Source organism: Dama dama, chromosome 26, assembly GCF_033118175.1.
Source record: "Dama dama isolate Ldn47 chromosome 26, ASM3311817v1, whole genome shotgun sequence".
Taxonomy (NCBI): domain Eukaryota; kingdom Metazoa; phylum Chordata; class Mammalia; order Artiodactyla; family Cervidae; genus Dama; species Dama dama.
The window spans coordinates 20,661,524-20,733,612 of NC_083706.1; the positions used below are offsets into that span (position 1 = coordinate 20,661,524).

The window sequence follows — 72,089 nt, forward strand, 5'->3', positions numbered from 1 at the left end:
TACCACTGAGCCACTCGGGAAGCCCAAGTTGTTGAAAAAGCTGCCTCTTCATTGAAAGGGAGACTCAATGAACTCTACATGCAGACACAGGGAAAAGATGGAGCAACTGGTGCTGCTAAGGTCTCCAGGAAAAAAAATCAAAGTCTCCCATAAAAACCTAAACTCCAAGCCCATGCTTCATGTGGATGTGGAATCCAAATGGATATACTCTCTTTATGATTCAGGAATTCTCAAGCAAAAACTTAACAATTCCAGATTGATCAAATCACTTGGGGCCTCAGGATAAGCAATACAAATTGTTCTCTAGGGGAACTTTTATAAACTAGAATGTGTGAGATAACCATAGGAAAAAAAAATACATGCTGAAGAGCTCACACTATGCTACACATGCATCCATGCATATGATACACAAGACAAAAAACAGAAGTAAATAATTGGCATGAGGAAGAAGTAGCTAATCCTCAAAGCCAGGATGATCACTATTCCAGAGCCTGAAATTATGAAACAATCTAAAAGAGAATATAAAATAAGTTTGACTGAATCATTAAACATAAATCATAGAAAACATAATAGAAATCAGGATATCAAGAAAAAAGATCAATTTTTTAAAGAACTAAACATAACATATAAATAAAATATATATAAGATCTTACATATAAAATTTAATGGTCATTACAGAATATCGCGTAAAGTTCCCTGTGCTACACAGTAGGTCCTTGTTGATTATCTGTTTTATATGCAGTAATGTGTATATGTTAATCCCAAACTCCTAATTCATCTCTCTCCCCATCTTTCCCATTTGGTAATCATAAGTTTGTTTCCTAAGTCTGTGAATATATTTCTGTTTTGAGATAAGTTCATTTGAATCATCTTTTAAGAATCAACATATAAGCAATGTCATATGATATCTGTCCTTTTCTGACTGACTTCACTCAGTATGACAATCTCCAGGTCCATCCATGTTGCTACAAATGGCATTACTTCATTATTTTTTATGGCTGTGTAATATTCCATTGTGTGCATGTGTGTGTGTGTGTGTGTGTGTGTGTGTGTGTGTGTGTGTGAGTATACCACATCTGCTTTATCCATTCCTCTGTTGATGGACATTTAGGCTGTCTTCATGTCTTGGGATCCTACTCAGGATCTCAGCCATACCTGATTTAGGTGAATAAGATGATGATATTTGGGACCCTTGAGCTGACACTATATCGACTAAATATTGGACTTTGATATGATGATATAATTATTGAGATTTTAGAGGATGTTGGGGGTGAGACAGATATATTTTGCATGAATCTTTGGGGTCACAGAGGAGAATGTAGTAGGATAATGCCCTCCCCCCGCCAAACATGTCCATTCATAATCCCTAGAACCTATGCATATGGTACCTTGCATGGTGAAAAGGACTTTGTGGATGTGATTAAGTTAAGAATCTTGAGATGAGAGACTACTGTGGGTAATCCAATGTTATTACAAAGGTCTTATAGGAGAGAGGCAGGATGGTCAGAGACAGAGAGGTGAAGTGGAAAGAGGTGACAGTGATACAGGCTATGAGCCAAAAAATGTGAACAGCCTCTGGAAGCTGAAAAAGACAAGAAATGGATCCTTCGCTAGAGCCTCCACATGGAACACAGCCCTGATGACAGCTTGATTCTAGCCCACTGTCACGGATCTCGCACTTCTGCACTTGAGAACGGTAAGACAATAACGGTGGGCTGCTTTAAGTCACGGAGTGAGTGGTCCTTTGTTACACAGCAACAGCAAATGGACTCGGGAACCAACCTGAGCATGAAGCACACGCTGGCTGCTATGCCATCATGAAGTTCTTTGTCTCTGACCCAGGAGTCTTGTGCCTCCTGCCAGCTTCCACAGAACTGTGTCATGATAACTTGTAAGCTTGAAAGAGGGGTCAGATCTTAGACCCTTCACAATTCTTGACATTTAGTCAATAAGAACAATGGTATACAGCCATGAATATTTTTCTATCTTTTAAATATCTTTCAGTCTTCTAATAAATCTACTTTTAACTAAAAAGCCACTTAAATAGTTTTGCATCCTAGTAATAGATAACTGTGGTTTATATTCAATTACTTAAATTATGAATAATAATATTCACATTCATAAAAGCCATTAAAATCAGCAGTCGTTAATGAAAACAGGAAGTTTCTTTTTACAAGAATGTATATTAACCATAAGAAGTGTCACATGCTTTGAGTCTTAATACTATTTTCCTCAAAAGACATTATGGGAAAGGGATTTCTTTTGGTGGAATAAATCCTAAAAGAAATTTGTTACATGACTCATACCACTAGGATCCTAGAGATGACAGAAATTAGGAGGCATTATAAACGTGGGACTGTTTTTAAATAAAATGAAAATATTTTTCTTTGTGTGAAAACAACCAGAGAAAATTATGGTGCAATAAATGTATTTATTTTTCAGTTTAAGCAAGACAGGTGGTAAATGAAAGTCCATATTGAAAATGCCACCCAGAGGTTAGTAGCTGGCCATGCATGCAATGTGACTGTGCACAACAAAGTCATTTCCAAAACAGTGCACAGATTTCATTCCTTCATGAAATTAACTCCAAAGTCATTTCCAAAACAGTGCGCAGATTTCATTCCTTCATGAAATTAACCCTTGTGTTGCCTGGAATGTCTGCTGATGGGGTGTTTATAACCCATTCACCATCCCACCTCCAAGGCTACACACCAGCCACACAGCCATCACCCACACATCTGCCTGGCAAAGAGCACTCTTGTTCACCGGCCAGTGACACAGCAGGGTGACCAATCACAGCTACACTGACACGGGGACACAGAACGCACTTCCTTTGACTCAGCTCACAGCCTGCCATACATCTGGGGGATGGGACTGTCATTTAAGGTGCTCATCTTGGGGCATGGGGTGTGGGGGCTGTCTCCAGGTTTGAGCTGTTTTAGCAAAGCGCTATAAATTTGGCCACAGTGATCGTGAGAGGCAAGGTCTCCTGACATCCTGGGAGATGCTCGAGCCCCTGACATAAGCTGGGTTCAATTAAGGGTTGAGAGAGAGGTACAGACCTGGGGGAATGTTATAACAAGAACCAGGGGGCAGCCTCTAGTTAATATAATTTTGGGTATTTCTAGCCTCATGTGAATACAAAGTCAAAAGTCCACAAATTATTGGATCATCTACTCCAGACTCCTCACCTTACAGATAAAAAGGTGGCATCCCAGAGAATCAAAGTAACTTGCTAAAGGGAGAGCATGGTAGAGGCTGGGCCAGACAGGAAATGCAGCACATCAAACCCCATTCATGAACGCTGATGCCGAATACGTGACCAAGTTCTCAACAAGGAAGATGAGATAGTGTAAATATTTGGTTCCCCCAAAAGTTCCAAATATGTTTAAAGGCATGAAAACTCAGCTCCACCATCTTTCTTCTCAGGGGGTTCTCTTCTCTGTCTTTCTGCCTCTCTCTCTCTGTCTGTCTGTTATACACAAACACACACACAATCTCAATGAACAGAGATTTCTGGCTATTCAACGACAAACCCAGCATTTTCAGGAAGACACCTGATAAAATGTGCTTCTCAGTCCAACTCTTTGTGTGAGGTCTGGACCACTGGCTTATTTTCTAGAACAATAGGTGTTTCAGAAATCAGGAGATCATCTTCCCCAAAGGAGTTCTGGTCGGTGTTGACGAAGTTGGGGATGTCGAATTTCATGAGCCTGTTCAGCTCCTCCTCTGGCCGCCCACTGCATCTGATGGCTTCCTGGAGATGAACTTCACTGTCGAGGGCCGTGGTCTGGAGACAAGCTTTGGCCTTCTCCAAGGGGTCCGCTTCACTGATGTAGCAGTGAAAGAAGGACCTGGATTCCTCATTGCCCTGTGGAGAGAACACCTTATCGGGCTCCAGGGGCTTTCCAAAGTCTGACACAAAGCTGTTCATCCTGAATCTCTTCTCCGAAGACTCTGCATTGCTGTGAAGAAAGGCAAAATAAAAGACTCCTTACCCTCCAGCTCAGTTACCCGCGGGACGATGGTTTCCAGCATCTATGAAGTACACGTCCCTGTACAGAAAATGCAGACAAACATCAAACTGAAAGACACTACTTCTGAAGATGTACAAATCAACGCAAGGCAAAAGCCTCAAGGTGTGGGCCCTCGGACCGTCCTGAAAAGATGCTTTTCGCTGAGGGATCTTCTATATTCTGCATCACACACCAGTATTTCTCAGGGGGGCCCTTGGTATTCTATCTGCAGCAGAATTATTTGTAGGGCTTCTCAAAATGCAGTATTCCTGCTTGCAGATCCTCAGGATCTCTGGCAGAAGGGACAGGTAATCTGTATTTTCTTAGAATCCCCAAGGATCACTACTCATGGTCCAGTTTAGAGCCGCTGACCGACATCAGACCAGCCTGAACAACAATTGGATCCCACAGGGGTGAGTTTCATGTTTGTCAAAGCACTGCCATATCCATTGATCTTTCCCAGTTCTCAAAACTGACCTGTGTAGTCACTTAGGCCAAAAGTTATACCTGTTTCACAGAGGCAGAAGCTAAGGTAAGGAGCAGTCAGACTACCTGCTTGACTGACACAGTCCGTGACAGGAGTGGGGAGAAAACTCAGCTTCTTAATTCCCTGTTTCATTTAGTGTGGAACAAATTAGCAATTTAATGGTAGAAATTGGTGAATGGATGAGCAAAATAACTCTCAATGAGCACCGTGAGTACATGACAGAAAGAGCAGATACAAATTGAATAACCTGATGGCCCACCCAAAATTCATCTGCACCAGGTCATAGCTGTGGTTTGTGGGTTCTTTAGTTGTGGCATGTGGGATCTGGTTCCCTAAACAAGGATTGAACCCAGGCTCCCTGCGTTGGGAGCAAGGAGTCTTAGCCACTACACCACCAGGGAAGTCCCTAGCCCACCTACTTTAATCACCATCCTTTCCAGATTGATATAAAAGTGACTCCCACACAGGTAGAGTGACTCCATAGGTCAAGAATCATGTCTGAACGTGCCTTCAAATCCAGGACAGAACTTGACGACAAGTAGGCTCTGGAGTCTGCATTTAAGGCATGTGTAATCTCAGTGACTTCAGTTTTTAAACCTCTTCCCTCCCCATCCCATTGATGACTCAGGATACAGCGTTTATGACCAAGCTGTCATGGGGTAGGCAATATGGGATCCATTTACAACTCTTAGAAACTCACCTCCAAATTATCAGGACTCACCTGGATTTCAGAGTTCAGTAATTCTAGAAGCTTTGCAACCCAGGCAGCGGAGACACTTTTATATCAGGTTTATCTCCCGCATGACAACCCAGCTGACATCAGATGAGGAATTCCTCTCAGAAATCTGAGTTCCTCCTTTTAGTGATAAGCCTGATTAACCGATCTCATTGCCCACTCAGCAAAGGTGATATAAAGATCAATGGTTGACACGAGAGTACAACATTAATAGGTTATGTATTCAGAATTCAGAGAAAAATCATTTGAGAGAGACCGACAGAATTGTGTTTTAATGCAAATGTAAGTAGTCTTATCTTTCAGTAAGTGATTTTCTTCCCCTGGTTGTCACTTCACCCAAGTTTAAAAGATGTTTGAGAACAGGGATGAAAGGCGCCGATAACCTGTGACCTGAGAAACTTAAAAAGTCATCGAGGAAAAAGAGGGGATTAACAAGTTAGAAAAAAGTACGGTTAGGATGGCTGGGATCACGCTGTCCCCCAGTTCCAGGCTGAGAAGCTCTGAGCACTCGCTTCCTGCCTATCTGGAGCATCAGCTGAGTGTGAAAGCCAGCCCCACTGCGCCCAGCAGCTCTTCCATTACCCAGGCTACACATTCTCAGGATTACGAGTTGGGGCCACTGAACACCTCCCTCCGCACCAGCCCTTGCTGTAAAAAAAAAAGGCACAAGAGCAGAGCATCTTGCCCCTTCCCCAGGGCAGAGCCCGGGCAGTGGACAATAAGATGCCTTCCCTGCCTAACCCCCACTCATCTTTCTCCCCATGATCTCTCCTTGTGATAAAAGTACAATCTGATTGTCCCTTCCTGAAAATAAGGGAAAAATCCATCTTTGTTCTCTTAGAGTCTGAAAAGTGAAAGTGTTAGTCACTCAGTCGTGTCTGACTCTTTGCAACCCCATAGACTGTAGCCCGCCAGGCTCCTCTGTCCATGGGATTCTCCAGGCAAGAATGCTGGAGTGGGTTGCCATTCCCTTCTCCAGAAGATCTTCCTGACCAAGGATTGAACCCAGGTCTCTTTATTGCTGGCAGATTCTTTACCGCCTGAGACACCTAAACAGACCATCCTTTTATTCCTCTTTCCTTCCTTGACTGATAAACTAAAAAACCTGTATGTGAAAAACTGTGGTCATGGACATGGCTTGTTTCAATTCAGTTTCTTTTTTTTTTTTCAATTCAGTTTCTATTCATCCCACCACTGAGTAAAATCTATGCACTGAGATCCATAGATCTTAAACATAAAATTCAATGTATTTTTATTGACACTATACACCCAAGTAACCCTCTAATCAAGATATAGACTATTTCCTTTGTTCTGGAAAGGCTCCTTCCATTCAATTTCCAGCCCCTTCAGGTAACACAGATCTGATTTCTATTTCCATTGATTAGCTTTGCCTGTTCTTAAACTTCCAGTCAATTTACACCTCCTGGAGGCAATACCTCCTAGAAGCAATCCGTTTTGGTTTTTGTTTTGGGTGAGGTTGTGGGGGAGGGGCACTGCAGGACATGCTGGAATCTTAGCTCCCCAACCAGGGACTGAACTCACGCCCCCTACATTGGGAGCACAGAGTCTTAACCACTGGACCGCCAGGGAAGTCTCGATCTGTTTTGATTTTTATCACTTCAGATTAGCCTGTTCTTGAAATTCATACAAATGGAGTCATGCAATAAATAGTGTTTGTGTCCGGATATGATACCATTTTCTCTTGATCTGTGATCTGCATTTTCATTTTCTTAGAGATGTCTTTTGATAAGCAGCTTTACATTTCAGTTAATTTCAAATTACTAACTTTTATCATTTATGTTAGAGCTTTTACATCTTAAGAACTAATTGCCAGCTCTAAAATCACAAAGATATTCTCCTAATTTTTCTTCTAGAACCATCCTGTCCAATACAGTAGACAACAGCCACAGGTGGCTCTTCAAATTTAAGCAAAATTTAAAATTCGATTTCTTAGTCATATTACTCACATTTTAAGTGCTCAACAGCCACATGAGGCCAGTGGCTACCTAATTAGGCAATGCAAAGAACATTCCTGTCATCACAGAAAGTTCTGTTGGATTGAACCATTCTAGGAGGTTTTACTTTGGGTTTATTGTATATGTTGAGACAGGGGTCAAGGTTCATTTTTTCTCATATGTTTATCCTCTTGTACCAACACCTTCTTTTCAAATGACCTTATACAAAAATCTCTGTATTTCTACACACTGGTAATAAACAATAAGACAATGAAAAAAATACATCACAACAGCATCAAGAAACAGGACACTTGGGAATAACTGTAACAGGGGCGTGTAGGACCTGTACACGGAGAACCTCAGTGTTGCAAAGGAAGCCAAGGAAGAGCTTACTATGCGAAGAGATAAACCAGGTCTGCAGACTGAGAGCCTTCCGGTGTGAAGCCACATTACCATAGACAAACTACTGAAGGGTCCTTCCTTCAAGGGCCAGAAACATTTCTCCCTTCTGGTTTAGTCTGCTAATATTTGTTCTCCAATGCCTTCCAACACTCACTCTTTATAATTTGTCCAGATTTTATCATTGTTATCTGCAAGGTTATTCTGAAACATACCACTCTGCCCATCCTGAAATGGGAACCCATGAACGGGCCGTTCATGAAACATTTCTGCTTCCACCTCCTTCCCTGACTCCTCCAATGAGCTGGGATCTCTCCCAGAGGACTGGGGGCCTCTCTGCACCTGCCTTCTCACTCTGCACTAAGCCCTTTTCTTTCCCTGCCTGGCACCCTCTTTAAGACGATGAGCTCTTGAGGGCAGGCAGTTTCTTGTGTGGGTCCTCAGTGCCTTGCAGAGTACTAGGCATAGAGTAGTTGCTTCTTACATTTTTGTTAAATGAATGAATACATCGTCAGGAAGAGATCTTGAAACCAAAGCCACTCTTGCCTTGGCAGGGGGCCTCCCCTACAGTGCCTACAGGGTTGGAAATCAATACAAGGGCACACCCAGGTAAGGCCTAAAAGCAAGGGCCGGTGAGCCTTAATAGAGAGATGGTCTAACATGTGGATTAAATAATATAAGTAAAATGTAGAGCATAATTTAAAAAAAATAGAGGGTCTATTAATAGAGATCTTGAATGTGGCTCCAGCATCAGGGGTATGAGAGATTTGGTAAACTAGCCCCATTGAGGTCTGCCTTGCACTGCTTTTGGCTGAGAGAGAGAGAGAGAGAGAGAGAGACCTCGTTCCTTCCCCCATATGAGGACACAGAAATCTAGCATCTATGAGCTAGGAAACAACTCCTCACCAGACACTGAATCTGCCAGCACGTTAACCTTGGACTTTTCAGCCTCCAAAACTGTGAGAAATAAACTTCTGTTACTTAACAAATCATCTAGTAAATATCCATGGTATTTATAGGAGCCCAAACAGACTCAGAAAATTAGAAAATTCAGAATCTCCAAGAATTTTAGTGCCTTTCATTATATTTGTCACCGTCCTACCTATTCTATACCTTATCATCATGAAATTGAGATCAAGCTCGTGTGTTTGCAAGAAATTCTCCTGTGTCATACTAACTTTAGAAAAATGACAACTGTTGATTGTGGTACAACCTAAAATTCATTTGTTTCACTTATTTAAGAATCTGTATTCCTCATTTTCAGCTTGTTATAAGAAATGCAATTTGGACCTATCAATTGCAATATTCCCGAACTCCACCAGTCAGATTAAAAAGACTGTTCAGATTGTTCCGATTCTTTTCTTCTTCTCACTCTGGCTCCGCATTACTCTGGGTCGTGTCATGTAGTCTGTGGACCAGATCAGAGATTCCCCCTCATGAGGACCCATCCAGTCCACCAGCACCTGCAGGGAACGCCATCTGCTTCCATGACACTCCCCCGCTCACAAACCCACTGATTCCCCAAATCCTTCTTCCTGATTTTTCAGAGTCCACTCCCACATCACGTGGCCTTTCCAGTGTCTGCTCCCGCCAGGCCCCCGGCTAACCTACAGTCCAGCCACATGGACCTGCCCGACCCCCGAAGCCCTCAGGGTGGTCCCCCTTTGTGCCTTTGTTTGTGCTGTTCCTTCCACTCCTCTCTGTCAAAATCAAATCTGTCCTTTGCTATCCAACTCCCACGTCCCTGCCTCCATGGACTTTTTCATCTCCCAACGGGAAGGAATCTTCCCCTTCTCTGGGCTCCTGTCCTATCTAATCAGCCTTCTCTCACACTGTTTACCAGGGGGCTCAGTGGTAAAGAATCCACCTGCAATGCAGAGACACAGATGTGGGTTTGATCCCTGCGTTGGGAAGATCCCCTGGAGGAGGAAACAGCAACCCACTCCAATATTCTGGCCTGGGAAATCCCATGGACAGGGAGCCTGGAGGGCTATAGTCCATGGGGTAGCAAAGAGTCAGACACGACTTAATGAATAGATCAATCACATACAGGGTGCGGCCCTTCCTGTCTCATGTCAGAGCTGCCTGGTGTGATCTTTTCTCTCCTATATACTGCTGTGCTGTATTCCACTCCTCTCTGCATCTCTCAAGGGGACTTGTCATTAGACCCTGGACAGTTGTATCTGCAGGTGGTCTGGAGCCCTGATTCCTGTGAAAGGCACAGCCATCTCCAGTATTTAGGGACGTGCTCCGTCCTCTGTGACCCTAAGACAAATCAAGTCAGGAGGTCAGACGACTCCCCCCTTCACCGGCAGAGGGAAAACACCCGTAAGGCTCTGCGTTACTCCCTTAGGAATTTTACAGATTTATGAGTTTTTACAAGTGGATTGCCTGCTTCTAAGAGTCTTAGCAAGCCTTCACTGCTGCAGCTTTGCTCCACCCATAAAAAAGTGGTGGGCAATCCAGTCTGTGGGCACCTACTACTTCCGGCAGTGACTTCCAGTGGACTTCAGAGATGCATAAGCCAAACAAAGACCTAGTAAGAGTGAAAACTCTTGTGATGACCCACCAGTGAGAAAATGATAATAACCATTTCTGGTTATTATAGCCTGTCCTGAGACCTTCATGCCCTAGCAGAGGCACCAACCAAACCCGTGTGTGTGTGTGTGTGTAAGTGCCTCTTGGTTGCCTTCACTGGTAGTTCTGACTTGCCAGGGAGATGTCAGTCTCTGAGGAAAGACTCTACTACCTTAGAATGACCCTCAGTACGTCCTGGGCAAGCCATAACTTTGCACTCAGGAAATACCTCTTGATTGATGGAGAATTAAAAGAAACTACTGAACAAAGGTGTATAACTTGAATCAGATATATAAAGCAGTTGGATTTTTTACCTGTTGATATATGGAGACCTCTCAGAATAACAGATCTTCCTTAGGAACAACCTGCTATGTCTGCATTCAGCTGGTTCCTATGACCTTGGTCATTATCGAAGACCTTGAGCACAGACAGTCTCCAGCTGTTAGCTTTTAGGTGCGCTGTACCCATGCTTGGGTGAGAATCATACTCAGGTAAATTGCAACTCCGGGTAAAATGCAATTTCCATTTTTGCAAGGTCATGAGCAATACCGTCCTCATCCCTAAAAAAAAAGACCATCCCCACCTAGACAAGTGCACTTAGCAAAGACTACTCAAAATGAGGATATCTGAGGTGTATGATGTCTGAGAGTTGATCTTTTTTTAAGAAGTCCAAAATATTCAACATAAAATGCAATCCAAGACTTTCCCTTACTCCTTCTCTCTGGCAGATTTATGACAATGAGGCGATTATGACGCTCTAACAAGACGGCAAAGAGAGTAAATGGCTCCTCAGTGGAGAAAGCACAGGAAAAATGGTTCTTTTATCCTGACTGTCTATAAAGGATTCAAGTGAGAGGGTCCCCCCACTCCATACAACAGCAGATATTCCATGGGAAAATAATCCCCATTAAAGCTACTTCTTGGAGCCAAAAGCTTTTAAAAAGGCATGATGGAGCTTTATCAGAGTCTTTCTCCCTCTGCTCTCTGCTTTACCAGCACTCACCATTATCTGAGTCTCCTCCTGGGCACAGAGATTACCCTCCCCAGCCTGGCAGTCAGATGAGTGTGGCTAGTCCTGGCCAATGAGCTGTGAGAGGAAGGGATGTGTGCCACTTCCTGGCTGAAGAACAGACCAGCAAGTGTGAGTTCTCCATGTGCCCCACTGCTCATCACAGCAATTCAGGAGGCTGAACCTTAGAAATACTGCAGCTACAATGAAGAAGCATTGGTCCACCCCTTGCCAACCCTCAGAAGACATGTAGCTTGAACAACGTAAACCTGTGCTGCATTACAGTGAGATTTAGAGAGCTGTTTACTCCTGTCTCATAATCTCATTATGACACATCCTCTCCTTAACAGAAGCCACTGAGTAGGCAATGACTCTGGAATTGAAGTTCTCATGCTAAAATGACCCCAAGTTGTAAACTTCAGGGAAGAAGCCTATTTGCCATCCTTATGTCTTACTCCTTCCAAGGGGATTCACACACTCTTTCCATAGATCAGCCGTTCAGTCTGCCCAGGATGTCTCCATGGAGAAAAAGATAGAACTAAGTGGCAGATTCAACACTAGTTAATTCTGAGTTGGGGCCTTAATCAGAAGTGATGCTCAAAATTCTCTAAGCCAGGCTTCAACAGTACATGAACCGTGAACTTCCAGATGTTCAAGCTGGATTTAGAAAAGTCAGAGGAACCAGAGATCAAATTGCCAATATCTGTTGGATCCTCAAAAAGCAAAAGAGTTCCAGAAAAATATCTACTTCTACTTTATTAAATACACCAAAGCCTTTGACTGTGTGGATCACAACAAACTGTGGGATAATCTTCAAGAGATGGGAATACCAGACCACCTGACCTGTCTCCTGAGAAATCTGTATGCAGGTCAAGAAGCAACAGTTAGAAATGGACATGGAACAACAAACTGGTTCCAAATTGGGAAAGGAATATGTCAAAGCTGTATATTGTGACCCTGCTTATTTAACTTATATGCAGTGTACATCATGAGAAATGCTGGGCTGGCTGAAGCACAAGCTGGGATCAAGATTGCCAGGAGAAATATCAATAACCTCAGATATGCAGATGACACCACCCTTATGCAGAAAGTGAAGAAGAACTAAAGAGCCTCTTGATGAAAGTGAAAGAGGAGAGTGAAAAAGCTGGTTTATAACTCAACATTCAGAAAATTATGATCATGGCATCTGGTTCCATCACTTTATGGCAAATAGATGGGGAAACAGTGGAAACAGTGCAGATGGTGACTGCAGCCATGAAATTGAAAGATGCTTGCTCCTTGGAAGAAAGGCTATAACCAACCTAGCATATTAAAAAGCGTAGACATTACTTTGCCAACAAATATCCATCTAGTCAAAGCTTTGGTTTTTCTAGTAGTCATGTATGGATGTGAGAGTTGGACTATAAAGAAAGCTGAGCACCAAAGAATTGATGCTTTTGAACTGTGGTGTTGGAGAAGACTCTTGAGAATCCCTTGGACAGCAGGGAAATCCAACCAGTCCATCCTAAAGGAAATCAGTCCTGAATATTCATTGGAAGGACTGATGCCAAAGCTGAAATTCCAATATTTTGACCACCTGATGGGAATAACTGGCTCATCTGAAAAGACCCTGATGCTGGGAAAGATTGAAGGCAGGAGAAGGGGACAACAGAGGATGAGATGTTCTTTGTGACCCACAATCCAGAGAGCTTGTTACATAAAGCTGTTAGAATTCAGACATTTGAGCCATGACTAAGACTCTCTACTTAGTCCCCTTTCTAAAATCATCTTACTCTTTCTTCACACAAAGACATCACTTTGCCAACAAAAGTCCATATAGTCAAAGCTATGGTTTTCCCAGTAGTCATGTATAGATATGAGAATTGGACCTTAAAGAAGACTGAGTACCAAAGAACTGATGCTTTCAAACTGTGGTGCTGGAAAAGACTCTTGAGAGTCCCTTGAACTGCAAGGAGATCAAACCAGTCCATCCTAAAGGAAATCAGTCCTGAACATTCATTGGAAGGACTGATGCTGAAGATGAAGCTCCAGTACTTTGGCCACCTGACGTGAAGGGCCAACTCATTGAAAAAGACCCTGATGTGGGGAAAGATTGAGGGCAGGAGGAGAAGGGGATGACAGAGGATGAGATGGTTGGATGGTATCACCGTCTCAATGGACATGAGTTTGAGGAAACTCTGGGAGATAGTGAAGGACAAGGAAGCCTGGCATGCTGCAGTCCATGGGGTTGCAAAGAGTTGTACATGATTGAGCAACTGAAAAAGAACTTTTTCTGAGAGACATACCCAAGGTGAGGTGAAGCCAGGGTAGAATGAGGTCACATTTGGCACATGTAGCTCCAACATGAAAGCTTAGGGCCTGGCTGTCCTGTGGGAGGATGAGAATCTTCTTTTCCTTCCTACTCTTTACCTGCACCCCTCTGCTCTCCCTAGGATGCCATGAGCCATGTAGGGGTGGACTGATCTTCACTGAGGGCTGCCTGCTGGGAGGCTAGTGCATGCCAGCAGTTCTGTAAGTGTCCATTCACTCAATCTTTATGGACCCCTAGGAGGCAGCGATGACTTTATTTTTACAAGTGAGGAATCATGAAGTACAGAGAGGTTAAGAATCCAGGAAATCTGGAAAAGCTTGACTCCAGAGCCCGTGCCTGATCCAGTATGTGATGAAAGAAAGCAAATCTGATAGCTTGCTAATTATCTTTTGCTGTAAGAGAGAAAGATTTAATATTACTGATATGAAGTCATTTAATGTAGGGTTGACAACAGGAGCTTCAGAGAGACTGTAGTTTGAGGCTTGGCTCCATTTGTTGCTGTTGTTCAGTCTCTCGGTCGTGTCCAACTCTTCGAGACTCCGTGGACTGCAGCACGCCAGGCTTCCCTGTCCTTCACTGTCTCCTGGAGCTTGCGCAAGCTCATGTCCATTGAGTCTGTGATGCCATCTAATCATCTTGTCCTCTGTTGTCCCCTTCTCCTCCTGCCTTCAATCCTTCCCAGCATCAGGGTCTTTTCTAATGAATTGGCTCTTTGCATCAAGTGGTCAAAGTATTGGAGCTTCAGTTTCAGCATCAGTCCTTCCAATGAATATTCAGGACTGATTTCCTTTAGGATTGACTGGTTTGATCTCCTTATAGTCAAAGGGACTCTCAAGAGTCTTCTCCAACACCACAGTTCAAAAGCATCAATTCTTTAGCACTCAGACTTCTTTATGGTCCAGCTCTCACATCCATGCATGACCACTGGGAAAACCATAGCTTTGAGTTTATGGACATTAGTTGACAAAGCAATGTCTCTGCTTTTTAATATGCATAGTTTTTTTTTAAACCTGTGAATCCTTATATGAGTGATTCAGTCTCCTTTTTCTCATCTGTAAAGTGAGATTTTATAGGATAAATCCTATGTGATATACTTCATCTTTCAGTGAGAACTTAGTGAGATTATACTATAAAGTGATTAACAGACCCTGGCAGATGGTAAATGTCAAAAAATGTTCTTAGTATTATTCTCAGTGATTTATCATTATGTCCTCCATGTCTAATTATCAGGGGCAAACTTAAAACTGATTGTTTTATATTAAAGTTGGCTTCTTGGATAATGTCTATTTTACAAAAAATATTTCCTGCCAAATAAATGTCAAGTTTACTAAGATATAAAACCATTCTTAACTGCTCCATTTAGGGATTTCTCCATATGTCTGTATCATTCAGTTTGATTTTCAAATACTACAGCCAAATGCACATCTTACTGCTTCAGAAAAACATTTAAAGTGTGGCCCTGAGGGCTGATCCATCTTTTCATTAAAAGTAAAAATGAAAAGGTCAAACTTTCTCCTTAGCCTCACCAAAAGCATGTAGGGTTACAATGACCCCTGTTCTTTGAGATGACTAAGAATAACCATCAAAAGAGAAATCATCTATTAGAAGGACAAACTGCCAACTGGAAAAGGGGAAAAACAAGCCTCAGCTACCCAGGGTCAATGTGAAATGCTGAGGCAATGTATTAGTCAGTGTTATCCAGAGAAATAGAACCAACAGGGGTGTTTGGGTGTGTGTGAATGTGTGTGTGTGCCTGTACACATTTATTTCTATATCTATCTATCCATTCAGGGTGAGGTGGGGACAGATTTAGTTTAAGAAAGTGGTTCATGTAATGGTGGAGACAGGCAAGTCCAAAATCTGTAGGGTTTGGACAGGCTGGAGACCCACGGAAGAGCTGCAGTCTGAGTCTGAAGGCAGTCCCCTGCCAGAATTCCTTTTTTGCTAGACAGAGGTCCATCTGTTTCTAGGAATGCCTTTTGCAGTTGGATAAGGCCCACCCTCATTATGGGGAATGATAAGTCTTCCTAAAAGACCGATCTTACCTAAAAAAAAAAAAAAAAAAAAAACCTTCACAGAAACATCTAGAATAATGTTTTACCAAATATCATGGCCTAGACAAACACAAAATTACACATTACGGGAAGTCATGCTCCCTTTTGAGCTAGGGTGTTCCCATCTATGAAATCATGTGCATCTTATGTCAAACAAGTACTTCTCAACAGCCATGAAAAGTCCATCCAGCTCTCTGAGGAGCAGGAAGAGATAAGGGCTTACTATTCCCCGGTCACTCTACTAGCTGAGCCCGAACCTGAGCTTGTCCTCGGCTTCTTTTACTACTGCTATAGTGAAGTCACTCAGTCGTGTCTGACTCTGTGACCCCGTGGACTGTAGCCCATCAGGCTCCTCCATCCATGGGATTCTCCAGGCAAGAATACAGGAGTGGGTTACCATTTCCTTCTCCAGGGGATCTTCCCAACCCAGGGATCGAACCCAGGTCTCCCGCATTGCAGGCGGACGCTTTAACCTCTGAGCCACCAGAGAAGCCCTTACTACTGCTATAATCCACACCAGATTTCTAAACTCCTTGGACCAATATACTGAAGCAAAGGCATGTGCAGATGTTTGCAAAAACAAGGAGACAGAAAAGGGAAAGTTCATATTTTTTTTAGTGGCTATTCCAGAGATTCTCAACCATCCATCTCCATAGCCTTCAATAAAATGGTCTTTTACTTTCATTTAACATGTGTTTGAATTTTTCTCCCAGACCTTAATGTCTGAAAACAGCTGTGTGATGCGCAGAACCATTCCCTTTATATGATTAGTTATTAGAGTTGAAGTACAGGCTGGAGACTGAACAGCAGACACTGCAGACTGTGTGATGAGTTACAACAAGAACGCCACGGCTAGGCGGTGAGGATGAAGGCAGACATGGAATGGAAATGTGAGGATTTGTGCTCACTTTCTTCCATTTACTCTCCCAGGCCGTTCCCTACCCTTCCCCACCCTGCTCTGTGCCCTGGGAAACTGACCTCTGATGTAGGCTCTGGCCACTGGTAGTGGTGCAGTGCTCAGCCAGTGGGGAGCAGTGGTGAGAAAGGGGAGAGACGGGGAAAGACAGGTCTGGGTATTTGTTGGAGGCTCCCTCCCTAAGAGGTCACACTGGGCTGTGTCCCTTGACCTGGGTCACTGCTCCTCTCAGCCAGTCTCTCTGCAGGGCTCCTGGGAGACAATCAGGGCCCTTCAGATTTAGGGCATCTACTCCTCAGTGTTCTGAGCCCTGGCATCCTGCGCCATCCAGGCCACAACCTGTGACGAGTCCCTTTGTCAAAAGCTCTGATCCAAAAAGATACACGCACCCCTGTGTTCACAGCAGCATTATTCACAACAGCCGAGATACAGAGACAACCTAAAAGTCCACCAATGGATGAATGGATAGAGAAGACGTGGTACATATATACAATGGAATATTACTCAGCCATGAAAAAGAATGCAATAATGCCATTTGCAGCAACATCGATGCAACCAGAGATTATCATACTAAGTAAGTCAGAAAGAAAAAGACAAATATCATATGATATCACTTATATGTGGAATCTAAAATATGGCACAAATGAACCTATCTATGAAATAGAAATAGACTCACAGATATTGCCTTGTGGTTGCCAAGGTAACAGAGGAATGGATTGCAAGTCTGGGACTAGTAAATGCAAACTAGTAGATATGGAATGGATAAAAAGAAAGAGCCCATTGTATAAAACACAGAACCACATTCAGTATCCTGGGATAAATCATTATGGAAAATAATACTAAAAAAGCAGAAATATGTGTATAACTGAGTCACTCTGCTGTAGAGCAGAAATTAACACAGCATTGTAAATCAGCTATATTTCAATAAGAAAATTAACTTCTTAAAAAGCTCTTCTAATTACCTAATTTGAATGTGCTATCTGTTGCCTTCTGGAACTGACTGACAAGGTATCAAACAAGTTGTTATTTTTTCCTTTTTTGGAAGAGTTGGGATTAAAAAAGTCTCTAAAACATTTCTGAGTTTTTGCAAACTATAACCACCCAATTATGTTTTGATGTTATTCAACACTCATTAAGCATCCATGCAATCATTTCCTCCATAAATCCAAAGCCCATCACAGATGTTCTTTACCACACCATGAAACTTTTATAATCCTTTATCTCATTTTGAGGAAATTTAGTGCTGAATTCAGTGAATAATTAAACAATTTAGTCGAGTATTCAGTAACGATTTCTCTGCTCCTTGAAATGTTTTTTAAGCTAGCTTTCATCCTATTTTTGTTATTGTCCTTTTTCATTGTTTCAGTCTGGTGAGTCACCTAAATTCTTTTGGGAATAAGGAGAAAATCCATCATAATTAATAACCTTTCAAAATAAACATTGAGCCAGGATCAGCATTAAGACTACAGGAAAGACCAAGAAACCCAGGTGCACGAGGGTTCACTTGAAAAGAAGCCTCAGAGGCAAGAGGCAAAGTTCGAGGAGGAAGACAGGTCCCACCCAACCAGCACCTGGGTCTGGACAGCAAATCCATCTCTCCACCCACTGGAAGCAACCCCACCCCCCAATATATTTCTGTTTCTTCAAGTCCCTGTGGGGTTTAACAGACATTTAGAAACAGCCCAAACTTACTCTTGGTGTGGGGCTCCTGTCTTGGTCAGCAGAGTCAGCACAAAAAACATAAAAATCACGAAGACTGCAAGACCAACCCAAAATCCAATCACAATGGAATCTGTAAGACAGGTAACACTGGGATTAGTATTTCATAGCAACATAGAATTTAAACATTCAAGGAATCTGTGCTTTTTGATACATGAAATGAGAGAGGATGGTCACAGTCTTCTGAGACAACCTTGAACTATCAGACAGCAGGGAACAGTTAAAATAAGGAATGAGGGAAGAGTCTATGTCTTCAGGTTCCTGACTCAGGTAACACTAGGAGATGTCAGCCTTTCTGACTCTTGGTTGCTACATCCCAATGGAAGAATTTAGGACAGAAATCAGGCTGTCCAGGTCCTCAAGATTCCACTGGGGTGTCTTGAGTTAGAAAACCCATTTTTTAGCAGAAACTACAGGATGAAGCTTAAAATGACATCTGATTCACATCAACCCAATTTTGTTTTTTCACTCACGTTCATGCTGGCATAACTCAGGTCTTCACTACATCCTGCAAAGAACATAACAAATGGCCTCCTGAGTGCTCTTCCTGCCTTTGGTCTTTGCCGGGGCCTCATCTCTAATGGAATCTGCTTTATCATAGCTCTGATAGTATTTCTCTTTCATGAAAAATACTTCAACAAAAATAGAATTGACCTTTTTCACATGAGAACAGATCCCATATACAAAGCACTTTTACCATATCTGGCATCTGAGAAGAAGGTGGCTCACGTTTGCAGTCTATTATTGTTTAAGTGGTTGTTTTCTCTCAGTTGATCCTTACTTTAAAACTGATGCTTCCCATCAGTCTGGGGGACACTGTATTCCTGTATTTGCCTGAACCCTTAGGCATAGTTCCTTAATACTCACACCTTTCCAGGGGCCCGTACCTTCACCTGGCCAGAACAACTTTCCCCAAACTGGAGATAATGAAAGTCTATCCCTCATTCAAAGTGCATTCCCTACATCAATTCCTTCAGGAAGCCTAATCTCCCCAACTGATGTGCCTGCTCCCTCCTGTGAACCCCATGACCTTTCTGTCTGTGCTTCTCTGCACAGGTCCCTCCTTGATCCTATCACAGGTAATAGTCACTAGTGTGTTTCTCTCGGATGCGGGTGAGGCCGAGCTGTCTACACAACCCGGCACATTCATCATAAGCTCTTAAGTTTGGGGGAAGCAACAGAGTTGAATTATTTTACATTTTCTGATTTATTCTAAGAAGTTTACCTACATGGCAATACAGTGAGGATGCCTAGCAATTTTTAAAGGTGAACAGAATGTATACACTAAATGTGTTTAAATACAAAGTATTATTCTAATTGAATTATGTGTATATAGCACTCTTTCTAATATGAAGAAATCAGATTAGCAACTTGCTTTGCATAATTCTTACTTTTATTCTAAATACACTATCACCTAGAGGGTAACAACCTTTATTTAACAATGTTTAAAAAAATTATTTATTTTTAATTGAAGGATAATTGCTTTATAATACTGTGTTAGTTTCTGCCATACATCAACATGAATCAGCCATATTTCCCCTCCCTCTCCATCCTCCCTCCCACCACCTACCCCTTCCCACCCCTCTAGGTTGTTTCAGAGCCCCAGTTTATTCAATGGCATTTATTCAGTACTCTGGATGCAAAACCAATTTATCTTTCCCAGGGTTAAGAGTGCCTGAGAAACAGGAATTGTAGACTTTGCCTGACAAACTAATGGAAATGAAGCCTAACAGGACATACGGACAAATACCAAAAAGCACATGTGTACAAATGCAATTAACATGTAACAATAGCGTCTCAGTTATGGGGGCACAGACTGCAAAGCATCATTTTTGCAGATAAATGCCAGCTCAGCCTCCTGTACTTCATCAACTGCCCGAATAGCAAAAGCCAATTCTAAAATGACCTGCCAGTGTTACGTAAGTCCTCAGTTGAGAATTTAGTCATGTTGATTCATTTTCAAATCTGTTTACTAGGGAGGGGTTCTTATGAGGACAGCTCTCACACAGCCGATGGTGGCTGGATCCCCATGTGTCCTCCAGCCCCCTAGCCCAGGGTGGGCACAGGGAGCCCACCCGGCCTTCTAGTGACCCAGGGAGCTGATCAAAAAGCAACAATAACGTGGGACCTGGGAGGGTCTCAGCCCTCAGCAAAGTCACAAGAGAGAAGAGAGTGGGAATGAGGAGAGTTTTGGTTAGAATCTTAGAATCCCCACGGTCCAATGGCATTTTCACGCATTCTCTTGATAACGTGGAATCCACGTTTCTCATGACAATATGCTTTAAGTAGCTTTGCTTACTCACATTCTCCTCCAGAGGAAATTCTGCATCCTCAGATTATCTCCATTAATTCTCCTCTACCTCATCCTCATCCTTTATCCAAACAATAAATAGATGAGGCCCAATAAATACATGAGATACCTTTCTCACTCTGAGCCCCTTTCAGAGAGCATCAGAGAGCTCCATCTCATTCCAGGAACAACCAAACTCTCTTGAAGTTTTATTTCTATGTCAAGTTTCATGGACACAAGCATTTCGGTGAAAAGAGGAATACAGAGCCTCTGGTCTTCCCCAAAGTACCCTTTCTCAGGAGGAAGTTAGAACAGAGGTTTACGTAGAGTGGGGACTCCAGGAAACCTGGTTGGTTAAGGAAAAGCCTTCCACGGGTGTTTCTAATACAGCCGAAGAGCTACTTCTGTCCTGTCTAGAGACTGAGCTACTTAGAGACCATTATAGTTTAAGAGAGTATAGGAGGAGAATTTGCCCAGGGGAATTCCAAATCGAATGCATCATAATAAAATAACCTCCCCTTTACCTGACGTCCAGCGAATGGAATGAAACAAGAGAGCTGACATGTGCACGGTTTTCACTGGTATGATCTGCTTTTCCATATATTATGTTTTCCATTTTAGGGGAGGATGAGAGTAACTATCCCATCCCATTTCCCCTCCCCCCCAACCAGTCAGAATGGCCATCATTAAAGGTTTCACAAACAATAAATACCGGAAACGGTGTGGAGAAAAGGGAACCTTCTTACACTGCTGGTAAGAATACACAGCCACTATGAAGAACAGTATGGAGGTTCCTTAAAAAACTAAAAATAGAGCTACCATAGGATCCAGCAATCCTACTCCTGGGCAAATATTCAGAGAAAACCACGGTTTGAAAGAATATGTGCACCCCAGTGTTCAACTGCAGCATTGCTTCCAACAGCCAAGACAAGGAAGAAACCTCAATGTCCATCAACAGATGAATAGATAAAGATGTGGTACATATACACAATGGAATATTACTCAGCCATTAAAAGGAATGCAATAATGTGACCTGTGGCAACATGAATGAACCTAGAGATGATCATACTAAGTGAAGTAAGTCAGAGAAAGACAAATATTATAATGGTGATATGTGAAATATAAAAAAATGATACAAAGGAATTTATTTACAAAACAGAAATAGACTTACAGACTTAGAAAACAAACTGAGGGTTACCAAAAGAGAAAGGTGGAGGGGAGGGATAAATTGGGAGTTTGGGATTAACATACACTCACTACTGTGTATAACATAGATAACCAACAAAGACTTACTGGATAGTACAGGGAACTCTGCTCAATATCTTGTAATAATGTAAATGGAAAAAGAATTTGAAAAGGAATAGGTATATGTGTAACTGAATCACTTTGATGGTCATCTGAAACTAACACAAAATTGTATTAGGTTGGCCAAGAAGTTTGTTTTTTGGCCAAACTCTTTGCGACCCCATGGACTGTAGCCTGCCAGGCTCCTCTGTCCACAGGGATTCTCCAGGCCAGAATACTAGGGTGGGTTGCCATGTCCCCCTCCAGGGGATCTTCCCAACCTAAACCCAGGTCTCCTGCATTGCAGGCGGATTATTTACCATCTGAGCCACCAGGGAAGCCCAAGAATACTGGAGTGGGTAGCCTATCCCGTCTCCAGGAGAACTTCCCGACCCAGGAATTGAACTGGGTCAATTTGGTACCAGCTGAGCTACCAGAGAAGCCCAAATCAACTATAGTCCAATATAAAAAATTTTTTAAAAAAGAATATATTGTGACCTTCCCATCTCATGGTTATATGAAAAGCAAGGGTTAATGCTTAATTTGAAAGACAGGGCTCAGGACACCAGCACAAGCACTGTCCTTATACCAATTCTGGTTCCTAAGGTGTTAGGATCAGTTCTGTGTTGTGGACTCCTGGGAAGGAGCCAACAGTGGGCTTCCGGCACTTGTGTCTACTGTGCTCCCGATCACAGGTCTTACTCCAAACCATGGAGCATTTTCTGTAATGTTCTTCCTCAGGTATCTTACAGCTCAACCTCTCGTTTCCTTCAGGCATTCGTTCATATTTCTCCTTCTCAGGAAGGCCTTCCATATCCATTCTATCTATACTTTGACCTCCACACTTCACACCTCCTTTCCCTATGTTATCTTCTATCACCATCTGGCATAGTTTGGCTATTTATTTATTATCTGTCTCTCGGGGTAGAATGCAAGATCTATAAGAGACGAGCTTTCTTCTTTTCTGTTCACTGCTGTATCTCCAGTGATTAAAACAGGGCTGCACACAAAGGAGACACAGATACAAAAAACAGACTCTTGGACCCAGTGGGAGAAGGTGAGGGTGGGATGATTTGAGAGAATAGCACTGAAACGTGTGCATTACCACATGTAAATAGATGACCAGTGCAAGTTTGATGCATAAAGAAGGGCACCCAATACTGGTGCTCTGGGACAACCCAGAGGGATAGTGTGGACAGGGACATGGAAGGGGGGTTCAGGATGGAGGGGACACATGTATACCTGTGGGTGATTCATGTTGATGTATGGCAAAAGCCATCACAATATTGGAAAGCAATTATCCTTCAATTAAATTTATTAAAAAAAATAGTGCTGCAAATAACAGGTGCTCAATAAATACATATAGAATGAATGGATGAATGAATGTCCATTTTTCTGGTATCAAATGTATGTCAGATACAGGTCCACTTCAGATAGTTATAGTTTATTATCAGATTCAAAACTGAAGGCAAAAGGAGAATTTACAATGATCATCAGAGGTTGTTTCTCAGATAAAAGACGCTATAGAGATAGGATCTTAATTTCAGCAGGCAGGAGAACTCAGTCTAACTAGAGATGTAACTATTGTTGCTAAGAACAACCCATCACATGTAAAGTAAAAAGATAACCGTTATGGTCACTCCTGTCTTCCTAAATGCTTCCCCTTGAAATGACAGATTTTCATTCCTTTCAACTTGCACCTGATTGGCTTTGAATTTTTCTCAGCAAAACAAGAAGATGCACTTGAAGCCCAGAATTACAGCTTTTTAAAATGGAAGACACTAATCCTAAAGTTATACAATACAATAATTGACTTATTTTCCTGTATGTCTTGGGGTTTGTTCTGGAAGCTAAGGGCCTCTAATCAGATCTCTTACAGTAAAGATTTACCTAGGAATTTCTGTTTTTTGCCTAAAATGAATGCTAACACTAACAAAAAGCACTCCTTCTCAATGGTATAGTAAATAAAATGTGTAAATAATGCCTACATTTCTGCTTACATTTTGCAGGAATTTTTTCCAGCTATAATCATCTCTAAATGTAATATGCCCCAAAGAGATTTTCAACTGTCTCTGGAAATGCCCCAACCAAAATTACAGCAGCATTGCCCTTTAAACTAAGAAAAAGAGGCAGGAGAAAAATGACACAGAAATAAAATCTGTGTCATGAAGTTATAAAAGCTTAAATTACAGGAAACCATATGATGATTTACCCAGTCATTTTGATTTTCATTAAAATCCTTAACAGCAAGTATCCTTACCCACAGACTATGCCAGAAAAATAACCGATTAAAGAATTAAAGCAAATTAAGGAGGGTGATTCACACCCTGACAGCAATAGCCCTCCATCAGATAATGGATGCCAGTACATCCTAATGGATTCCACATGCTTTTCTTTTACTTCCATACAGAACTACTGAGCAGACATCAACAAAGGAGTGTGTGAAAGCATTTGATTATTACTATTCACTTCAGAGGTAAAGGATATGTGATTTAGTTAATGCTTTTTAAGGGACAAAAATAGAAAGCTCCTGATATAGGAAATTACTAACTCCAAAGCCCTTTACAACCCCACTGATGGTGACCAGAAGGCAGGAACCAGCCAGCTATCACGGCCCCTGTCCCTCTAACAGTCCGGAGTCGCTCAACCACAGCCACCAGCAATTAGCAGCACCCGGCTCCTCCGGACCTACAGGCGAAGCCAGGCTCTTGTGGTCCTTCCTGCAATTGGGGTGGGGAAAAGGCTAAAACTTAATTAGCTGGAATTGGGGGTCAACCAAGATGGAGACTTGGGAGGCTCCTGAGGTCCCCTCGTCCCACAGACACGTTGACTATATGGCTACATCTGGAGCAGTTCCCTCTGAAAGAGTTCCAGAAGCTAGCTGAATGACTCCTACACATCTGAAAAATGAGACAGCACCCACCTTCATATCAGTAAGAAAGGCTGAGCCATCTCCTGCCATTAACCCCACCCCCAGCAGAGCAACGTGTGATCAGACGTAAGCCCCAGGGCTCACCCTCCCTGCCGAAGGGTCTGGACCACGCACTGGAGGCAGTTCAAGATGGCGGCGTGGGAAGGTCCCAAGTTCACCTTCTCCCACGGACATACAACTACCACTACACAGGGATGCTTTCCTCAGAAAAGGCCTGAAAACTGAGCAAGCAGAGCCTCTACAACAAAGGATAAGAAGACAGCACTGAGACAGTGAGCAGAGGCAGAAACACACACACAGACACACACAGACACACACAGACACACACACACACACACACACACACACACAGAATAAAACTCCGTCCTAGGTGCCGCGATCCACAGTTGGGAGAGATCTCAAAAATACAGAACTCTTCTCTAAGGTTAGAGGGGTCTGAGCTCCATCAAAGGCATCCCAAATCGTCAATCCTGACTAGGAAAGACAAGCCCCCAAAATGGCTGACTTTAAAAAACCAACGGGTATTACTTTCAGGAAAAACAGAGCTCCACAGGGAGTGGGGAATATGTTTAAAGGGCTCATGCACAGACCCCCTCACCCCAGGACCCGTTACACAACACCAGTTTGAAAATCACCTGGCCTATTCAGAAAGGAGACCCACTAACTAATCTTAAAGCTTCTGCTGGAGAGGCACAAATTTGCTGGGACTCTTTCCGGTGATGGACACATTGGCCATTTTTATGATTTCATTCTACCTTGCTAATTCCCGGGCTGGTGGGTGCCATCTTGGAACGCTCCCTCTAACCTGCTAGTGTCAGTGGGGGTGCCCCCCAGGGAGCCCCGCCCACCCCTGTGTCACAGCGGGGCTGGGCAAGCACTCTGCCCACCCCTGCACTGCAGCTGGCAGGCGCAGGCAGCCCATACAGGTGATGTCCCTTGAGTTCCTAGCTCTGCTGCCCAGGGCTTCTCACAGAACATTTCCTACATGCCACTCCTTTAAGCCTGCGAGAAGTGGCTCTTTTAGCTAATGCACAGAAGCCAACACAGAGAGTCAAGAAGAAGGAAGAAATGGAGGAATATGTTCCAAACAAAAGAACAAGATAAATCTCTAGAAATAGATCTTAGTGAGAGTTCAAAATAAGGGTCATAAATAGGGGAGTAAGCTCTTTGATATCACTCTTAGTAATGATTTTTTGGATTTAACACCCAAAGCAAAGGCAACAAAAGCAAAATAAACAAGTAGGACTACATTAAACTAACTAGATTCTGCATAGCAAAGTGAAAGTGAAAGTGAATTTGCTCAGTCCTGTCAGACTCTTGGCAACCCCATGGACTGTATCCTACCAGGCTCCTCCGTCCATGGGATTTTCCAGGCAAGAGTGCTGGAGTGGGTTGCCATTTCCTTCTCCAGGGGATCTTCCTAACCCAGGGATTGAACCCAGGTCTCCTGCATTGCAGGTAGATGCTTTACCATTGGAAACCATCAATAACGTGAAAAGGTCACCTATGGAATAGGAGAAGACATATGCAAACCACATATCTGGTAAGAATTTAATATCCAAAGTATACAAGGGACTCATATAACTCAATAGCAAAATAAACCCAATTGAAATATGGGCAAAGGGCCTGAACAGACATATTTCCACAGACAATATCCAAATGTTACAGGCACATGAAAATGTACTGAATATCACCAATCATTAGGGAAATGCAATTCAAAACCTCAAAGATATCATCTCACCCCTGTTAGAAAGTCCTTTATCAAAAAAAACAAGAGAGAACAAATGCTGGTGAGGATGTGGAGAAAAGATAACCCTTGTACATTGTTGGTAGGAATGTAACTGGTATGGCCACTATGTACGAAGTTCCTTAAGAAATTAAAACAGAACTACTGTAAGATCCAGCTTTTCCACTTTTGGAAAAATATCCAAAAGAAATGAAAGCATTATCTTGAAGAGGGTATATGTACTCCCCTGGTCATTGCAGCATTATTCACAATAGCCAAGGTATGGAAACAATCTCACTGTCCATTCACTGATGAATGGATTAAGAAAATGTGATAGATGATAGAAATTTGAATATTTTTCAGCCTTTAAGAAGAAGGAAATATAGTCACTTATTACAACAAGGGTGAAACTGGAAGGCATTATATGAAGTGAGATAAGCTAGTTAGAGAAAGACGATTAGGGCATGATATCACTTATATGTAGACTCTAAAAGAGAAGTCGAACTCAAAGAAACAGAGAGTAGAAAAGTGGCTGCCAGAGGCTGAAGGGTGGGGAAATCAGGAGAGGTTGGTAAAAAGAGTACAAACTTTCAACTATAAGATGAATAAGGTCTGGGGACCTGACATATAATATGGAAAGTATAGTTGATAATACTGTCTTTACAGTCGGCAAGCGAGTAGAACATAAATGTTCTACTTACCAATGAATAAACAATCAAACACATATACCTGAGGTGATAGAAATGTTAAGTTGATGGAGAGAATCCTTTCACAATATACACAATGTATCACCATTTTATTTATTGTATAAATATATGACAATTTTGTTTGTCAATTATATCTCAGTGAAGCTGGAAAAACTAGAAAGTCCACCTTGCAATGGAGCGGCAAGTAGGGGTCAGAGGTCATGATGCCAAGACAGCTCAGAGAGTCAGAGACCAGAAAATATGAAAGGAGGGTAAGCACTTCCTTGGCCACATTCGTCTTCAATTCTAACCACTCTTGTATTTCCTAAACATATCCCATTCATCTGAGTCAGTAAAGGACCTACCACTTTTATAACACTGTGGACGTTCATTCTGAAACAACCAAACCTCTCTAGGACATTCACAGGGTAACCACGACAGGACCAGGGAATGGGCAGCAGTTTCTGCTCATGACAACTCTGCTTAAGGAGACTGAGCTGCTTCATGCTTGCCAGTCAGCCGGCAGTTATGACTGGAGGTGAACAGTACCCTTTCATAGAATTATATTTCCTTGCTCTGTGCTAGATGATTAATTACTCCAATAACATGAAGCACAATTCATGCCTACAACAGAGTTGGGAATGATCATGAGTTATTCTGGTCCTTTATCATGAAAAAGCTCAGACAGACTGCTTTCCACAGTCCCAGAAACCCAGCAGGGCTGAAGGGATGCTGTGGACCAAGTGTTAAAAAAGGAAGCTTCTTCAAATTAGAGTCCTAGATTCTATTTGTGTATACATTTTTGATGGTCTAAATGTTCACAGTTTTGGAGAGCTGGAATCATTAATTTTTTTAAGTCTTAATTTGAAAGGGACATTGACTCAGCTTCCACTAAGGGAATCTTCCAAGTCCTTCATCAGTCATGTTATACATCCCAGATCAACAAGCCTATATGTGGAGGGGATTTACGGGGTTTAGAGGGTAGAGGATAAAGTTATGTATAAGCATGTCCATGGAAAGTAAACACTGGCGGCTTCACAGAATAAGGCAAACACACAACATGCTTACAGTGGGAAATTGCACAAGACTTACATTTGTGAGCCTTCAGTCCTTCAAAGGAAACTGGTCCAATCTCATAATACTCATATTCCCAGGTATAATCAGAATTAGATGCAGATTGCTGGGATGTCCTGTTAGAAATTAACCTCTGGGCAGACATTTCTACCTGCACAAATGAAGAAAGGCAAGCGCAGAGTTTGTTAACTTAGCCACACTGTCCTTGACCATCTTCAGGAGGTCAGCAGGCAAAAGGCTAAGGGAGGTCCTATCCATCAGGTCAGGGACATTTCTCCATGGCTGCCCATACTTCATCCCAAGTGGCCATTATTTCCTTTTCTCTCTCCAAGAGACTGGTATATATTTGTAACCAGACACCATGTCTTCTTTTGAGGTTGTTCCCCCAGAACTTAACCCAGTGCCTAGCACATAACCAAGTTCCAATAACTAATGAAAGAAAGAAGGAGGGAGAGAGTGCTCTGAGCTCACAACTTTAGCCTGACCATATATCACCACATATAAAGAGCCCACAGAGGATAAATAAAATCAGTAGCAGGAGAGAAGCAGCTCAACAGATTTCTATCAAGCACCTTCCATAGAAAAATAGACATGCCACCTACATCTAATGAAATGGAGTGGGGCAAAGAGAAGGGGACATCAAAAGTCACATCACTGGGGAAGATCCTCAATGGAAGCCCCAATCTTGGTCACCACTAACTCCTGATATTTGTCCTATTTTCTGGATGTGCCAATGCCTCATTTTTTAGAATTTTAGATTAAAAAATGCTGACTTCTTTGTGAAATGCGGTTGCACTGCACAGCATGGACACCTAAGATGTCAAGTCCACAGCGCCGGGATCCAGCACTGTGTACCTGTGATATGTGAGGCACGGTACGTTGTGGGCTAGGAGATGTCAGGCCAGGACCCCAGAGACCTCCCCTAATAACGGGGCAAGAATGTGTTTGCTTGCTCAGTCACTCAGTTTTGTCTGACTTTTTGTGACCCCATGGACTGTAGCCCACCAGGCTTCTCTGTCCATGGGATTTCCTAGGCAAGAATACTGGAGTGGGTGGCTATTCCCTTCTGCAGGGGATGACCCTGACCCAGGGATCAAACCCGTGTCTCCTGCATTGCAGGCAGATTCTTTACCATCTGGGAAGCCATAATGGGGGAAGAACACTAAGCAACAAATAACAGTAACATAAGGAAGAGTCTGAATGAAGTACCAGCCAAAACCAAGACTCACTGAACAGTATCACACTGAGGACCATCGCCCCACCCCAAGAGCTTTCTGAAGCTCCCCTTCTTCCACCCACCATAGGTCGGGATCATCCACTGCTGCCTCCAGAGCACAACCTCCAGAGAAGCTGAGGCAAAATCTCCACCACTCTTCTGCCCCAAAGCATGAGTCTCACCTTTCCTTCTTTCTTTTTTTAAAAAATTAACTTATTTATTTTAATTGAAGGCTAATTACTTTACAATATCGTGGTGGTTTTTGCCATACATTGACATGAATCAGCCATGGGTGTACATGTATCCCCCATCACAACCCCCACTCCCACCTCCCTCCCCATTCCATCCCTCTGGGTTGTCCCAGTGCACCGGCTTTGAGTGCCCTGTTTCATGCATCAAACTTGGACTGGTCATCTGTTTCACATATGGTAATATACATGTTTCAATGCTATTCTCTCAAATCATCCCACCCTTGCCTTTTCCCACCGTCTGTTCTTTATATCTGTGTCTCTTTTGCTGTCTCACATAAAGGGTCATCATTACCATCTTTCTAAATTTCATATATATGCATTAATATACTATATTGGTGTTTTTCTTTTTGACTTACTTTGCTCTGTAGAATAGGCTCCAGTTTCATCCTCCTCATTCAAACTGATTCAAATGTGTTCTTTTTAATAGCTGAGTAATATTCCATTGTGTATGTGTACCACAACTTTCTTTTTTTTTTCCATGTATTTTTATTAGTTGGAGGCTAATTACTTTACAATATTGTAGTGGTTTTTGCCATACATTGACATGAATCAGCCATGGAGTTACATGTATTCTCCAACCCGATCCTCCCTCCCACCTCCCTCTCCACCCGATCCCTCTGGGTCTTCCCAGTGCACCAGGCCTGAGCACTTGTCTCATGCATCCTACCTGGGCTGGTGATCTGTTTCACCCTAGATAACATACATGTTTCGATGCTGTTCTCTCGAAACATCCCACCCTCGCCTTCTCCCACAGAGTCCAAAAGTCTGTTCCGTACATCTGTGTCTCTTTTTCTGTTTTGCATATAGGGTTATCATTACCATCTTTCTAAATTCCATATATATGCCTTAGTATACTGTATTGGTCTTTATCTTTCTGGCTTACTTCACTCTGTATAATGGGCTCCAGTTTCATCCATCTCATTAGAACTAATTCAAATGAATTCTTTTTAATGGCTGAGTAATATTCCATGATGTATATGTACCACAGCTTCCTTATCCATTCATCTGCTGATGGGCATCTAGGTTGCTTCCATATCCTGGGTATTATAAAGAGTGCTGTGATGAACATTGGGGTGCACGTGTTTCTTTCAGATCTGGTTTCCTCAGTGTGTATGCCCAGGAGTGGGATTGCTGGGTCATATGGCAGTTCTATTTCCAGTTTTTTAAGGAATCTCCACACTGTTCTCCATAGCGGCTATACTAGTTTGCATTCCCACCAACAGTGTAAGAGGGTTCCCTTTTCTCCACACCCTCTCCAGCATTTATTGCTTGTAGACTTTTGGATAGCAGCCATCCTGACTGGCGTGTAATGATACCTCATTGTGGTTTTGATTTGCATTTCTCTGATAATGAGTGATGTTGAGCATCTTTTCATGTGTTTGTTAGCCATCTGTATGTCTTCTTTGGAGAAATGTCTGTTTAGTTCTTTGACCCATTTTTTGATTGGGTCATTTATTTTTCTGGAATTGAGCTGCAGGAGTTGCTTGAATATTTTTGAGAGGAATCCTTTGTCTGTTGCTTCATTTTGCTATGATTTTCTCCCATTCTGAAGGCTGTCTTTTCACCTTGCTTATAGTTTCCTTTGCTGTGCAAAAGCTTTTAAGTTTCATTAGGTCCCATTTGTTTATTTTTGCTTTTATTTCCAATATTCTGGGAGGTGGGTCATAGAGGATCCTGCTGTGATTTATGTTGGAGAGTGTTTTGCCTATGTTCTCCTCTAGGAGTTTTATAGTTTCTGGTCTTACATTTAGATCTTTAATCCATTTTGAGTTTATTTTTGTGTATGGTATTAGAAAGTGTTCTAGTTTCATTCTTTTACAGGTGGTTGACCAGTTTCCCCAGCACCATTTGTTAAAGAGATTGTCTTTTCTCCGTTGTACATTTTTGCCTCCTTTGTCAAAAATAAGGGGTCCATAGGTGTGTGGATTTATCTCTGGGCTTTCTATCTTGTTCCACTGATCTATATTTTTGTCTTTGTGCCAGTACCATAATGTCTTGATGACTGTAGCTTTGTAGTACAGTCTGAGGTCAGCTTTATAGTATAGTCTGAAGTCATCACCTTTCCCTCTTTCTTTCTTCCCCATTCCCAGTGCTGGATACCATAGAAACAGACTCCAAGCCCTCACATCCTGTTGTTCAAAAGAGGGTGCGCTCTGACCCAGAGATGTGTGACAGTATCAGAATTAGAGGGTGACTGTGAGTGCCCAGCCAGACAAATAACTACTCCAAAGGTAGGAGAGAAGGCACCAACTCTTCTTTGGGAAAGAAAGCTATACAAATTTTAAGAAAAGCTGACCTTTGAGTAAAGATTTGGTTACCTTTCTAATACTGGCACAGAAATAACCATTGGTAATGGTAATGAAACCATTATGAAGAGTAGTAACTCTTCAGTTGTGAGGTTCAGAGATAAATGGTAATTAGGATGAACATAATTCCCATTTGAGAATGTTAAGAATTTCACACCACACAGGAAAAGGCACTGCATTTGAAGTCAGAAGATGAGAGTCTCCATTGTTGTTTTCCCTCCATTTGCTATGTTGCCAAATAGGACACTTCAGCCAGCCACATCTTCCTCTTCTGCAAAACCAACCATCCCGACTTCCTGTTGTTGGCAGGAAGTGGTTCTGCCTACTGTCACTAATTGACACCATCATTATCCACCTGGCCTGCTTCTTGAGCCTCCTGTTTTTTCTGCTTCTACTATTACCAACCCACTGCAATCCATTCTCCACACATCAGCCAATGATTTTTTAAAAAGATTGATTGCCCTTGTTACTCCTTTGCTTAATACTTTTAAATGGCTTCCTATTGCTCTAAGGACAAAACCTAAAATCCTTAAGATATTCTACAGGGTCACGAGTTGAGCCCTGCCATCTCCCCTTCTCTTGCCTCCTACCATACATCAAGTTTCACTTGGATTTCTTGCAGTTCTTCAAATACTTCATGCTCCTTAAAACCTGCACACATACTGTTCCCTCTGATGAGAGTATTCCTCCTACCACGTCTCCTTTCCCGCATACTCTCATCATGTATACTGGAGAAAGCAAATCCATTTTACCACCTGTTTTTGTATAGTCTGCAAGTGAATATTGCTTTAATATTTTTGTTTTATTTTTATTTCTTTCTTCTCAGTTTTTCATTCATCTTATTTTTTAAAATTATTTTTTGGCCACATCATGTGGCATGTGGGACCTAAGCTTCCTGACCAGGGCTTGAACCCATACCCCATGCAGTGGAAGTGTGGAGTCTTAACCACTGGACGACCAGGGAATTTCCAAGAATGTTTTAATATTTTTAACCATTGGGAAGAAACAAAAGAATGGTATTATTCATGATCTGAGAGAATTTTAAGAAATTCAAGTATTAGAGCCCATAAATACAATTTTATTGAAACGTAGCTACCCTCGTTTTTGTTTTGTCTTCTCTAGCAGTATGACAGCTGAGTAGTTCTGAGGGAGACAGCAGAGTCCCCAAAGTCTAAAATATTTACTTTCTAATATCTTATAGAAAAAGTTTGCCAACTCCCTCCTCGAGAGTTGTGGCAAAAAAAATGATCTGAGCTTCAGTTTTTCCAACAGGAGAGTAAAAGTGATAACAGTACTAATGTTAGTACAATCATGAAGTTGTTCTAAAGATGAAATGTGATGTTGCATGAAATGTGCAGAGCCAGGATGCAGGGAAAAGCTAGTCTGAGAAAGAAATGCCTAGGTTTATTCTTTACACAACAACAACTTCTCTGTCAGCCAATTCCTATCAACTTCACTATATGGTTAGTTGATCTATGTACTTTAGACAAATAAAATTACTATAATAAAAAATAAATCAAAAGGCATTCATTTCGATGGTTTAAAATCACAATGAGAAATACAGGATTCATGATGTTTCATCCAATCAAACACATGGTAATAATCTCTCTCTTTTTGAGGCAAATAAGATGAAGTCGGTTTGATCATATCATTTTTATGGGAAATTAGCATTACAGTCAATGTAATAAGCAGAGGAAGGTAGCTGGCTTCAGCTGGTGTCAAAATAGAAAATAGAAAAACAGAAAAAAAGTATTAAAATGATGAAGAAAACAAATATGAGCAAGTGTTTTCCATGCTCTGAGCATCCCTGCCCATGATGTTCTTCTCCACATCTGTGCACAGTGGTCCCCCATCCGTGGTTGCCCAGGCCCACAGGTCCAGCGGCTCTTCCTGCTAGTCTATCAGCTCAGAAAGAAGCATTAGTACCACCTGCATAGGACCAGTGAGGAACCAGCAAGTAAAATATCTGTAAAAGAGTCGGATATCAAGATGTATCAACCACTTACCCATCACAGAGAGGTGTTTCTTAAACTTCTTTTTTTTCTCCCTTACATTATTCCTATTCATCTAAATGAACTAGTTAGAGATGGATGGAGACCAAAGGGTGATGAAAGTCATAGGTGACAAGGTCCTGAGAGTAGAAAGGTGGTCCTGTAAGACAGGATGCCTGACAGATGCCTGGAGACAGGAGGCTCTCTGGGGAAGCAGAATTCGATGCAGGCCACACCATCCCCATCCCAGGGCAGCCATCTTTGTGGAGTCCTTCCCATGAAAGGAGCATCCTGTGTTTTCACTGGCTATTTCCTCTCGGTGCTTGAATTGCCAAGACAGATCTGGAGGACAGAACCTCTGGCTTCTGCCTCTACCTCACATCCTTGAAAAAGTCCACGAGGCAGTGCTTTTCATGCAAGTGTCAAATTATCCAGCTTGGGCCATCACATGCCCAGGACAAACAACAAACAGAAGGCAGGGTGTTGCGTAATGTCCGTTGTTGAAGCCCAGGGGTGCCTTTCTGAGCTTTGCAGACACAGAAGCTGGAGCTGCTTCACCATCTGGAAGCTGCCAGCGAGTCTGGGTAGCAGTGCCCAGAGTATATTGTTGCCACAGTGAGGAGTGTCTGGGCTTTAACACACACTGGAGGAGCGATGGGGTGCTGAGGCTTGCTCACGGGGCTGCCGGGCTCAGACAGCTGCTCTCTTCAGAGCCCAGCAAACAGGAAGCACAGAGCGCGGTGTGCGGCCGCCTCCGGCCCCCGCTGCTCCTCACTCCCTCCTGAGAGTCTCTTCATGTCAGATTTCATCATAATATTAGAATCAGTAAAACAAACTTCTTCCAGAGGAAGCATATCCCAACAAGCCTATTGATGCTGTACAGAGAGACTAATTGCTCTTCTGAGTAGCTGAAGGCATCCTTGCCAACAACAATAATGAGAAATGATAACCTCACCTCAAAGCCCCACCTGAAAAATAAACTTACCTTCTCCAGGTGTGCACTGGGCACTTCAGGCCAGTTTACAGGAGTGGGAGAGGGCAATTAGCAGGCCCTAGGAACCTCTCAGAACTGTGTAAGCATTGTCCCTTCTCCCATCCACATGCCCAGCACTTTCATGTCTTCTTCCAATTATCCAATCTTTCTTTCTCCAACCCAGGTTCCCACACCACTCCTGGATATCCTCTTGCCTTCTTAAATCAGGTCAAATAATTCTCTCCACCTCCCCGAACTTGGGAAGATGTATATGAACATGGGGGTTTCCCTGGTGGCTTAGGCAATAAAAAATCTTCCTGCAATGCAGGAGACCCGGGTTCAACCCCTGGGTCAGGAAGGTCCCCTGGAGAAGGGAATGGCTACCCACTCCAGTGTTCTTGCCTGGAAAATCCTATGGAGAGAGAAGTCCAGTGGGCTCTAGTCCAAGGGGTTGCAAAGAGTCAGGCATGACTAAGAGACTAGCATTTTCACTTTCACACATGAACATGGATGCTCCCATGGAGTGAATTAAAAACTCTTCATCAATATCTGTGGTGGGTCACGATGGGTGCATGTGACGAGGGAGCTGTTTCCTTGGAACTGGACCTTTACTGCCATGTTAAGGGGTAGACATGAGCAGTTGAGTTTTCCCAGTGACCACCAACTCGGCACAGGACTAGCACATAAAGGAGAGATCCAAAAGATGCCTATAAACTCTAAAAAATGAGCATCCACAGGTGCGCGTGCACACACACACACACAGCCAGGAAGATACACCAAGCAGTTGCTGGCCAGTGCCACAGACCTAATGACTGTAGGTGTCAGCTTGCATGGAGGCAGACCTAATGACCCATTTAAATTTGAGATTAAAATTCCCAACTGTAGGCATTCTTTCCGCTCTTCAATTCCCAAATTCCAAAAGTTGGTGTGCCACCCAGGATGGCAACCTCCATTCCGACCTGGGCCATGACAATCTCATTAATCACTTATCCTTATCTCTTTCTTCCTTCTATTTATAGGAACAGTTATCCCTTCACAACAGAGAAGTCACCCTTTCTCTTTCCAGCTGAGACATCCAAACAATCAAAGTCTGGCCAGGCCCCATTTTGGTCACCGAGGAGCCCAAGGTCAGAACTTCAGAATCATAGCTTTAGAAGCTTCATTCCCTCACTGCACAGAGATACGACCAGGCACCCAAAGTAGAACTGATGATCCCCGGAGCTTATATGCAGCCACGTGTGATGGACCACACAGAAATCTAATAAAAGTCTTCAGAGTTATGAACTGGGCTCATGGTTAGGCCAGAACCAGCTGGATATTCCTAAAGCATTTCCAAAAGGCACTACATTCCAGCAAGGAATCACACTTGACTGTATAAAATCAGAACCACTGTGGTCCCTCCCAGAATACTGCTTAACAAATGCTGACATGGTCTTCTTACCCAGTGCCTTGCTCCTTTTTGTAGATTCCACGTGAATGCGAACCACCGTGTTCTATCTGCACGTCACTTTAATTCTCATGTTTGCAGATTCCTTTTCGGTGAATCCATTTTAAGTCAGCAACTTCTTACACAGAGTGTGGCTTTTTATTTCCTTCAATTAAGGAGGCCATGCTTCCTGGGCTTCAGTCCTCCTCCTAACTATTATCTTGACTTGAACACACATCTTATTTGTGAAGTCCAAGACTCTAGTTATTCAATTCAGACTATAAATATTATACACACACATGGTCCTTCCTCCCTTTTCAGACGGACACAATTCCAAAATTTCTCTACACGATCAAGGTTTATGCCTTGCTGGACATTTCCTAGAAAGTACTCAGTTACTCACAAAAATGTGGTGATAGGACTTCCCTGGTGGTACAGTGGATAAAAAATCTGCCTGCCAATGCAGGGGACATGGGTTTGATCCTTAGTCCAGGAAGATCCACATGCTGTAGACAACTAAGCCACAGCTACTGAGCCTAAAGCCACAAGTACTGAAGCTCAGGAGCCTATAGCCCGTGCTCCAAAACAAGAGAAGCCACTGCAATGAGAAGCCCAGGCCCCACAATGAAGATAGAGAGTATCTATCTTCACCACAAGTAGAGAAAGCCTGACAGCAACGAAGACCCAGCCCAGCCAATAAATAAATAAACAAAAACAGCGACTGACGGCTGACAGAAATTCTGGATGCATCCTCTTCCTGTCTCTTCCTTGTTCTCCACTGCACAACAGCAACTCATTTTGAGGAGCAAAACTTGGAACAGAAAGTGCTTGCAAGCCTGAAGATTTCCTGTTTGAAAATCAGAATCAATGCCAATAGAAGAACAATTTCCAAAACCAGAAAGGAAGCTTATATTTTGTGCAACTAGATTTTCAGCCAACACCTGAAATGCAGAGAGGCTGAATTACAAGTGGGTATCCTCCTCCACCAGCTGATCTCTCAAAGAGGATGAGGGGTGGGTCCTACACTCACCTTCTCCAGTTATTTTCTGGGCACTAGTTACGTTCTGGGTACATAGGCTGAGAAGTACTTTATAAAGTTCCTTGCTCTGTTTTACTCTCTGGGTCAATACAGCAAATGCTTATTGCATGAACTATGAGGTGGGGAACACAATGGCTGTCCTTGAGCCCCTTGAAGAGGTCTTTTGAGATGGGAACAGTCTCAGCAATGTGCCACAGGACAGGCCATGCTAGGACCACACGAACCACTGGGGGCCGTCTGGGGGCCATCTGGGGGCCATCTCCTCCCTTTGGTCTCTCTTCTATCAGGACGGGGACCTCTCCACTTGCTCACTGCTGTATTTCCAGAACCCACCCAAAACCTGGCTCATAGCAGACATGCAGTTAATACTCACCGAGTCAGTTTCTCATGATGTGGAAAAGCCATGAAATTATTTTTTTTTCATTCTCTTTCTCTACCCTGAACCCAAGAAGAGAGCTTTCCCATTTTAACAGAGACTTCAGCTGGACAGAGAGAAAACTGTCAGGCCTACACAAGGAATTACACTCCAGAGAGTAGCTGTAAAGCCTCCATCTGGGAAGAATTGCCTGAAAGTGACAACGCACGGCTCTGAGATATGTGAGGGGGTGGCAGGCACGCTGGCCTCAGCTCTGCAGATTTAGGGAGCTGGCTTTTCACAGTCCTCCAGGGTGAGGCGGGCACACTGACCAAGGAAAGGAGAATGATTTATAACCAGAACATCCATTTGTTGAATTACAATAAGGAACAAAATGGTCAAGAAGACCAGAGCAGAGGTTCTGCAGTCTGGGAAACAAAATTCAAGATGAGAAGATTAGCCGGTGAATGTAGAATTAGGGCAAAGGAGTCATGCAGTGTAATTTAGCCCACTACACACATGACAGGATGCTCTGCTGTTTGTCTTGTACCCCAACACGGATGTCCTGTTGCAGCCACAAAGTGAGGCCACTCTCAGCAGTGGAGGGGCTGGAGTCCTCACTGAAGAAATGCCATCCAGTTGATGAACCCCTGCCTCCTTCTGGACCCTGTTTTCCTCATTTCAAAAAGTTCTAGGCATGCTGTGCATGCTCAGTTGCTTCACTCGCTTCCAACTCTTGGCAACCGTATGGACTGTAGCCGGCCAGGCTCCTCTATCCATGGGAAATTCCTGGCAAGAATACTGGAGTGGGTTGCCATGCCCTCCTCCAGGGGATCTTCCTAGCCCAGGGATCAAACCCACATATCCTGCATTGCAGGCAGATTCTTTACCACTGAGCCACTGGGGAAGTCCCCTAGGCAGGTTGAAGACATATCCCAAGATGACCACTCTCTTATAATTAGTCTTTTGGGGTTCCCATTACTATTTACTTTTTGCTATATTCCTGAGCCTTCTGAAAAAGTACAGCAGAAGATGTAAATAGACACTTCTCCAAAGAAGACATACAATGGCCCAAAAGAACATAAAAAGATGCTCAAAAAAAAAAAAATTAAAAAAAATTTAAATTAAAATAAAAAAAAAAAGATGCTCAGTGTCACTAAATATCAGAGAAATGCAAATCAAAACTACATGTGGATCACCTCACACAAGGCAGAATGGCCAGCATCAAAAAGTCGATAAACAATAATGTTGGAGAGGATATAGAGAAAAGGAAACTCTTCTACTTTGTTGGTGGGAATGCAAATTGGTACAGCCACTATAGAGAATAGTATGAAGCTGCCTTAAGCAAACAAAACAGAACTTCCATATGATCCAGCAATCCATTCCTAGGCATACATCCACAGAAAACCTTAATTCAAAAAGGTACATGCACTCCAGTGTTCATAGCAGCACTATCTACAATAGCTAAGGCATGGGAGCAACCTAAATGTCCCGGGACAGAGGAATAGATAAAGAAGATATGGTACATATATACAGTGTAATATTACTCAGCCATAAAAAGAATGAAATAATACCATTTGCAGTAACATGGATGGACCTAGAGATAATCAGTTCAGTTCAGTCACTCAGTCGTGCCCAACTCTTTGCAACCCCATGAATTGCAGCACGCCAGGCATCCCTGTCCATCACCAACTCCCAGAGTTTACTCAAACTCATCTCCATTGAGTCGGTGATGCCATCCAGCCATCTCATCCTCTGTTGTCCCCTTCTCCTCCTGCCCCCAATCCCTCCCGGCATCAGGGTCTTTTCAAATGAGTCAACTCTTCACATGAGGTGGCCAAAGTATTGGAGTTTCAGCTTCAGCATCAGTCCTTCCAATGAACACCCAGGACTGATCTCCTTTTGGATGGACTGGTTGGATCTCCTTGCAGTCCAAGGGACTCTCGAGTCTTCTTCAACACCACAGTTCAAAAGCATCAATTTTTCGGTGCTCAGCTTTCTTCACAGTCCAACTCTCACATCCATACATGACTACTGGAAAAACCAAGCCTTGATCAGACGGACCTTTGTTGGCAAGGTAATGTCTCTGCTTTTTAATATGCTATCTAGGTTGGTCATAACTTTCCTTCCAAGGAGTAAGCGTCTTTTAATTTCACGGCTGCAATCACCATCTGCAGTGATTTTGGAGCCCAAAAAATAAAGTCTGACACTGTTTCCATTGTTTCCCCATCTATTTGCCATGAGGTGATGCAACCAGATGCCATGATCTTAGTTTTCTGAATGTTGAGCTTTAAGCCAACTTTTTCACTCTCCTCTTTCAACTTCATCAAGAGGCTTTTTAGTTCCTCTTCACTTTCTGCCATAAGGGTGGTGTCATCTGCATATCTGAGGTTATTGATATTTCTCCTGGCAATCTTGATTCCAGCTTGTGCTTCTTCCAGCCCAGAGTTTCTCATGATGTACTCTGCATATAAGTTAAATAGGCAGGGTGATGATATACAGCCTTGACATACTCCTTTTCCTATTTGGAACCAGTCTGTTGTTTCATGTCCAGTTCTAACTGTTGCTTCCTGACCTGCATATAGGTTTCTCAAGAGGCAGGTCAGGTGGGCTGGTATCCCCATCTCTTTCAGAATTTTCCACACTTTATTGCGATCCACACAGTTGAAGGCTTTGGCATAGTCAACAAAGCAGAAATAGATGTTTTTCTAGAACTCTCTTGCTTTTTTGATGATCCAGCGGATGTTGGCAATTTGATCTCTGGTTCCTCTGGCTTTTCTAAATCCAGCCTGAACATCTGGAAGTTAACGGTTCACGTACTGCTGAAGCCTGACTTGGAGAATTTTGAGCATTACTTTACTAGCGTGTGAGATGAGTGCAATTGTGCTGTAGTTTGAGCATTCTTTGGCATTGCCTTTCTTTGGGATTGGAATGAAAACTGACCTTTTCCAGTCCTGTGGTCACTGTTAAGTTTTCCAAATTTGCTGGAATACTGAGTGTGGCACTTTCACAGCATCATCTTTCAGGATTTGAAATAGCTCAACTGGAATTCCATCACCTCCACTAGCTTTGTTTGTAGTGATGCTTTCTAAGGCCCACTTGACTTCACATTCCAGAATGTCTGGCTCTAGGTTAGTGATCATACCATCGTGACTATCTGGGTCATGAAGATCTTTTTTGTACAGTTCTTCTGTGTATTCTTGCACCTCTTCTTAAATATCTTTCGCTTCTGTTAGGTTCATACCATTTCTGTCCTTTATCGAGCCCATCTTTGCATGAAATGTTCCCTTGGTATCTCTAACTTTCTTGAAGAGAAAATTAGTCTTCTTGTCTTTCTAGTCTTCTAGTCTTTCCCATTCTGTTGTTTTCCTCTATTTCTTTGCACTGGTTGCTGAGGAATCTCAGCGATCTCTTATCGCTTATCTCTCCTTGCTATTCTTTGGAACGCTGCATTCACATGGGAATATCTCCCCTTTTCTCCTTTGCTTTTCACTTCTCTTCTTTTCACAGCTATTTGTAAGGCCTCCTCAGACAACCATTTTGCCTTTTTGCATTTCTTTTCCATGGGGATGGCCTTGATCCCTGTCTCCTGTACAGTGTCACAAACCTCTGTCCATAGTTCATCAGGCTCTCTGTCTATCAGATCTAGTCCCTTAAATCTATTTCTCACTTCCACTGTATAGTCATAAGGTATTTGATTTAGGTCATACCTGAATGGTCTAGTGGTTTTCCCTACTTTCTTCAATTTAAGTCTGAATTTGGCAATAAGGAGTTCATGATCTGAGCCACAGTCAGCTCCTGGTCTTGTTTTTGCTGACTGTATAGAGCTTCTCCATCTTTGGCTGCAAAGAATATAATCAATCTGATTTCAGTGTTGACCATCTGGTGATGTCCATGTGTAGAGTCTTCTCTTGTGCTGTTGGAAGAGGGTGTTTGCTATGCCCAGTGTGTTCTCTTGGCAAAACTCTATTAGCCTTTGCCCTGCTTCATTCCATACTCTAAGGCCAAATTTGCCTGTTATTACAGGTGTTTCTTGACTTCCTACTTTTGCATTCCAGTCCCCTATAATGAAAAGGACATCTTTTTGGGGTGTTAGTTCTAAAAGGTCTTGTAGGTCTTCATAGAACTATTCAACTTCAGCTTCTTCAGTGTTACTGGTTGGGGCATAGGCTTGGATTACCGTAATACTGAACAGTTTGCCTTTTAAACGAACAGAGATCATTCTGTCATTTTTGAGATTGCATACAAGTACTGCATTTTGGACTTTTTTGTTGACCATGATGGCTATTCCATTTCTTCCAAGGGATTCCTGCCCACACTAAGTGAAATCAGACAAAGATAAATATATGATATCACTTATATGTGAAATCTAATTTTAAAAGAATATAAATGACATTTACAAAACAAACAAACTCACAGATACAGAAAACAAACATGATTGCCAAAGAAGAAAAGTGATCGGGAAGGGATAAAGTAGGAGTTTGGGACTAACATACATATGCTACTATATATAAAAAAGATAATCAACAAAGATCTACTGTATAGCACAGGGAACTCACGCAATATTCTATAATAACCTATATGAATACAGAATCTGAAAATGAATGAATATATGTATAACAGAATCACTTTGTTGTACACCTGAAACTAACACAACATTGTAAATCAACTATATTCCAATAAAACTAATTTTAAGTAAATAAAAATGTTTAAAAGCACTAGAATCATGCCAAAGAAGTGACATGAAGTGTTAGTCACTCAATCAAGTCCCTTTGCAACCCCATGGACTGTAACCCACCAGGCTCCCCTGTCCATGGGATTCTCCAAGAAGAGTACTGGAGTGGGATGTCATTCCCTTCTCCAGAATATCTTCCCAATCCAAGGATCGAATCCGGGTCTCCTGCATTGCAGACAGATTTTTTCCCTGAGTTGGGAAGATCCCCTGGAAAAGGGCATGGCAACCCACTCCAGTACTCTTGTCTGGAGAATCCCATGGACAGAGGAGCCCGGTGGGCTGCAGCCCATGGGGTTGCAAAGAGTCAGACACAACTGAGTGACTAACACACAAGCCAAAGAACCAGCTATCAAAAAGCAGTGCTTCATCACGAGATACTACTTCACACCCATTTGAATGGCTATTACCAAACAAAAAGACAAACAAAAGTCCCCAGATCAGAAAACACTAACTGTTAGCAAGGATGCAGAGAAATTGGAACCCTTGTGTGTTGCTGGCAGGAATACAAAACGGTGTAGCTTCTATGAAAGACAAGGTAATGGGTCCTCAAAAATGTAAATATGGAATAACTTATGACCCAGCATTTCCGCCTCAGAGTATATACCCCAAAGAAATGAAAGCAGAGGTTCCAAGAGATAGCTGTACATCACCACAGCAGCATTATTCACAACAGCCAGAAGAAAGAAGCAGTCCAAATGTACACTGATGGATAAATGAATAAACAAAATGTAGCATGTACATACAGTGGAATATTATTCAGCCTCAGAAAAGAAGGAAATTCTGCCATATGCAACTACATGGATGAACCTTCAAAACAGCATGCTAAGTGAAATAAACCAGACACATAAGAACAAATACTGCATGATTCCACTTACATGGTATATCCAAAGCACTCCAATTCATACAAAGAATGTTGGTTGCCAAATGCAAGGAGAATGGAGACCTACTGATTAATGCCGGGGTCCCCAACCTCCAGGATCTAATGCCTGATGGTCTGAGGTGAAGCCGATGCAATAACAATGGAAATAAAGTGCATAATAAATGTAAGGTACTCGAATCATCCTGAAACCATCCCTCTCCCACCCTGGTCGATGGACAAATTGTCTTCCACAAAACTGGTCCCTGGTGCCAAAAAGGTTGACAAACAGGTTGATTTAATGAATATGGAATTTCAGTTGGGAAGATGAAAAACTTCTAAAGATGGGTGGTGGTTGATGGGTTGCACAACACTGTAAATGTGCCTAATGCCATTGAGTTGTAATTTAAAAATGGTACATTTCATGTTATATATATTTCACCCCAAAATGTTCTAAAATGTTTTAAATAAGAAAAATATAACAAAAATCAACACTTTCTGACCAATGTCCTAAGATGGGGGATGGTAACTGAGAGGTTCCCCAGAATAAAAGACCATCCCAGGCGACAGAAGATGGTGCTGGGCATCCAGGCGCCCTCCCCATGTGGGTCCTTCCTCCACAGCCAACCTTCTAGGATCCAGCCTTGCTCAGTTCAAAAGCCTATGTGGCACTTCCTCACCACGTAAAAGGAATACTCGTTCTGTCCAGGCTGTGAGGAATCACACTTCCTTCTGCCAGGCAGAAGCTGGCAGTGTATTTATGCTGTGTGAGCTCTGGTCCTCACACTCTGACTAGTTCAGCAAACAGACTAGCTCCATTTTCCAAAATCTTTCTGCTAAGTTTCGCCTCCCATGGTCCCTGTCACACTAGCCTGCCATATTTCAGGATAAAGTCCACCATCAGTTATCCTTCCAAAGCTTCCAGGGCCTTCTCATGGATTACATGTAAAGCCAGTTGCTTCCCCAGGACCAAAAGGAAGTACCTCAATCTCATAAAATTGGCTCTAGTCTCTGGGAAATGTTTCCTGGAGACCAGCTGTATTTCATGGACCTGGAAAACAGGGATGCCAGTATATATATATATATATATATTTTTTTTTTTTTTTTGCCAGGTAAGGAAATTTGTAAAACAACAAAACAAAACAAAAACAAACAACTATCATTAACAAAGATCCTTTCATAGATAAAAGTTATGTTAAGCACCCTCCAAGGAGGAGAGAGATAATCTCACAATTAAAATAGTTCTCTGCAAGGAAAGAGAGCTGGCAGCCTGGCACCAGTATTTTTACAGCAAACAGACATTTCCTTTCAGGTCTTGCCTCTGTCCACTGCATATTCACTGTCTCTGAAAGCAAAGGAGAAGGACTAAAAGAGATGTAGTGAAATTCCTTTTCAGATCTATGCCTCTAGAACTTAATAGAATACCTAGTTGCTTTCTACTTGCATCACACACTCAATGATGTGTGTTGTGTGTGTGTAGTGCACCATGAATAAGATGCTATTAGAGTTGTGTCCCCCCAAATTCATATGTTGACATCCTAACTTCCAATACCTTTGTTTTTTTTTTCTAAAGATTTTTTTTAATGTAGACTATTTTAAAAGTCTTTATTGAATTTGTTACAATATTGCTCTTGTTTTAAGGTTTTGGCCCAGAGGCATGTGGGATCTTACCTCCCTGACCAGAAACCGAACTTGCACTCTTTGCATTGGAAGGCAAAGTCCTAACCACAGGACCACCAGCAAAGTCCCTCCCCTGTACCTTTGGAAGTGACTATATTTGGAAACAGTCTTTAAAGATGTACTTAAGTTTGACTGCTGTTAGGGTGGACCCTAATGCGATCTGACTGGTGTCCTTATAGGAAGCGGCGATCAGGACACAAGGAGAGACACCAGGGGCACTGGTGTATAGAGAGCCCACCACGTGGAGAGGAAGCAAAAGGGTGGTCATCTATAAGACAGAGAGGCCTGGGGCAGATCCTCCCCTTATGGGCCTCGGAGCAAACCAACTCCGCTGACACCTCATCTTGGACTTCCAGTCAGCAGAGTTGTGGGAAATTAATTTCTGTTGTTAGAGCCACTCAGGTTCAGGTATTTTGTTACAGCAGTCCTAGCATAAGGATACGGCTGCTGAAGTTCAATGCATGAAGCTGGTGCTCTGGGCCAACTCAGAGGGATGGGGCGGGGAGGGAGGTGGGAAAGGGATTCAGGATGGGGAGACACATGTGTACCCAAGGGTGACTCAAGTCAATGAATAGCAAAACCCACCACAATACTTTAAAGAAATTATCCTCCAATGAAAATAAATTAATCAAAAAAACAAGAATAAAGGTGCTGAAATTAATTTTTTAAAACTGATGTGTTATTTGATGAATTAGTTAGACAAACTATCCTAGAAAGGCCCTTAAAAATAACTTACTTTATACCAATCACTCTTACAGGCACTAAATAACCTACATTTTTGGAAAGAAAACCTATTCCAGTATATGACAATGTCAACCAATATATTGATCAACCAATACATTCTTATTAACATGCCCCTCAAGGAGAAAGAACATGAACATGTTAAAATTAGTATGAGTCAATTCAGCTCAATAAAGAAATTCTAAACACTGTGAGTTTGACGTTGAACGATAGAGCAGCGGTTGAAAAGTCAAGGCCTGTACCCACAAGGAATTCAGAGTACTGAGGCTTGAGTTCAGAACCATGCTCTCCTCTGTTGAATGTCACCCTCTCAAACACACACACACACACACACACACACACACACGCACGCTAAGAAACGTCACAGCAGCCTGATACAAGCAGATAACAGGTACAACTCAGACATTAAGAAAGGAAGGACCCGTCAGGGCTTCCCTGGGGGTCTGGTGACTGGGACTTGGCCTTCCATTGCAGGGGGTACAGGTTAGATCCCTGGTCAGGGAGGTGAGAAACCACATGCCTTCCAGCCAAAAAACCAAAACACAAAACAGAAGCTACATTGCAATAAATTCAACAAAGATTTTTAAAATGGTTCACATTAAAAACAACAACAACAACAAACTTTGAAGAACTAGAAGGACTCATTATGACAGAGGAGCCTGGGGTGAGGGGACCCTCAGAGATGGTCATCTGAGGTTTTGCCCACTCTGTCCCACCTGCCAGCCTGGACTGCCATCTCCTGCTCTCCAGCTTCCCACTTGCCTTCGAGGGTAGAAATCAGTCATCATTTCCTCCAGGGAATTCTGTCCAAGTCTCTCAGTCTTTGAGGACTCTCTCCCTTCTTTCAAATCCCATCACATGGGTCACTTGAAGCTCTCATTTTAATAACGAGAGTATAAATCAGATTCTGTTAGCGCCTCTCACAAAACCATCATACTGATTTATATAGATGCTATTAGAAAGCATCATGGCCAGCTGAATTACCATTTTAACGATGATAGAAAGACAACCACCCTTTCCATTTTAATTAATGGAATTTTTGAAACATTTGGCACAAGAAGACTAATGAGCGTGAGGTTGGCTGTGTCTTAAATCACTTGGAGGATGATCTGGCAAACAAAGCGACTTTGTATTTATTGCTGATGTAATCTGTCTCCAAGCAGTGCACACTGTTCCTTCCAGCCTGGAGCTGAATCAATCTTTTGATAAGCAAGAAAGGAGTGGGACCAGGTATTTACATCTCTGTTCCACAGAAAAGGAAATTTAAACTAAAGCAATGGGTTGAGAGCTGGAGACAGAGCAGCAACAAAGCTACACTTTCTAATGATCTACTCTCTCCTGGGACCAATGGTGCCAAAAAGGCCCAAAGTCTTGGGTCCCACCTGGTTCAACCTCCCGGAGCATCAAATTTAAGAGAAAATTTAGAGGACATTTTAATATTAAACATGTTATAAAATAACTACAAATAGCAAATGAAAGCTCAATATAAACATCTACTTGCTTCTGGCAACCTTGGGCTCCACTTCAGACTCCCAGAAAAATGAGTTAACTCTCTTTGCCTATGGTGGTAATTTAGCACAAATTTTAAAGAAGCATAGGTAGGAATGTATGTAGGTTTACAAGATATAGTTTCTAGTAGTTTCCAGATCTTCAGATCTGCATCTTAAATTTCTGTGGGTTTTTTGTTGTTGGTTTTTGCTTTGTTTTTCACAGAAGATAGAATTATATTTTCTGGGGAAATCTACACAGAGGTTGATAGAAAGACAGGTTATGTTCATAACTATTACCATCACTTATCTCCTACTTTTTTTCCTTGATCATCAACCAGGGGAATTCAGAACAAGTATTTAAGGAAGAAGCTCCCCTAGCTGCCCCGTCTTTGCCTTTAATGGTTGTTTTGGCCGAGGAAAGCAAATGCACCTTTAGGGGAAATAATCATTTGAAGCTTATAAATTATTTTAACTTGAAGGGTTATGAAATTTACCAATGCTCTCTAACAGGAGAAATTACATAGCTCTTGGTAACACGGGCATGAGAAACAATTAAACTGAGACAAAAACATCCACATTCAGCAGTTCAAAGATTCTCAACTTCCATTTTTCACTTCACATCTCAGCAACACCATGATGGATTGAAGACTCACCCTGGCAAAGAGAAGAAGCAAAAATGCATACCTGCCTTTCTTTCCAATGGGACCAACCACTTCATATACTCCAGTTTAAAAAAAAAATCACTTTGTACCCTGAAATAAGCCAAAAATAACATGACCATCCTGTCTGCAGGTTTGGTCTCCAAAATCATAAAACTTTGAAAATGTCCTATAAACCTGGACTCTCTAAACTTTTTTTTTTACCCTGATTGCTTACCATGGGAATGTCTGAAGATAAATCATGACTTTGGGGAATATGACCATCGTGTGAGAAAGCTGTTTTCAACCATGAACAACAGACTATGTGCATTTGAGAATCCTGGAAACTATCTGGGGGCATTTTCCTCGAAGTTTTTATTGTGTTTTTATTTGATGAACCAATCTTCTGAAGCCTGGCTCCCTTGAATTCTCTTGCAAGTAAACATTTCCTTTTCTTTTCTAAAGGCTCCTCTTGAAGTCTTCTTCTGAAGTACACATCAAGTATAGACTGCTACTCTTTACTATTTCCACTGAAGCATATGTAACACACACTCTGAGCTGGCACAATTTATGGGTCCTGATGAAATGTTAATTTCATTTTTCTCTTCCGCTGCTCCTTAAAATGCATTCAGTGGATTCATCCTCCCCACTCTCAGACTAACATTTGAGCAGAATCCTAGGGACTTTTCTACTGAAGCAACTATTTCAAAGTCTCCCAAGAATTAAACTGTGCTGCCTGGAGACGAAAGAAACTCCAATCTGGTTATAACAATAAATCTCCTGCTACGCTAGCGAGGCCTGCTGCATGCTGACTCCCGCAGCAACCCTGCAGGACGCTGGCTGGCGTCTTTTCTCTTTCCTTATGCCCAACAGCTGGCCAGCTTCTCATCCCTCCAAGATCAAAGCAAGTGGAGGGGCTATGGAAGTCCTATCTGGGAGTTGTAAATTAGAGTGAAATATGCCAGAACAAACCCCCAAAATCTGTCTCCAAGCAGCACACACCGTTCCTTACAGCCTGGAGCTGAATCAATATTTTAATAAGTAAGAAAAGAGTGGGACCAGGTATTTCCATCTCTGTTCCACAGAAAAGGAAATTTAAACTGAAGCAATGGTTTAAGACAGAGTAGCAGGAAAATTACACTTACTAATGATCACTTTCCAAAAGCTTATGTCTCATTCCCTCCTTTTTTATTAACTTTTATTGTTTACTGTCCTAACACTGACATATAATGTTGGTGTGTGTTGTACATGTACAGAAGCTTTCTCAGTTATACATACACATCTATCTGCTCATCTTTGGATTCTTTTCCCATATGGGTTATTACAGAGTGTTGATAGACTTCCCTTGGTATACATAGGTTGTTATTGACTATTTTATATGTAATAACTTGTATTTGTTAATTCCAACCTCCTAATGCACCCCTTGTGCCCTTCTTTATTCTTTACTAACTGTAAGTTTGATTTTTAAGTCCCTGAGTCCATTTATGTTCTCTCAATTAATTCACTATTTTTTAGATTCCATCTATAAGTAATATGATATTTTTCTTTCTGGAAAAATGGAGTATATTTCCTGCCATATTTCTGGTTTTCTTTCTGGAAAAGGAATATTTCCTGCCATATTCCTGGTTCTGACTTTCTTCACTTAGTTTGATCATCCATAGTTTTAGCTATGCTCCTGAAAATCATATTTCATTCTTTCTCGTGGCTGTTATATCCTACACTCTATACATGGGTGCTTTCATGTACTCATTTTCCTTCTACTGATGGCTCACTCATAATTTGAATGTGTGCCTTGTTCAGAACTTTAATTTGGTTCCCTATTTTATTTTTGTAGGCACACATAGATGTCTAGGAGCATCTGTTCATTTCCAGTTACTGAAAGCTTATTTTTCTCTTATATGTGTGTGTGTGAATCACTCAGTCATGTCTGACTCTTTATGGCCCATGGACTATAGCCCCTCCAGGCTCCTCTGTCCATGGAATTCTCCAGGCAAGAATACTGGAGTGGGTTGCCACTCCTTTCTTCAGGAGAAGATCCAGGAAGAAATGGCAACCCACTTTCTGGTCCAGGGATTGAACCCGGGTCTCCTGCACGGAAGGCAGATTGCCGTCTGAGGCACCAGGGTACAGATCTAATAAAACCAAGGAATTTGAGCACTAGAAAGGGCATTGAGTAATGAAATCTGACACTCCTTCACCCAGTGGGCAATCCCTTCCCCAGTCCTGACAGATCCCCCAGTACTGGCTTGATCTACTTCGGGAAGCAAACCTACTTTCTCTTCCTCAGATATCTGAGGAATGTCCTCAGAACTGACCAAGGCTGCTTTTTTGCCAGGTGAAAAAAAAAAATGCCCTGTTCCTCATATGGCCTGGTACTCAGACCTTCATCATCCCATCACCTTCCTCAGGATCCTCTGAAGTTGGTCTCTGTCCTCTATAAAGGAGCCACCCTGGATATGACCCTGAGTAGAGTGGTCCCCAGTTCCTCTGACTCAAATGTCACAGGTTGGTAGATGGTAGTGGTTAAAGGCCCACGTTGTAATCCCAGCTCTATACTTGCTGCCTATACGATCTTGGACAAATTTCTTAATCCTTCTGTGCCTTAGTCTCAACATCTATTAAATGGGAATGGTGATGAGAAATGGAATATTTCCTGCCATATCAGAAAACAAGAATGTCACAGTCATCAGCAATTGCAGCCACCACAGATGGTGAGCTGGTGAGCCTGAGGAAAGTCAGGAAAGAAAAGTCCTGCCATCTAGCAGCCAGCAGCCACTTCTAATGGTGAGCCCTGAGGAAAATCGGGATGTAAAAACACAGGATACTGGTCCCAGACAGCTGAGGTGCATATCAAAGGAATGATTTCAGTAAGCCCAGACTCTTGCATCTTCCCATACATAGAAAAGCGCTAAATTCCTTAACTTGGAATATTAACTTTCTTTAGTTAACAATCATCGTTTGATATTATGACTACCTGCTCTTTGTTGCAAAAATTTACATGGCCTGCCCCCCATTCCACCTCCTCAGAGCAGTTCTCTCAGGGTTACTTGAGATGCTGCCTCCCAGACTTAAGTCCTAAAAATTTCCACCAAATCAAACATAACTCTCAACTTTTAGGTTGTGAATATCTTTAAAGTCAACAGTGATAATTACACTCCCTACTTCATGAGGGTGCGACAGGATTGAGAAAACAACTGTGAAACACTTACAACTCTACCTGGCACATAATCAGCTCCATGCAAGTATCTATTTGCTTTGTTTTCTTTTTTAAATCCTGTTCTCATCACTGCAACCCATGTTAGCTCTTGAGCAGCTACTTCACACAGGTTCATGTTGGCCTGGTGGGCCACTGGGACCCTCAGGTTACTTCTCTCACATGAACTGCAGCTTAGCAGAAACACCCCATCCTTTACTTTTTTCACTGATCCCAAATGCAGAAGACCTTCAACCATACTGTGAGCTCAACATTATATCTCTTGCCTGGAGATGGGTCTTATAGAGGATCCTACAGAAAAATGCCCCCTCTATATCTGTCTCATGATGAGTGACACCAGGGAGGTGTAGAGATGGAGCCCTGTGGTGTGTCCACTCTTCCCACACCTTATCCTTAGGGAGAGTATGCCTCTGTAAAGGCAGGACACACATCTATGATGCGGGTGGGAGGCAGTGACTGAGTTATTCACAGGTCCCCAGCTGTGAAATGTAAGCCACCTAGCTGTGAGGACCAAAGGAAGCTGTGCAGTAGGAAGCACACAGCCAAGCTGTCATCAGACCCACAACATTAGAAGATCAAAAATAAAGGATTTGGAGAGGAATTCTGATTGGTAAAATACCTCAACACCTGGGGGCCTAGAGAAATGGGCAGGAGGAAGACTACATTTTCCAGAAGATGCTGGTGATATTATTTGCCAAGTAAAAGATGACCCCACGATGAGCAGAGCAAGTTAGCCTGGAAGGAACAATCGGGCAGCCAGGGTTAGGTATGCACAGCCATGCAGGGGCAGTGGGATAAACCACACACACACACACACAACATTCATAACCCAATACTTGCCCTTGTACATACAGTGCACTCTGATCCTTTCTCATCTATTCTATTGAATTTCATGTTTTAAAAAAGGCTGGTGCAACTCACTACACTGATAGCATTCCCCTGATGAGTCACAACCCACAGCTGAAAAACAGTGGATACCACGTGCCCCAATCCGCAGCCCCACTAGGCTGCTAGAAAAGAGAGAAAAGTTCATTTGGCATACACTGATTTTGTAAATCCTTTCCCTGGTGCTCCTGAGCTAGCTTCTCTAAGAATTTGTTCTGGAGGGTTGCCAGGATTCAGTGTTTCCTTCTTTTGAAGTCTACGGGATCCCCTACCATCTCTCAAGCCTGCCCTGAGGGACTGTGAGCTAGGATGCTTGCTACTTGAACCTCAGCTCAGTTTCAGGGTTTCTGGATCCTCTTAAAGGGGTTTGGGCTGCCCTTGCTTTATTGAAAAGAAGGAAGCAGACTGGGGCAACACTGCCTCCTCCTGTCACCTGTTAATATCACCTCATCCTTCATAAACACTGGGTAATCTTCCTGATAAGAACACAACTGTTTGTTGTCAGGCACCCCAGCACCTGGCTACCTCTCCTGCACTCTGGACCTTATTCTTGTAGCCTTGGGCTTTCTTGCCTGCATTTTAGGTGATGCACTGGATTACAGTCTTAGATTCCAGACCTCGCTTCCCCACTATTAACTGGGGGATTTGGCTGGGAAATCTTATTTAATATCTCAACCTAATTTTCTTCACGTGTAAACTGGAAATATGACCGTTTACCTTTGGGATTTTATCAGAATTAATTTATACGTGGGAGTTCCCTTCGCCTCCCTGGAGTAGCAGGGAGACCTTCCCCAAGCTCCCTTTGCTTTTAGAACACCATCGCAGGCTTCGATTTTGTTAGATGAAATCCAGAGTATCATCTGCGATTGCCCGTGTTATCTAAACCGCGGCGGAAACCACAAAGCCTCCGAACAAGTTTCTAATGAGGCGACTCTCTTCCTCAATTAAATACACAGAAACGATGGGAAAAAACCGAACCCGGTATTTCCCTCTAAACAGTAGAACGACCTGCAGGCAAAATGAATTAACAGCAGTCAAACCCGCGTTATTCCGGGAGCCCAGCCCACCGCCAGGAGCGCGCACCCGGGCAGCGCGTTCCGCCGGGACAGGCAGCGCGTTCCGCCGGGACAGGCAGGTCTCCCGCGCCGGGTTGGGGGCTCTCTCGGTTGCTAGGGACATCCGGGCTGGCCGGCCAGAACAAGGAAAGTTCTCCCCCTGCCCGGGCGGGAGAAGGTGTGACCTATCATTGCGTGCAAGCGAGACCCACCACCCCAGCCCCGGGCGCCGCGCTCTTTGCTTTTTCGGACGCCCTCCGACAGGACGCGCACAGCAATCGGCTTCCAGGAAGGCTCTGAACTTGGGTCCACTCGACGCGTCCGCACTCTTGCCCCGGGCACCCTCGAGCAGCCGATCTCTCCTCCCCACTCCCTTCCACTCAAACCACCCCCGCCCGCAAACGAAAAACCACCCCCTCGCAACCTCAGCAAGCCCGACCGTCCGTGGGAGCCAGAGCCTCAGGCCCCCGAGCCCCGTGCCGCCCGCGGTTACCGGCTCCTGCGAGGTGCGTGAGCGCGGCCGCCGCCTTCAGCTGTCTGGCCGGCCGGGCGCTCCCGGCGCTGCGGTGCGGCGGGGACGCGCGCTCCCGACCTGCGGCGGAGGCGGCGTGGCGCCGTCCCCGCACCCCCACCGAGTTCAAGGGCGCCGGAGCAGCCAGCTCCGCCGAACGCTCGTGCCCTGGCTTCGGGGGTGGCACTCACGCAGCTTCTGGATGACAGCCTGTCGCGAGGAAGCGAAAGGGACCCGAGCGCATTGTTAGCCCTCCCGGGGCTCGGCAGTGCGCCCCCTTGGCCAACTTTAGGTAACCGGAGCCCGCGAGCTGAGCGAGGAGTGAGGCGGTCTAGGAGGGGCTTAGGAAAAGTCCTCGGTACTGGCTTCAGGTTCAGTTACGCTGGGACTCGCCATCGTGAGCTACTTTAATACCTCACATTGTTCTCCTCATGCCTGCCTGCACCGGGTCTCCCAGACAGGGCCCCCCAAAGATGGGAGCGAAACAGGAGTGGTTTCAAGTTAGAGACCTAGTTTCCTCCTGGCCCCTGATCGGGCGATGGGAAGCAGCCCCCTGGGGCCTATATTCCAGGGAAAAGACAGGCAATCAACAGAACAAATAAGAACGTGTCCTGTGTTGGATTGCCACAAGTGCTGTAGAGAAGAAATAACTCAGGAAAAGGACAGAGAATGTTGATGATGAGGGATGCAGTATTAAAGCAGGGGATTGGAGATGACCTCCCGGTAGGGCTTGCCTTCAAGCTCAGGAGGCCTGGCGCCCTGAGAGCCAAGTGGAACCAGCCTTGTATTGAAGTGGGGTAAAGGCAGCGAGAGCAGCAGGCAGGCAGGTTGGTGACTGATTAACTCCATCTCTTGGTGCCAGAAAAGGGTTCCTGGAAATGACAGCTGATTCTTTTTTTTTTTTTTCTTTTTTAAGCTAGGTTCATCACTCCATGTAAAATGAAGTGTTTTGCAAACCACCCTTCCAGCTATATTCCTCAACCTTGGCCATAGGCAGTTTATTTCTAAATGGCATAATGTGACCATCTGTGATGAGATGCACTAGTCCTTCCGTAATTCTCCATGTTGGTTACACATTCCTGGTCACCAGGAAGCAGTCCATCACCCGCACAGAAGAGCCCGTACTGCCCTGTTGATGGTACAGGATGTGGCAAATGCAGAGCACGGAGCCTCAGAATGACTACTGCTGAGATGACATGGTGCAAACAGGCCCATCTCTGCCTTAGCTGTCAGAGTTGGGTGGTGTCTTTTGGGCAGAGGGCCAAAGACTCCTGAAAACAAGGGCATATCTTACTGTGTGGAAAAGGCCACTAACCCTCAGTTTCGGAGGCTGAAACTGCAGCATTCAGTGGGAGCAATATCAACAATGGTACGGCAGAGCTCCCGTTACTCTCCTGAGCATCTCTGCCTCCCCATCAGCGCAGTTCAGTTACTCAGCCATGTCTGATTCTTTGTGACCCCATGGGCTGCAGCAGGCCAGACTTCCCTGTCCATCACCAACTCCTGGAGCTTGCTCAAATTCTTGTCCATTGAGTCAGTGATGCCATCTAACCATCTCATCCTCTGTCGTCCCCTTCTCCTCCTGCCCTCAGTCTTTCCCAGCATCAGGATCTTTTCCAGTGAGTCAGTTCTTCGCATTAGGTGGCCAAAATATTGGTGTTTCGGCTTCAGCATCAGTCCTTCCAATGAATATTCAGGATTGATTTCCCTTAGGATTGACTGTTTGGTCTCCTTGCAGTCCAAGAGACTCTCAAGAGTCTGCTCCAACAAGACAGTTCGAAAGAATCAGTTATTGGATCCTCAGCTTTCTTCACTGTCCAACTCTCACATCCATACGTGACTACTGGAAAAACCATAGCTTTGACTCGATGGACCTTTGTTGGCAAAGTAATGTCTTTACTTTTAAACATGCTGTCTAGATTGGTCTTAGCTTTTCTTCCAAGGAGCAGTGTCTTTTAATTTCATGGCTGCAGTCACCATCTGCAGTGATTTTGGAGCCCAAGAAAATAGTCTCCCTGTTTCCATTGTTCCCCCATTTATTTGCCATGAGGTGATGGGACCAGATGCCATGATCTTAGTTTTTTGAATGTTGAGCTTTAAGCCAACTTTTCCATTCCTCTTTCACTTTCATCAAGAAGCTCCTTAGTGCTTCTTCACTTTCTGCCATAAGGATGGTATCATCTGTGTATCTGAGGTTATTAATAGTTCATGCCTCCCCATGGCTGCATCTATTTCCTTCTTCCTTCTCCCAGTGTCAGCAATATCTTCCTCCTTTTCTTCAAGGTCCATCTCAAGTGCCACTTCTTCCAGGAACACTTCCTCACTGCCCCAGCTACAAACGAACTCTTATTCTAAAATCTGATCCCTCTTTATGGCACCTGCCATTTTAGAGTTTAACTCTAAAATAAGCTCCTCCTATTCCCCCATAGGCTTGTTTTATATTAAATTTTTCCACAAGTCCCAGCTTAGTGCCTTGTAACCAGCAGACATTTAATGAGTTTTTTGTTAATAAATCTAGAAGAACACACCTTCATTTTCCCTTTTTAAGTTGACATATAGTTAATGTACAATATTATGTAAGTTACAGGTATACTGATTCACAATATTTAAACATTATACTCCATTTATAGTTATTATAGAACATTGCCTGTTTCCCCCATGTTGTATAATATATCCTTGTAGCTTATTATATATAATGGATTATACCTCTTAATCCCCTATCCCTGTATTGCCCCTTCCCCTTCTCTCTCCCTGCTGGTAACCACAAGCTTGTTCTCTGTATCTGTGAGTTGTTTCTTTTTTGTTATTCAGTATATTCACTAGTTTGTTGTACTTTTTATATTCCACATATAAGTGATATTGTACAGTATTTGTCTTTCTCTGTCCACTGTCCCTTAATTTTGTCACTTCATTCCATAACACCTTTCAAGCTCACAGAAGTTTAGTGATAGGATTTATATATGGCCATAGCTGTTATCTGTCAATACAAACTGACAACAATTTACTTTGAAGTCAATTCTATTTGCCCCATTTTGAAGTGGGAAAACTGAGGTTTATGAGTAATGTCCCCACCATGAAACTAGAGTTGAGATTTAAACTGAGGAGATTTAAACTCAGCTCATTGTCAGAGCTGAGATTTAAACCCAGGGCTGTTTGACTCCAAAGTACATGCCCTTCACCACAAACTTATGCATCTCCTCATTCAGGCATGTATTCACACATGCATTCATACATTGAGTGATCAACAAATGTTTCTATTTACTGTACTCAGCTCTGCAGCAGGTGCTGAAAAAATGACAGGTGGTTAAAACATAGTCTTGCCCTCAAAACTGCTTTCAATCTGGTAGAAGGGACAGACCAATTAGGAAACAATCAGACTTTAGGGTTAGAAATCTTATAAAAGAGATGCATAGAGGCCCTACAGGAGTGCTTTATTGAACATTAGGTGATGACAATAGGGATTCACTGAGATAAAGTGTAATTTTAATTTTGGAGGATACATCATATTTGATAGAATGATATTAAAGAAAAGCATGTGGTAGAAGAGTGAAGAGCACATGCAAAAATATGGAAACAGGCAAGAAAACGTGCACTCAGAGAAGGGCTACAGTCATTCAGGAGGGCTGCAGCATAATGAAGGAGGTACTGAGATGGGGCTGAAAAGGTAAGCAAAGCCAAACTACAGATGGTCCACACATTAGCTCCATGGAGTCAATTATCCCCTGAACATGTATAAAAATCATGGATGACTAAGTACAAAAACTTTGTGCAGGAGAGGTTTGTGATCTTTAGTTAGAATCTCAAAGGGGCTGACTGACCTGCAGCTGGGATGTAGGGAAATCAGTTCCCCTCACTATGGCCTCCTGTCCAATCCACAGACCACAGGCCATGGTAAGGGGAACTTACCAAGGGGTTGCAACATCAGCCAGGATGCTCTGTATACCTGGGCAGGGGTGGTAGGCTGAGCCCTGCCAAATCACCTCAAAACATGCAGTGGTGCTGCCAATCCTGGGCAAGGATGGCTGGACCCTGACCCTCTCAGCATCTTCACCCCAGTATGCTCTCAAGACAAATGGAGCAGGTAGCTGACTGGCATCTTTATAGGAAGAGATTAAGACACAGAGAGAGACCAGGGGTACTCGTGTACAGAGGGACCACTGCGGGGAGAGGCAACAAGAGGATGGACCTCTGGAAGCCAAGGAGAGTGACCTGGAACAGACCTTCTCTTTTCATTCTTCAGAGGAAACCAAGCCAGAGGGCACCCTGATCTTGGCATTCTAGTCTCCAGAACTAGGAGAACAAAATTTTGTTCTTTAAGGCATCCCGTCTGTGGTGTTTTGTTATGGTGGCCCTAGAAGACTCATAGGTTAACAAAACACAGATTCACACCTCAAAGATAAGACTTTTAAGAATTTCAATATGGTGACCACAGAGCATTAAATCTCAAATGAGGCCCTCTGAAGTGTGGAGTTCCAGGCCCCATGCTGGCCACATGCCCAAGATGCCAGATCTTGGAAATATGGGAACAATGATCTGAAGACAACTTGGGATTCATCAGCAGAGAGATGAGGTGAAAGCCATGAGAAGGGGTGAGAGTGCTTCCTAGAAATGTGAAATGAAAACACCAGAGGGCCGGTATTGGAAGCTAGAAAGGAAGGAGGGGATGGAGGGAAGAAGACAGAGAAAAAGCAACTAGAGAAATCAGGGGTGGATGAGAGGAGGAAGGTGACCCCTAATGGAGAAATGAGCATTAGGGTCTAAAGCTCAAGGTCATGGGACTAAGAAGCAAAGATCACTGACTTTTGCATGAAGGTCATGTGGTGGAAATTGAGGCCAGGTTGCTGCTGGATCAGGAATAAGGGCTGCATTTGCAGGCTACCCTTCTAAGGAGGCTGGGGCATAGGGTGGGACTGCTGACGACCTTTGTTCAGGGCTATGAAGACCCAAAGGACAGGAGACTGAAAGCCAGCCCACACTCTGTCACTAAGGTGTGTCAGCCTGCAGGAAGGGCTGATGGAAAGTCTTCTGACAAAGACACCTAATGGCCTCACCTTGAATAATAGAGCTGCAGCTAGACCTTTGTGTGTTGGTGTATTTATTATCTGCATCCCCTCACTGGCTCCACGAGAGTAGCAACTGTTCTGTCTCCATCTGGCGCTGGCAGCAATACTGACACATAGGAGGTCCAGTAACACATGTTCCAGAAGTGAATGGGATACAGAGTTAAGGGAAAAGTTGCTTGTGTTTTGTCTTTATTCTGTTTCCAACAAGAGAGACTTAAACCCGTTTATCGATTGAGAGCAAGGACCCAGAAGGAAGAAAGAAGTTGAAGGCAGAGTTGAGAGAGGTAATCATTGATGAAATAAGACACTAGAGAGTAGAGTAAGAAAATCAATCAAAATAACAGCCAGAGGTTTAAAAAAAAATTATCTGAATTACCTTTGAGAAATTCAGCCATTTGTTCATTCAGTGGTGAGCACATGGCTTTATCCTGAATCCTACTGGGGATGGGGAAGTTTGGGGAAGGGAAGGATGGATACATAAGAACATGTAAGAGAGACTCCCTCCCAGCTGTTCAAAATGATGACATCTGATTAAGAAATTTCTCATGGAAAAGATAAATGACAATGAAACACAGCAAGGGGGTTCCCAAGTGTCTGAGCAACAAAGAAAGATTTGGAAGCAGAATGAACTGGGGGAAAAACCTGGAGGCATTTGGAAAATCACTGCAGAGGAGTGACTTTGGAGAGGGGATAGGGAAAAGGATGGAGAATGTAAAGAAGGGACTCAGGCGTGGCTCCCTGCCATGGCTGGTGGGCAGCCTCCAGGACCGGCTGGCAGAGCTCAGTGTCGGCTCAGAACCTGGGACAGCACCATGTACCTTCTGGTTGGCCAGGCTCCATGCCAATGGGCCAGCAGGAAGCAGTAAAAATCCAGACCTCTCTCAGAGAAGGACACATCCCTAATAGCTACTGTGTCTGGGAGAGGGAAACTTGGCAGAAGTTGAGTGAGTTCAGTAATGAGGCAAGAAACAACTGAAGGAAAGGTATGGGAATGAAATATCGACACTGTTTTCAGAGGTCAAAGTGTATAATACAACAGCATTAACTGTTAGTGAAAAGATAATCTATCATAAAAACATTATATATTTTCCAAATAATTTGTAGTTTAATCAGAAAGATAGTATAAAATTTATCATTTGTCTCTAGCCGTATTTGTTTGCCAATTCTTTGCTTCATTGCAAAATATAAGAAAATCTCCTATTTAAGAAAAAAAAGAAAAGAAAATGTAACCCATGGTTTAAAAAAAAATCCGAATCGAAGGCAAAGTCACACATACACACACACACTCCACTATGCAAAGTTATCCAAGGGAGCAGAAAGTACAACTCGCCTCCATACAGTTGTTCAATTAAAGTTTCCAAAAATAAATAGGAGAGTGAATGTTCAGAAACCTACAACATGAGGAGCACTGTCGTAGCTGGCCATGTTCTAATAGAGAATCTCTCCCAAGTCAGCCGTGGTAGGAGTGCTCCACCAATTTTCTTAGGTGATTTGAGAATTGTCACCTTTTCCATCCTTTTTGCCTGACTTGGATTTCATTGTCTTGCCTTGGTTATCCTGTTGCTCTTTTCAAATTAGCACAGTTGTTTCTGAGGATACATAAACTGCTCTCCCTTGCCAATGGTGCCCTTTTATTGCATGGAGCAGACACGGGCCAGGGAATGCCATCTGCACACATATGCACACACAGACTCCCTCCTGGGTATACCCACCCCATTCCTTTCCTTCTCAGACTTGAGCATTTGTCTGGAGCTCTCCTCTTTCTGTTAATCCTGTTATTCTTCCAGCACAATGACACAAGATGTACACCCACAGACAAGGCACCAGGCAGACAAAACAGTTAATGCATTTCAGTTCATGTTTGGCATTCAATCAAGACAATGGAGCTGCCAGCCGCTCTGAAATGCCAACTAGAATACATTTTACACCGCCAGGGAGAGAGAGGTAGTGGCCCAGGGAAAAACTATAGCCTTGTGGTGATAACTTGCAGCTTGAGTCTCTGATGCTCACGTTTCTTTTTTTCCAAATCAAACTGCTTTGGAGTGAATTTCTGGTGGCTACTCATTCATTTACTATCACACAATAATGAAGATTCAGTCTGTTGACTCTGGGCTGATCCAGTCTGACAGCAAATAAGAAAGAAAGATTGGGCTCGTCCTGGCTACTTGCTCCTTGTTTTGCCTTACATTGTGTCACATGCAGGAATTATTCCAAAGTGGAAAAGCACATTGACTCTGGCTATGATATTGGAAACTACGGCTGCGTGGGTGGCCCTTACGTGTGCATGGCTCTGTCTGACTGCATGCTACCTGCTTGCACAGCAACCCTACCAGTGAGAACAAGAAGAGGTCTTGCAGCCCCCTCTTCATCTTCCCAGGGAATCCACCTTCCTTCCACCATTTTGTTCCTGGTCCTTTGGCCTCAGGGGAATTTTACACTCACCATCTTTACAGGAAGGATCTCCTTATCTGGTTTCAGTTCATGCATGACCAAGCCAGTGTATCCCTGCTGTCAGAGAACATGTACTGACCCAGAAGCAGTCCCCCAAAATGCCATTGCTCAAATGGGCACCCACTACCCTCAGCCTTCACTGAATTCCTGCAAACTCACAAGTGCTGCTGGCCCAGTACCTGGCCACTCTGTTCACACCCTCTCTGCTCCTCCCTCATCTACCAGGAATTTCAGATAGTCTGGCCCTGGGTGAACTTGCTGTGGGAGGCTGTCTCTAGCTGTCAGTCATCTTCCTATCACCTTTGGTCCCATTCCTCTCTAGCCTTCCTTGATAATCCACACTTACACACACACACGCACAGAGACACAATTTCAATCCACTGTAATTTTACAGCGATTTCAGAATAGAAGGAAATGGCAACCCACACCAGTATTCTTGCCTGGAGACTCCCACAGAGGAGTCTGGCGGGCTACAGTCCATGGGGTCTCAAGAATTGGACATGACTTAGCGACTAAACCACCACCGCAGAATAGAAGCCAATAATACTCAGAGCACTTACTCCATGCCACGCCAGTTGCTGTGGAGACATCACTTTCCATCCTCACAATCATCCTATGAAACAGCTGCTGCTGTTGTTCTCAGCCCCATTTTACAGATGTGTAAACTGATGCTTAACAAGGATAGGCAGATGCCATATGCCCCTATGCACCGAAAGCATTCAGCATACTTCTGCCTCTCCTCAAATGATCAGTAAAACTATTCTTAATATGTTTGGCTCCACCAAAATGCATGTCCACATTTTGTAAGAAACTGACTCAGAGTGAAGAAGATGAATAATAAGGAAGTGGTACATGAATGTATGTACATGTGGGTATGTGTGTTTCGTCTAAAATATCAGAGAGAGATATTGAAAGAAATGTAAAAACATTTGAATTTTTATGATTTTAAAAGTAGCACTAGTACTTTATGAAGTACTTTATAGAAAGACAAAAAAGAAAATCATATATAACTTCACTGCCACAGAACTACCAATGATGGCATTTTGCACTTATTTTTAGACTGGAGTGAAACTTGGCTATTTACAATTATGTTTAAGTAGTAATCATATGGTCTTTACAAATTTGTATGTTTCTTTCACTTAACCCCATTATATTGTAGGCATTTTCTATTTTATTATATAATCTCTAGGACCATCACTTTTAATGGCTACAATGTTTCATTGAGTAGGTACCATAATTCATCTCATTACTGATAGTTTGGTAGATTCTGATTTTTTTCTACTATATGTTTTGCTGTAATGATATTTGTGTTTATCTTATACAAAGGCAGATATGACAAAATTCACAGCAATTTTTCTCTCTGTACTGGAACTACAAATATATTGAGTGTTTTACATTTGCAGACATTTTTCAGATGTCTGGCAATAGGTGGTGCCAGCAACATCCACCTTTGTAAAAGCCTGTGGGTGGGTAAGAGCAGAATGTACCAGTAAGAGTTTTTGTGCCTAGTTATTTTATTAATAAGAAATGTCATTATGAAGTACCTTAAGTTAATCAATGAGAAATTACTCAACTTAGCCTGGATATGAGAAAACTGAGACCAGGGAAGGATGATAATATAATGTTACCAAGTGAAAGGGGAAGAGCTGGGGGAGAATTGTTGGGTGGCCACAGGTGGAGGCAGGTTTCTGCCAAGTAAGGGGAACTTCTGCAGCATGACCCGGAGAGATCCCATCTGAAGGCTGCGATCTGGACCAGGGTGGACAGGCCCTTAGCAAGGACTCGAGAATTCAAGTCACCCTGCAAGCCTAGGCTGGATGCTCTATAAGATCTCTTCCCACCCTGAGATATGGTCACTCTAGAAGTTATACAAAATGAGCTTTGCCTTTTGTAATATAGAAAAGAATCAACTACCATAATTTTGAATAGTTTATAGTGACAAGGCAAGTTCTTTTATAACGGAGTGCATTTATTCAGTAAATCTGCATCATGCATCTAGCATGATTCGGGTATTATTTTAGATGCTAGGAATGAAGAGTGAGCAAAATAGGAAAAAAAAAAAACAAGAAAAAGAAGAGCAGCCTTCATAGTGCTGATGCAGTCTTCAAAAATGGTTGTGTGTGTTGTTTTTTTAAAAAATATTTTCTTTTTTTGATGGGGGCCATTTTTAAAGTTAGGATTTTTGGTCACAAGACATGTGGGATCTCAGCTCCCTGACCAAGGATGGAACACACACACCCTGCACTGGAAGGTGAAGTCATAATCACTGGACCACCAGGGAGGTTTCTGTATGATTTTTCTTATTTGACCCCAGAACGACAGCATGAGGAGAACAGATCAGGGACTCTCTGTTGTGCACGAGGAGGTAAAGGCTTAGAGGGTCCAGTGACGGGCCCAGGAGCACAGCCTGAGTTGTGGGGAGGGAGGCAGACAAAGCCCCAAGAGCCACTGTGACAGTGCTCTGTGCAAGCCGTGTCCTGACCATGGGCTTGGATTTCTACTGTTCCAACCCAGACTTCCCCAACGGGCAACACATCCTGAATTCCCTGAAAATAACTGCATTTTTCTTTTATTTATTTATTTTTTCCATTTATTTTCATTAGTTGAAGGCTAATTACTTTACAGTATTGTAGTGGTCTTTGCCATACATTGACACAGATCAGCCATGGATTTACATGTGTTCCCGATCCTGAACCCCCCTCCCACCTCCCTCTCCATCCCATCCCTCTGGGTCTTCCCAGTGCACCAGCCCCAGGCACTTGTCTCATGTATCCAACCTGGGCTGGTGATCTGTTTCACCCTTGATAATATACATGTTTTGATGCTGTTTAATCTTACTGCATTGTGGTCACAAAAGATGACTGGAATGATTTCAATTTTTTTTTAATTTACCAAGGCTTGATTTATGGCCCAGGATGTGATCTATTCTAGAGAAGGTTCTGTGTGCACTTGAGAAAAAGGTGAAGTTGATTGTTTTAGGGTGAAATGTCCAATCAATTAGGTCTAGCTGGTCCATTGCGTCCTTTAAAGTTTGTGTTGCCTTGTTAATTTTCTGCTTAGTTGATCTATCCATAGTTGTGAGTGGGGTATTAAAGTCTCCCACAATTATTGTGTTATTGTCAATTTCCCCTTTCATACTCGTTAGCACTTGCCTTACATATTGCGATGCTCCTGTGTTGGGTGCATATATATTTATAATTGTTATATCTTCTTCTTGGACTGATCCTTTGATCATTACATAGTGTCCTTCTTTGTCTCTTTTCACAGCCTTTATTTGAAAGTCTATTTTATCTGATATGAGTATTGCAACTCCTGCTTTCTTTTGGTCTCCGTTTGCGTGAAGTATTTTTTTCCAGCCCTTCACTTTCAGTTTGTATGTGTCCCTTGTTTTGAGATGGGTCTATTTTTGACAGCATATATAGGGGTCTTGTTTTTGTATCCATTCAGCCAGCCTTTGTCTTTTGGTTGGGGCATTCAACCCATTTACATTTAAGGTAATTATTGATAGGTGTGGTCCTGTTGCCATTTACTTTGTTGTTTTGGGTTCGCATTTATACAACCTTTCTGTGTTTCCTGTCTAGAGAAGATCCTTTAGCATTTGTTGAAGAGCTGGTTTGGTGGTGCTGAATTCTCTCAACTTTTGTTTGTCTGTAAAGCTTTTGAATTCTCCTTCATATCTGAATGAGATCCTTGCTGGGTACAGTAATCTAGGTTGTAGGTTATTCTCTTTCATTACTTTAAGTATGTCCTGCCATTCCCTTCTGGCCTGAAGAGTTTCTATTGATAGATCAGCTGTTATCCTTATGGGAATCCCTTTGTGTGTTATTTGTTGTTTCTCCGTTGCTGCTTTTAATATTTGTTCTTTGTGTTTGATCTTTGTTAATTTGATTAATATATGTCTTGGGGGTGTTTCACCTTGGGTTTATCCTGTTTGGGACTCTCTAGGTTTCTTGGACTTGTGTGACTATTTCCTTCCCCATTTTGGGGAAGTTTTCAGCTATTATCTCCTCAAATATTTTCTCATGGCCTTTCTTCTTATCTTCTTCTTCTGGGACTCCTATGATTCAAATGTTGGGGCGTTTCACATTGTCCCAGAGGTCCCTGACGTTGTCCTCATTTCTTTTTTTTTTTTTTTTGTCCTCATTTCTTTTGATTCTTTTTTCTTTTTTCCTCTCTCCTTCATTTATTTCCCCCCTTTTATCCTCTACCTCACTTATCCTATCTTCTGCCTCCGTTTTTCTACTGTTGGTTCCCTCCAGTGTGTTTTTGATCTCATTTATTGCATTATTCATTTTTAATTGACTCTTTTTTATTTCTTCTAGGTCCTTGTTAAACATTTCTTGCATCTTCTCAATCCTTGTCTCCAGGCTATTTATCTGTAACTCCATTTTGTTTTCAAGATTTTGGATCATTTTTATCATCATTATTCTAAATTCTTTTTCAGGTAGATTGCCTATCTCCTCCTCTTTTGTTTGACTTGCTGGGCATTTTTCATGTTCCTTTACCTGTTGGGTATTTCTCTGCCTTTTCATCTTGTTTAGATTGCTGTGTCTGGAGTGGGCTTTCTGTATTCTGGAGGTCTGTGGTTCCTTTTTATTGTGGAGGTTTCACCCAGTGGGTGGGGTTGGACGATTGGCTTGTCAAGGTTTCATGGTTAGGGAAGCTTGCGTCAGTGTTCTGGTGCGTGGAACTGGATTTCTTCTCTCTGGAATGTAATGGAGTGTCCAGTAGTGAGTTTTGAGATGGGTCTATGTGTTTGGTGTGACTTTGGGCAGCCTGTATGTTGACACTCAGGGCTATGTTCCTGTGTTGCTGGAGAATTTGTGTGGTATGTCTTGCTCTGGAACTTATTGGTTCTTGGGTGGTGGTTGGTTTCAGTGCAGGTATGGAGGCTTCTGGATGATCTCTTATTACTTAATGTTCCATGTAGTCAGGAGTTCTCTGGTGTTCTCAGGTTTTGGGCTTAAGTCTCCTGCCTCTGGATTTCAGTCTTATTCTTCCAGTAGCCTCAAGACTTCTCCAACTATACAGCACTGATAGTAAATATCGGTTAATGGTGAAAAGATTCTCCACAGTGAGAGACACCCAGAGAGGCTCACAGAGTTACATGAAGAAGAGGAGAGGGAGGAAGGAAGGAGATAGAGATGGGCAGGAGGATAAAAGGGGGACTCAAGAGGAGAGAGACCGATCTAGGCAGTACTGTGTTCCCTAAGTGTTCTCCATAGCCCAGACACCCACAGAGATTCACAGAATTGGATTGAGAAGAGAAGACGGAGGGGGAAAGTAGAGTGATCTGGGGGAGAAAACGGAGAGTCAAAAGGGGGAGCGAGTAATCATCACACTCCTGAGTAAAAATGGGTACTGAATATTGGATTCTTAAATGTCCAAAATTGATATCAAATACTGAAAAACAAAGATTAAAAATCTAGAGTAGAGGTTAGACTCTTAAAAATACAATATTAAAAACAAAAACACAAAAAATTTAAGAAATATATATGAAGTTGCTTTAAAAATAGGGTCTTTTATTTGCAAGGTTAAAGTGACATGAAAATTAAAATTAAGGAGTAATAGAGGACTTTAAAAGAAAATAAAAGAAAAAAGGAAAAAAATTTTTTTTAATTGAAAATAGTAAATATATATGAAAATGAAAATTAAGGAGTAATAGAGGACTTTAAAAGAAAATAAAAGAATATGAAAATTAAGGAGTAATAGAGGAGTAATAGGGAATTTTAAAAGAAAATAAAAGAAAAAAAAAGAAAAAGAAAAAAAATTGCTTTAATAAAAAGAAATAGTAAAGATATATCTAGGAATTTCCCTGGAGCTGTTGTGGTCAGTGTGGGTTCGGTTCAGTGTCAGATAGCTCCTCCTTCCAGCTTACACTTCTCGATATCTATTGGCCCCTTCCGGTGTAGTCGGTGTTATCTACAGGGATTTTAATCTGTTGCAGTGGTCACTTCTGAAGCGCTCCCCTTTGCTTCTTTGGCTTCTGTTTCCCGGTCTCTTCAGTGTCTAATTTCCGCCCTGACACACGCGGGCGGAGGTGGTCTCTCGTTCAGGTTCGCTGGTTCAGTCCTGCTGCGGGGAGGGCGGGGCGCTGCAGACAAATGTCACCGGCGTGTGTGGGGAGCACTCACAGTGTTCCGGCCACACTGGGTTTGCCCCGCTCACGGGCGTGTGCTTTCCCCGTCTACACTGCTCAGGCTCCCAGCTGCTCTATAGGGAGCGGGCCCTGCGTTGCATGCGGTTCCAGTTTTCGGGTACTCCACCAAAGCGCGGACTCGGTTGGGCCTGCGTTTTGTGCCTTCCCCGCCCGAGCAGCTCAGGCAGCCAGGAGCTTGACGGGCGCACTCTCCCCGGGTGCGGTGCGCCTCATCCCCTCCGCGGGCCCAGCCTCAGTTTCTGCGCTCCAGTCGGGTGCGCCTTGGGTCTGTTCTGGGGAGCTGGTCTCTAGCCGTGACCCTCCCGGCAGATGTCAACCATCCTGAATCTCAGGAAGTCTTTGGTTAGAAACTGGAAGCCTGTTTGCAGTTTGGTAGGGGGTGCCGTCTCTGGGGCCGAGTTTGCCCCTTTCCCCTCTTCCCTGCCTCCTGCCTCCAGCAGGGGATGGACCGGTCTGCCACTGGCTAGCTCTTCTCTGGAATTGCTCAGTCCTTCCTTTTTCTGCAAACGGGCTGGCAGTGTGTTCGGTTAGTGCTTTTCGCCAGTTAATTTTCTCTCTCTCTCTTGTTATCCCACAGTTTAAGTTGCTATCTCACGTTAGCTCCCTCCGATTGCCCTTAGGGCATTCGGGCCCGGTCCTTACCCTAAGCAATGCTGCCGGCTCCTCTCCGTTTAGCCCCCACTTGCTGGTGGCGGATGCAAGCGTCTGGGGTACTTTTCTCCTGGGAGTTGCTTTTCGGCATATAATCTGTGGGTTTTATTTATTTTTCCTCCCAGTTAGGTTGCCTTCCGAGATTTGAAAACTTCCCCCAGACTGGCCAGTGAGAGGGTTTCCTGGTGTTTGGAAATTTCCTCTATTATGACTACCTTCCCAGGACAGGTTTCTGTCCCTAACTCTTTTCTCTCTCTTTTTATCATTTATATTTTGTCCTATCTCCTTTCGAAAACAATGGGCTGCTTTTCTGGGTGTCTGATATCCTCTGCTAGCAATCAGAAGTTGTTTTGTGGAGTTTGCTCAGTGTTCAAATGTTCTTTTGATGAATTCGTGGGGGAGAAAGTGGTCTCCCCGTCCTATTCCTCCGCCATCTTAGCTCCTTCGACTGCATTTTTAACATAGGAAAGAGGTTAAGCCTCAGAAGCAGTCTCATTACAAGCCTAAGATATTTCAATTTCTAAGCTATGAGGTTCTCAAAGGCTGACACTGTATTTTAACCATGTTTTAAAACTTCATGCCTGGCACATAGTACATGATTTATCAGTGTTTGTTTGTGAAGAACCATAACTCATCAATATCAGATGCTGTTCTAACATTGTGTTTTTCAAGTATGCTGTTCTTGTGAAAGTACAGTAACTCAGAAATGGAAAGTGATGTCATTTCATATGACTTTGAAGAAACTGGAAGGGTAAGATAGGGATCTGGGTATCAGAAATGCTTGGTACAACAGACACGCCAGTCCATGGCTCAAACTGGTGTCTGGATGAAGCAAGGGTCTGACCTCATCTCCATCTTCAAGCATTTTAACTATTTTGAGAATTGAATGATTATTTTCTCAGCGATTCCAGTGTGTTCTGGTTAGTGAATTTCCAGGAGTTTAACTAAGTTTTTCATTGTTATCACTGGATTACCTAGAAGTAGAGTCCAGATTGGGACATGTTGGGATATCACAGGCATTCTCTGTCCTTAGAAATGAAGAAAAGTAAACACATTTTTTCATGGTAGGTTTCTAGCAGGTCTCTGTTTAGGTGGAGAAGTTAGTGAAAAGATGGCAGCAAGCTCCCTTTTCAAGTCCTCATCACCTGAGAAAAAAGCCACATTAGACCTAGTGTAGCAAAGGAGATTATATATATATATAATCAGTTCAGTTCAGCTCAGTTCAGTTCAGTTGCTCAGTTGTGTCCGACTCTTTGCGACCCCATGGCCTCCCTGTCCATCACAAACTCCCGGAGTTTACTCAAGCTCATGCCCATCGAGTTGGTGATGCCATCCAGCCATCTCCTCTGTCGTCCCCTTCTCCTCCTGCCCCCAATCCATCCCAGTATCAGGGTCTCTTCCAATGAGTCAACTCTTCGCATGAGGTGGCCAAAGTATTGGAGTTTCAGCTTCAGCATCAATCCTTCAAAAGAACACCCAGCACTTATCTCCTTCAGGATGGACTGGTTGGATCTCCTTGCAGTCCAAGGGACTCTCAAGAGTCTTCTCCAACACCACAGTTCAAAAGCATCAATTTTTCGGTGCTCAGCTTTCTTCACGGCCCAACTCTCACATCCATACATGACCACTGGAAAAACCATAGCCTTGACCAGATGGACCTTTTTTGGCAAAGTAATGTCTCTGCTTTTTAATAAGCTATCTAGCTTGGTCATAACTTTCCTTCCAAGGAGTAAGTGTCTTTTAATTTCATGGCTACAGTCACCATCTGCAGTGATTTTGGAGCCCAAAAAAATAAAGTCTGACACTGTTTCCACTGTCTCCCCATCTATTTCCCATGAGGTGATGGGACCAGATGCCGTGATCTTGGTTTTCTGAATGTTGAGCTTTAAGCCAACTTTTTCACTCTCCTCTTTCACTTTCATCAACAAGCTCGTTAGTTCTTCTTCACTTTCTGCCATAAGGGTGGTGTCATCTGCATATCTGAGGTTATTGATATTTCTCCTGGCAATCTTGATTCCAGCTTGTGCTTCTTCCAGCCCAGCATTTCTCATGATGTACTCTGCATAGAAGTTAAATAAGCAGGGTGACAATATACAGCCTTGACATACTCCTTTCCCTATTTGGAACCAGTCTGTTGTTCCATGTGCAGTTCTAACTGTTGCTTCCTGACCTGCATACAGGTTTCTCAAGAGGCAGGTCAGGTGGTCTGGTATTGCCATCTCTTTAAGAATTTTCCACAGTTTATTGTGATCCACACAGTTGAAGGCTTTGGTGTAGTCAATAAAGCAGAAATAGATGTTTTTCTGGAACTCGCTTGCTTTTTTGATGATCCAGCGGATGTTGGCAATTTGATCTCTGGTTCCTCTGCCTTTTCTAAATCCAGCTTGAACATCTGGAAGTTCCCGGTTCACGTATTGCTGAAGCCTGGCTTGGAGAATTTTGAGCATTACTTTACTAGCCTGTGAGATGAGTGCAATTGTGCAGTAGTTCTGTGCAAGAATACACAGAAGAACTGTACAAAAAAGATCTTCACGACCCAGATAATCACAATGGTGTGATCACTCACCTAGAGCCAGACATCCTGGAATGTGAAGTCAAGTGGGCCTTAGAAAGCATCACTACGAACAAAGCTAGTGGAGGTGATGGAATTCCAGTTGAGCTATTTCAAATCCTGAAAGATGATGCTGTGAAAGTGCTGCACTCAATATGCCAGCAAATGTGGAAAACTCAGCAGTGGCCACAGGACTGGAAAAGTTCAGTTTTCATCCCAATCCCTAAGAAAGGCAATCCCAAAGAAATACTATAGCGCTGGCCAAAAAGTTCATTTGGCTTTTCCTGTTACATCACATGGAAAAACATGAACCAATTTTTGGTCAACCCAATTTATTTCTATACTATACATAACATATGTAACTGTATATACATACATAACTGTGTAGAATACATGAGAAAATATATATGAGAAAAAGGAAAGAAAAGGATGTCGGGTGAAAACAATGTAAAACATAAATCTATCTAGGTAGATGGAGAAACCTGCAAAAGCTTAATCCCAAAGACAGTTCTAAATTCATTGTCTGTGTTCTGGCAAAAAAAAAAAAAAAGAATAAATAAAAAGGCAGATTGAGAGAGTAGCATTGAAACACATGCACTACTATATGTAAAATTAAATAGCCAGTGGAAATTTGCTCTATGATGCAGGGGGCTCAGATTTGGTGCCCTGTGACAACCTAGAGGGGTCAGATGGGGTGGGAGGTGGGAGGGAGATTCAAGAGGGAGGAGACACAGGTATACTATGGTCAATTCATGTTGTTATATGGCAGAAACCAACACAGTATTGTAAAGCAAGTATCCTCCCATTAATAATAAATGTAAAAAGAAGAACAAACAAAGGAACAGCTTTATTGTTTTGCCAGGCAAAGGAGGACACAGCTGGCTCATGCCCTTCAAAAACTGTGTCTCAACCCAGGAGAATAAAAAAAAAATAGATAAATTCAGTGTCTGTGCCCTGTCAAAATATTGATTTGGGGAAAAACATTTATTTGGATTTTTCTGTTATATCTTATAGAGAAACCAGAACAAACGTTTCGGCTAATCCAATAATTTCTCACCCTTGTTCACTTGAGAAAAAAATGTTAAAGATCAATGAAAGGAAAGAAGTTGTCTGGTGGCATCTAAGCAGTTAAGGAGAAATGATGTAGCCAGTGGTGAGGAGGCAGGGTTAGAGTTAGAGAGATCTAGGGTAGAATCTCTGCCACTCACTTGTTCTGTTCCTCAGTTATCTCATCCGCAAAGTAAAAATAAGCATTGTCTTCAGAACTGTTGGGAGTAGAACTTATGGGAAGGGCTTAGGATGCCGTCTGTCATCGTAAATACTCATCAGAAGCAGTGGCTTGGTTATGCATGATGTTGGCAGTAATCACAGGGCCATAGGCTCAGCCTTGCAGAGAAAAGACAAGATATTTTGAGTCTGGACTTCTGAGTCCAAAATTAAACAATTTTTTGCTCTGGACAAATCAATGAATCTGTTTATACTCCTATTGGTAACAAGGCATCAGCCAGCCAATCCTCACAAGTAGCAACTAATTTTACTTCAATTCCAGAGTCATATGAAAAGTGGAATCAAGGATGGCCTACTTCAAAGCAGCAGTCATGCACAGAAGTGAGAGTTGGACCTTAAAGAAGGCTAAGAGCCAAAGAATTGGTGCTTTTGAACTGTGGTTCTGGAGAAGAC

At 42.9% G+C, this 72,089-nt stretch overlaps 1 protein-coding gene across 8 annotated transcripts; it reads right to left on the minus strand.

Moving 5' to 3' along the window:
* Nucleotides 1-2,305: 2,305 nt before the first annotated feature.
* On the minus strand, nucleotides 2,306-59,017 carry MRAP2 (melanocortin 2 receptor accessory protein 2). Of its 8 annotated transcripts, none has more exons than XM_061129987.1 (4): nucleotides 58,973-59,017; nucleotides 28,190-28,322; nucleotides 18,153-18,252; nucleotides 2,306-3,965 (listed from the first exon to the last, which is right to left on the minus strand). In XM_061129987.1, the coding sequence occupies exons 1-4, from the start codon at nucleotides 58,997-58,999 to the stop codon at nucleotides 3,575-3,577; spliced, it is 651 nt and encodes a 216-aa protein (XP_060985970.1). In that variant the 5' UTR covers nucleotides 59,000-59,017; the 3' UTR covers nucleotides 2,306-3,574. The 8 variants fall into 8 exon arrangements, with proteins under 8 accessions (XP_060985970.1, XP_060985973.1, XP_060985971.1 ...); XM_061129990.1 differs by lacking the exon at nucleotides 58,973-59,017 and adding an exon at nucleotides 36,350-36,364; XM_061129988.1 differs by lacking the exon at nucleotides 58,973-59,017 and adding an exon at nucleotides 53,725-53,807 and having other exon boundaries at nucleotides 2,307-3,965.
* Between the last annotated feature and the right edge of the window lie 13,072 nt (nucleotides 59,018-72,089).

What these genes read in the sequence shown, in the direction of transcription:
- MRAP2 (XM_061129987.1), bottom strand. Translation starts at nt 58,999, where the DNA reads ATGAACAAATGGCTGAATTTCTCAAAG. An exon ending in AATGGCTGAATTTCTCAAAG is followed by an intron (nt 28,323 to 58,972) that starts GTAATTCAGATA and finishes TCATTTGTGCAG; the next exon opens with GTAGAAATGTCTGCCCAGAG. An exon ending in ACAGGAGCCCCACACCAAGA is followed by an intron (nt 3,966 to 18,152) that starts GTAAGTTTGGGC and finishes CTTTCTTCACAG; the next exon opens with CAATGCAGAGTCTTCGGAGA.